Source organism: Schistocerca gregaria, chromosome 1 (assembly GCF_023897955.1).
Source record: "Schistocerca gregaria isolate iqSchGreg1 chromosome 1, iqSchGreg1.2, whole genome shotgun sequence".
Lineage (NCBI taxonomy): Eukaryota > Metazoa > Arthropoda > Insecta > Orthoptera > Acrididae > Schistocerca > Schistocerca gregaria.
This window is the reverse complement of record NC_064920.1, coordinates 712,532,244-712,604,332: the sequence shown is the minus strand read 5'-3', so window position 1 is coordinate 712,604,332 and position 72,089 is coordinate 712,532,244.

Genomic DNA, 72,089 nt, shown 5'->3' with positions numbered 1-72,089 from the left:
AGTATGAAAAGCAAAGTGCTGGGATAGGTACGAACTACGTGCGTTATAGTTACTGGTCTACTGTGATGTGCAGCACCATTATTTGATTTTGCCCAATAAGTGAAGAAATATCGAGCCTCTCTGTTTCAGTATCTACAGTATTTCTGAACAGAACATCCTTACACAACCACAGCTATCGACGAAAACCTAGACAGAAAGGAAGCCAGTATCGGTCGTAATGTCCTCTATCTTTCTTATTGCATTACAGATCTAGATTTCAACTGAGGGTGCATCTATCGTAACGGCTACAAATATAAATAATACAAGAAAATTTGTTTATAGCACTGATGACAGCTACGCGCCAGATGAAATCTAGACCCTCAAAAAAAAAAAATACGACCGATGCTGACCTTCTTTCTGTCCTGCATTACATTACAGGTGGTGGTGGTTAGTGTTTAACGTCCCGTCGACAACGAGGTCATTAGAGACGGAGCGCAAGCTCGGGTTAGGGAAGGATTGAGAAGGAAATCGGCCGTGCCCTTTCAAAGGAACCATCCCGGCATTTGCCTGAAACGATTTAGGGAAATCACGGAAAACCTAAATCAGGATGGCTGGAGACGGGATTGAACCGTCGTCCTCCCGAATGCGAGTATTACATTACAGTCGTGGGGCACAAGCATGGATGGAATCGAACATGATGTCGAAGAAATTAAGTCGCTACTGAAAGACGGATGTCTAGAACGATCGGCCTTCCTATATCGCATGACTTCTCCACGCTCAATGCAAATCACTTGTCTTGATCACAGACATTCTGTCTAATAAGAGGCGTCGTTGCGAAAGCGAGAAAGTGCCGGACACTCTCCGTATGAACTGAGGGGTTTGACAGGCGTTGGTCAATGAAAATGAAGCCTGGCAGAATTTGTTCCTTTTCCGCGTTGCTTCGTATTTGTCGTCTGCGGCAGAGTTGCTGCCCGGGGCAGTATGATGTAGCAAGTGGTCTTGCACCCAAGTTATCCCGTGTGAATATGAGCACATCTCACCGACAAATAATGGAACTTCGTAAATTAGCACCCTGCTACCAGCCTTGCAAATTATATTAAGTTAAAAGTCACGTTAAATAAAACCGTATCGTATCGCGAGCTTTTGACTGCGAACTTCACAAGTATAATATCGTATATTTGTTAACAATCTGCTTGATTCGGAGTATGGGTGTTATTATTTGTAGGTAAAAATTTATAATAACTGCCAAATTTTCTTTTGTGACCCTGTGGAAGTAAACTATTCTTACTCTTTGTTTATCCATCAGCAATCCGGCCGCTGTGGCCAAGCGGTTCTAGACGCTTCAGTCAGGAACCATACGACCGCTACGGTCGAAGGTTCGAATCCTGCCTCGGGGTTGTATGTGTGTAACGTCCTTAGGTTAGGTAGGTTTAAGTAGTTCTAAGTCTAGGGGACTGATGACCTCAGAAGTTATGTCCCATTTTTATCCATTACCATCTTGGCGATACTGTATACTGTATAGTTCGTCTATTTGGAAAATTATCTGATTTGCGTATTGCAGTTACGTCGTGGAAATTCATTAACTTACACTTATTCCGGTATTACCAATTTAAACTACGTTTTCGCATTCATATTGGAATTTTCAGGTGTTTGCGTGGGGTGACATGGTTCTTGCTGACATCTGAACTTAAATTCGGCATAAATAATTTTCAGCAAACATGGTAAGTCGTAGCTGATGCTATTGCACTGAGATCTTTCAGTGTTCAGTCTATGATATGGTCTATTATTGCACTTTGCACGCAGTTTGTGTTGTTAGCTATTAGGCACAAGGTAACGGTTTCCAAAGTCATTTGTCCCTGCACGAGTCCAACTTACAAGGTATGACTCTTATATTCGTAGGCACAGTCAAAAGTATTTAGGTGCTTCATGCACGTATTCAATGTTCAATTGTGTGACTTCCGAGTAGCCTCGCCACGTTTTTTGGACAATGCACAAGCTCGCTTGTTCCTACCTTTTATAAAATTGTCAAAGCGCGTTTTTCATGGCTCAGATCAACTGACTATGGGTAAATTTCAGGGCACAAAATGTGCTCATCACTTGCAAATTTTCAAGGTAGAATGGGGTTTGCAATTGTTGACCCTTTGCCAGCTTACACTACTCGGCAGCGAACATACACTGTCTTACCAAAAAGCGAAGGAGCCAGAATATATGGCAGAATGTCAATTAAACTTCGTTCACATACATACCATCGGCAGATTCTAAATTAATAGAGTTGATGTTTCCTATGAGAAGTCGAATGGGCAGCAGAGTTGATAAATGTTGAATGGCCAGCAGAGCACATAAACGTTGTTCATGAGAGGGTTGTTACCTGTCCTGCTACGGTAAGTAAGTGACCTGCACGGTGCCCGATGTTGAGCGATCATTGTGAAGGACTTTAAAATGCTGTGTGCCCGTATGAGACAACGTCAGCAGCACACGGCAAACTTTGAAAAGAGTTTCATTGTGGGACTCTATTCACCGGGATGGTCAAATAGTGCAATATCCAGATTCGTGGAGATTCTGATGTGACAGTTGCCTTATTGATCAGCATGGGAATGTGTGGGCAGGGATACTCGCCGTAAAGGTACCGATCACGTCTGACAAGAGGACTGTCGTATTGTGCACCAAGCACATCGTAACCTCACCACACTTGCGTCTGCTGTCCCAAAACAAATAGCACACTCCCTGCATTGTTCTGTGTCGTTCCGCATCGCTGGTTGAAGACCAGCAGAAACTGGACTATTATTACTTACAATATAGGCCCGCCGATGCGGTAGGCCGTCAGACTCGTTCAACGCTGGAGCTGTAGGACAGCCTCTGTCCTCGACCGGAGCCCTGCTGGTAGACTCCAGGGCTAATCATCAGTGGCCGTTGCGCTGACTTCAATACTGGATGTTGGACTTCACTGTCTGTGGCTTTTCGTGAGGCAGCAATTGTAAGACCAACACTAGAACAAGTTCACACACAGGACGTTAGCATACCATTACCAGAGAATTGAATGCGAACGACACGAAATCCGTCAATCCTACCGATTGAGTGCTCTATGCTAGTGGGGGTGGAGTATTTACAGAATGAAAATTATTGTGGAATAAAATCGTCGTAACCTCTGAATGATTTGCGTTAGGACGTTCGAACTGCATTGTTGGTCGTGGAGCACAATGGGAATTTGTATGTGTATGCGCACACGCCTTGTTGCTCTCGGCCATTTTCACGTGAAAATATCACGGTACAGGGTGCCTGAGCGTATAGCGATTGTGAAGGCCTACTATGCGAACAATAACAAAAAAATGGCTCTGAGCACTATGGGAATTAGAATCTGTGGTCATCAGTCCCCTAGAACTTAGAACTACTTAAACGTAACTAACCTAAGGACATCACACACATCCATGCCCGAGGCAGGATTCGAACCTGCGACCGTAGCAGTCGCGCGGTTCCGGACTGCGCGCCTAGAACCGCTAGACCACCGCGGCCGGCGGAACAATAACAGTCCAACTGCGGCTCAAAGGAAGTTTGCGACGTAGTTCAAGCTGAATACAACCGGTCCAGCTGTGTTAGCAATCAAGAATTTAACCCAAAAGTGTGAAAGAACAGTTACATGGTGACAGCGTTGGCAAAGTCGGTCGTCCAGAAAGGCTGAAAACGCCTAAAAACATTGAGAAGGCACGCGCTGTTTCAAACCAGACTCAGGAATCCGATCAGACGATCTGTGCAAACAGATGGGAACCAACAGCGAGACAATGTGACAAATTGTTGTTGAAGCCTTGTATCTCTTCCCATACAAAATTCAAACCCATCATCCATTAAGCCCCAGAACCATGGAACAGCTAACGTGTTTCGCAACACTATTGTCCACAGAATTGACGAACAGGACTTTGATGTGAATATAGTTTGGTTTAGCGACGAAGCCCACTTTCATTTAGATGGGTTGGTCCATAAGCAAAATTGACGAATTTGGGGGACTGAGAATCCGCATTTCGCGTCTGTTCACCCTCAAATGGTGAATGTGTGATGTGCAATGACCAGTCACGGAATAGAATGGTATGTGAAGGTTTTGAAAGATGATTTCATCACCATTATCAAAAGTGACCCTGATTTCGACAAGATGTGGTTCATGCAAGATGGAGCTCGACCACATCGAGACAGGAGAGTGTTTGATGTCCCTGAGGAGCACTTTGGGGACCTCAGTCTGGCTCTGGGCTACCGAGAAGCGACTGACATGGGCCTCGGTTGGCCGCAATATTTACGGATCTGAAAACATGTGACTCTTTTTATCGTGCTTTATTAAAGACAAGGTGTACAGCAATAACTCCAAAACCACTGCTGAGTTGAAAACGGCCATTCACGAGGTCATCGCAGCACGGATGTTTCGATACTTAAGTGGGTCTTTCAGAATACAGCTATTCGTCTGCGCCACATCATCGCGAATGATGGCAGGCACATCGAACGCGTTATAGCATAAATTCGGATATCTGCAGTGACGTTTACATGTTGAAAAAACTGTGTGCATGCCGTAGTTTGTAACTAATTTATGTTTTTTTTCATGTAGTTCAATTATTGTGACCCTGTATGTCGTCCAGAAGAGGTCCCGCTCCACGACGTCATTCGTAATGACCGAATCGGTTCTGCTCTCTCGAGTTGTCAGTGGTTCTCAGTTCCGCTATGTTTTCTTAACGAATTTGTTACAGTGTATTTGCAGCGTACTCAGACCCTGCTAGACGATTTTATATTCTACCCAGTCTCTTACATAACTTAACGAGATTAACGAAGGCATTTCGGTCTTGCTCTAACAATTTTCTGCTGAGCTCGCTTATAGTCGGGAACAAAAAGTGTCGAGATTGCTGTCTTCCTGACCGAGTAACAATGTTGAAAAGGTTCGTTTTCCGGCTGCCGGCTTTTGATACTTCCACGTCTCTTATTAACGCTGGTTATTCGAAATTAGAAAATTTAACTCTCCCGTTTTCTTACTAATTTGTCGCGTAACAGCTCTTTTATTGAATAGCATCAAAGTTTGTGGGTAGCTATTTAATTGTCAAAATGTTGACACTCAAAAAGCACGTGAAAACAGTCGAAATCGGGAACCTGTAGAAACGTGAATCATCTTTGGTAATTGTCTCCGATTTGTTGTTTATTCGCACGAAGTGCTCGGTCGCGCTACGTGTGCGTTTGTATGCGGCTGTGTTTTTAAAACAGGAATACGAACTGATGCGGGAATCGCTGTTGCTGCGACACAGTCTGTATGTACGGAATGCATACAGCGATTCACTTCAGTTTATTTTACCGGCTGGACGATCGATGTTGAAGCACACTTTAGAAAGACGCGGTTGCAAGAGAACTGACCACGAATTTTTGATTCTTTTATTTTTTTTCTCTTCCATTATTCTCAGATTAGAATAGATCTCATGATTTTCCTATAATTTATTTAAATGCAGCCGGATGCCGTCGTCGAAAACCGCCGATATTTCGACAGGAACCCTGTCATTCTCAGAGCAAAACTGCAGCAAATATTTAAAACTTCGAATATCAGAGCGATTCCGGAAAGATTAGACACACACACACACACACACACACACACACACACACACACACACACACACACATAAAACTTCGAATATCAGAGCGATTCCGGAAAGATTAGACACACACACACACACACACACACACACACACACAAACTAAACGCTATCGCCACTACACGAAAAACAAAATTACTAATTTTCGCTATCGATAATTTCTGACGTCGCTCGTCTTTGGCTGTGTGCTGGCACTAGTGTTTGAACGGTGTGTGTGTGTGTGTGTGTGTGTGTGTGTGTGTGTGTGTGTGTGTGAAAGTAAGAGAGAGAGGGAGAGAGTTTTAAATTCACTTTTAGAGCCCTTATTTGCTGCAGTGTTGCCTCGAAAATGACAGTGAAGTCACCTGTCGAAATATCGACAGTTGTCGGCGGCTCGCTCCGCTGCATTTACCTAAGTTATTTGAACACTGTAAACGCCGGGAGGAACTCAGGTCTCGCAGTTCTGATGATGAACGCTTGCTTCTTCGAAATTCGTCAGTTTTAGTGCTTTTGCATTGTGAAAGGTGGATGAGGGTACATTTTACGCTGATGTCTGCAAACACGACCGCATATATGTCATGGACAAAATGAAAACAAGATTAGGGTTTAAAGTTACGTCGATTACCAGATCACTACATGAACTCTGGACAACGAAGGGCAAATAAAACCACCCGTGTCCTCTTCATAAGAACCATCTCTATATTCGCCTTAATAGGTTTAGAAAATCCAAGAAAAATCTAAATTTGAATGCTCGGGAGAGGATTTGAAACACCCTTCTCCAGAACGCTCGGCTTGGAGATCGTTTGACATGAAGCACTCTCAGTTGTTCGAAGTAAGACAGTAGTCGTAGTCTTGTTGGAAGGACCCACCGCCGTTGCTCCACATTGTTCGACAGTGGAACACTGAGCCATGTTTCGGCTCTTACTTCGTTGCATTGTTTGCTACCAGATAGCATCGACGCTAATAATTGCTTCACTGACCTGCCGGATAACATCTAGGCAGTTCCTGCATTCAGTTACGATGTAGTACTTCTACATCTACATCTACATCTACATGACTACTCTGCAATTCACATTCAAGTGCTTGGATGAGGGTTCATCGAACCACAATCATACTATCTCTCTACTATTCCACTCCCGAACAGCGAGCGGGAAAAACGAACACCTAAACCTTTCTGTTCGAGCTCTGATTTCTCTTATTTTATTTTGATGATCATTCCTACCTATGTAGGTTGGGCTCAACAAAATATTTTCGCATTCGGAAGAGAAAGTTGGTGACTGAAATTTCGTAAAAAGGTCTCACCGCGACGAAAAACGTCTATGCTGTAATGACTTCCATCCCAACTCGTGTATCATATCTGCCACACTCTCTCCCCTATAACGTGATAATACAAAACGAACTGCCCTTTTTTGCACCCTTTCGATGTCCTCCGTCAATCCCACCTGGTAAGGATCCCACACCGCGCAGCAATATTCTAACAGAGGACGAACGAGTATAGTGTAAGCTGTCTCTTTAGTGGACTTGTTGCATCTTCTAAGTGTCCTGCCAATGAAACGCAACCTTTGGCTCGCCTTCCCGACAATATTATCTATGTGGTCCTTCCAACTGAAGTTCGTAATTTTAACACCCAGGTACTTAGTTGAATTGACAGCCTTGAGAATTGTACTATTTATCGAGTAATCGATTTCCAACGGATTTCTTTTGGAGGTCATGTGGATCACCTCACACTTTTCGTTATTTAGCGTCAACTGCCACCTGACACACCATACAGCAATCTTTTCTAAATCGCTTTGCAATTGATACTGGTCTTCGAATGACCTTACTAGACGGTAAATTACAGCATCTTCTGCAAACAATCTAAGAGAACTGCTCAGATTGTCACCCAGGTCATTTATATAGATCAGGAACAGCAGAGGTCCCAGGACGCTTCCCTGGGGAACACCTGATATCACTTCAGTTTTACTTCTTAACTAATAGAACCCAGTACGTTGTCCTCGATGGTGAGTGTTCATCGGAGGTGAGGGTATAATCTGGAGTGCCCCAGGAAAGTGTGGTAGGTCCACTGTTGATTTCTATCTACATAAATGATCTTTTTGATAGGGTGGATAGCAATGTGCTGCTGTTTGCTGATGATGCTCTGGTGTACGGGAAGGTGTGACTGTGGGAGGATACTAGATCACTTGGGCAGGATTTGTGATTGGTGTAAAGAATGGCAGCTGACTCTAAATATAGATAAATGTTAATTAATGCAGATGAATAGGAAAAAGAATCCCGTAATGTTTGAATACTCCATTAGTAGTGTAGCGCTTGACACAGTCAAGTCGATTAAATATTTGGGCGTAACATTGCAGATCGGTATGAAGTGGGACAAGCATGTAATGGCAGTTGTGGGGAAGGCGGATAGTCGTCTTCGATTCATTGGTAGAATTTTGGGTACATGTGGTTCATCTGTAAAGGAGACCGCTTATAAAACACTAATACGACCTATTCTTGATTACTGCTCGAGTGTTTGGGATCCCTATCAGGTCGGATTGAGGGAGGACATAGAAGCAATTCAGAGGCGGGCTGCTAGATTTGTTATTGGTAGGTTTGATCATCACGCGAGTGTTAGGGAAATGCTTCAGGAACTCGGGTGGGAGTCTCTGGAGGAAAGGAGGCGTTCTTTTCGTGAATCGCTACTGAGGGAATTTAGAGAACCAGCATTTGAGGCTGACTGCAGTACAATTTTGCTGCCTCCAACTTACATTTTGCGGAAAGACCACAAAGATAAGAGAGATTAGGGCTCGTACAGAGGCATATAGGCAGTCATTTTTTCCTCGTTCTGTTTGGGAGTGGAACAGGGAGAGAAGATGCCGTATGGTGGATTGCGGAGTATGTTTGTAGATGTAGATGTAGTGCTTGCCGGTGCGACTCGCCAATAGCTTGTGACAGTTCTTGTCAGCCTTGATCATTGTGCTGACCACGACGGACTATCGTATTATAATGGCGTAGTCCCTATACGTACCCGTACGTGGCACCGCGAATCTATGCGTGCTGACTACCAGCCTACCTTCAGAGATACATTGTCCATTCATCTGTCAACTGCAGTGATGAGCCATTGAAACTCGGCAAGTTCGTTGTGTATTCTGTCTTCTTCGGAGATAAATAACAGTTGAGTCAGTTTTGTTTCTGTTAAAACTGATAAATAATTCATACATTACCGACTGTCGTAGACTCCCTGTCTGAGTATTATATTCCACAGCAGTGGAGTAACATTGTGGTTAAGAGTAGTACTGGACTGCTTAGTACACTATTACAATTAGTGAGAGCACATCAAATAAGATCAAAAACCGAAGCAAACCTGTCGCAAAGAAGGAAGTTTTACTTTACAATGACATGGCCTGTGTCACGACATCTAGCAGCTACTACAACGCCTGCAAAAAGCTTCGGAAACCGCAATGTAGGAAACGGAACACGTTCCTGTCAGCGGGCAGAACGGAACGTACGGATCGACGTCGTGGAAGGGGGGGGGGGGGGGCGGGGGTGCAGGAGGAGGTAGTTCCGTCCCTGAACCCGCGGCCGGCTGTTGAACTCTGCGAGGATTCGCCAACGGCCGTACGCGACCACAACGGGCGTGCCAGACGGCACCGCTCTCTCGTCCAACATCTCACGCTACTGTTGTCGTTTATTTCGGCGCTGGTGGACCTACTTGGAGTTAAAACTTGTAGTGTGGTCGTTGGTCACTATGCAACGTGGGCACAGTGAAGAAAACATTTATTGCTTTCTTGATATGACCTTGTTGGACAGTTACTATTACTCTATTGAACCTACTCAATAGCTCTAAAAAATCTTGTAACTACAGTTCGAGGCCAAAAGCCTACAATTTCACATAACTCCAAACGTATGACAAACATGTAAGTCTGTAAGCTTTCGTGGCCGTTGTCACTGAAGTTAAAATCTTCTAGGTTATTAGGCCGCGTCATGTTTCTTCTAAAATGTTCTAGCAGTAGAGGACACGAAAAGATCCTGAGGAAGATCCCAGCAAAGGGGTCGAAACGTCGAACATTTCAGAAGAAACATGACGCGGCCTAATAACCTAAAAGATTTTAACTTCATATGACAAACATCTTCATTTTTCCTGCTACAAGAATGACGTTCGAACAAGAGTTCCGACTAAAGTCTAGTACACTGAAGCCAGAAATTGTTTCCATTTTACCTGAAGCATGGTGGATTACAGTAACTGAGCTCTCTTTTGATTCCAGTTAACATACAGGTGACACCACAATGTTTACAAAAAATTCTCCACAAGATTCAAATCGGGATCTTTAGTAGACCAGTCCTGGAGACGTATTTTGTTTTCTTGAAACCACGTTGCTATTGTCTTTGTTTCATGATGGCTGATGGTTCCTGCTTTCGTGATGCTCTACACATCGGCAGCCGCTATCAATTAATTTCTTGTGCATTTTAATGTTCCCCTGACGTAACAGTACTCCACGGCATTGGTCCCTTACCTCGCTTCCATTTACAACGAATCTCTCGCCAGTGCAAAGCCCCAAGCGAATGGAAAAAAAGCGCAGGCCACTTCTATGTATAAAGGGGGTGAAAGAACGGACTTCTCCCCCAACCCAAAAAACAAAGTCACAGACCAGTAGCCCTAACTTCGGTTTGCTGCAGACTCCATGAACATATTCTCAGTTCGAATGTAATAAATTTGCTTGAGACCTAGAAGCTTATGTGCACGAATCAGCATCGTATTAGAAAGCATCGGTTGTACAAAACTCAGCTTCCCCTTTTCTCACATGATCGACTGCGAACTATGGATGTAGAGCAACAGGTAGATTCCATATTTCTAGAGTTCCAGAAAGTATTTGACTCAGTAACCCATTACAGGCAATTAACGAAGGTACAAGCATATGGAATAGGTTCACAGGTATATGAGTAGCTCGAAAACTATACAATCCAGCTGCTGTCCACGACGGTGAGTATTCATCAGAGACCAGAATATCGTCTGTAGTGGGCAAGGAAAGAGCGATAGAACTTCTGTTGTTCTCGATGTACGCACTTGATTTGGCAGACAGGTTGGACAGCAATCAAAGATTGCTGATGGTGCTGCGTTGTACGGTAAGGTGTCGCTACTGAGTGATTGTAGGAGGATATAACATGACTTATGCAAAATTTCTAGTTGGTCAATGGCAACTAGCTCTGAACGTATAAAAATGTAACTTAATGCATATGAGAAGGAAAAATAAACCCGTACTGTTCGGTTACAGCATTAGTAGTGCCCTGCTTGACACAGTCACGTCGCTTAAATACACTCCTGGAAATGGAAAAAAGAACACATTGACACCGGTGTGTCAGACCCACCATACTTGCTCCGGACACTGCGAGAGGGCTGTACAAGCAATGATCACACGCACGGCACAGCGGACACACCAGGAACCGCGGTGTTGGCCGTCGAATGGCGCTAGCTGCGCAGCATTTGTGCACCGCCGCCGTCAGTGTCAGCCAGTTTGCCGTGGCATACGGAGCTCCATCGCAGTCTTTAACACTGGTAGCATGCCGCGACAGCTTGGACGTGAACCTTATGTGCAGTTGACGGACTTTGATCGAGGGCGTATAGTGGGCATGCGGGAGGCCAGGTGGACGTACCGCCGAATTGCTCAACACGTGGGGCGTGAGGTTTCCACAGTACATCGATGTTGTCGCCAGTGGTCGGCGGAAGGTGCACGTGCCCGTCGACCTGGGACCGGACCGCAGCGACGCACAGATGCACGCCAAGACCGTAGGATCCTACGCAGTGCCGTAGGGGACCGCACCGCCAATTCCCAATAAATTAGGGACACTGTTGCTCCTGGGGTATCGGCGAGGACCATTCGCAACCGTCTCCATGAAGCTGGGCTACGGTCCCCCACACCGTTAGGCCGTCTTCCGCTCACGCCCCAACATCGTGCAGCCCGCCTCCAGTGGTGTCGCGACAGGCGTGAATGGAGGGACGAATGGAGACGTGTCGTCTTCAGCGATGAGAGTCGCTTCTGCCTTGGTGCCAATGATGGTCGTATGCGTGTTTGGCGCCGTGCAGGTGAGCGCCACAATCAGGACTGCATACGACCGAGGCACACAGGGCCAACACCCGGCATCATGGTGTGGGGAGCGATCTCCTACACAGGCCGTACACCTCTGGTGATCGTCGAGGGGACACTGAATAGTGCAAGGTACATCCAAACCGTCATCGAACCCATCGTTCTACCATTCCTAGACGGCAAGGGAACTTGCTGTTCCAACAGGACAATGCACGTTCGCATGTATCCCGTGCCACCCAACGTGTTCTAGAAGGTGTAAGTCAACTACCCTGGCCAGCAAGATCTCCGGATCTGTCCTCCAACGAGCATGTTTGGGACTGGATGAAGCGTCGTCTCACGCGGTCTGCACGTCCAGCACGAACGCTGGTCCAACTGAGGCGCCAGGTGGAAATGACATGGCAAGCCGTTCCACAGGACTACATCCAACATCTCTACGATCGTCTCCATGGGAGAATAGCAGCCTGCATTGTTGCGAAAGGTGGATATACACTGTACTAGTGCCGACATTGTGCATGCTCTGTTGCCCGTGTCTATGTGCCTGTGGTTCTGTCAGTGTGATCATGTGATGTATCTGACCCCATGAATGTGTCAATAAAGTTTCCCCTTCCTGGGACAATGAATTCACGGTGTTCTTATTTCAATTTCCAGGAGTGTATCTGGGCGTAACGTTGCAAGTGATGCGAAATGGAGCGAGCATGTTAGAGAGTTCCGTCTCATAGCAGCAGATTTTAACAGCCGGCACCCAGAGAGACCTGTCAGGTGATTACTTTCCAAGGGAAAGCGTATGGTCGACTTCGGTTTATTGGGAAAATTTTAGGAAAGTGCTGGTCTTCTGTAAAAGAGGCCGCATATAGGACGAGGTGCAACCTATTCCTGAGTACTGCACTAGTGTTTGGGATCCGTACGAGGCCGGATTAAAGGGAGACATCGAAACAATTCAGAAGCGGGCTGCTAGATTTGTTACCTGTAGGGTCGAACAATACGTGTTACGGAGATGCTCTGGGAATTAAATTCGAATCCCTGGAGGGAAGGCGACGTTCTTTTCGAGAAACATTACATTTGAAGCTGACTGCTGAACGATTCTGCTGTCACCAACTGACATTGCGCCGAAGGACCACAAATATAAGATAAGAAAAAGTAGGGCTCATACAGAGGTGGTATACAGTACCCTCCGCCACGCGCCGTACCGTGGCTTGCGGATGTAGATGTAGACACATTAGAAGGAAACGTAGCTCTAGTGAAAGTTCTCTTGATGGAACGTCCGCCGTGGTGGATGTCTACAGTCACAGGCCGTGGAGCCTCAAGCACTTCTCCATGAACCCGTTCTAACGTAAAGCATGTCTCTGGCGTTGACAAATAGTGAGTGAAATGAAGTTTTCGGATACACAGCCTCTTGTCGCATAGAGCTGCTTCATTTTAGAGCACACTTTTCGTTATGTCTGTTTTGAGATATATAAATACAGAAACTAGAATCAGGTAAGAGACGAATTCTGGCATCAGCACATAGCCTGCTCTTCAAGATCACCAGTAAGTAAACGTTCAGACCTGACAGATGGATTAACTTTCAACAGTGTGTAATACTAGGTGTGCTGCATTATACAGGGTGAGTCAAAGGTCTCAGTACTGCCTGTTACGTTAAAAACCGTGAAGTAATGAGAAACTTGAATATTTCAGTGAGATGTCTTGAAATAGGCGATCTTGAATCTAAATCAATTTCTATAAAAGGAATTGGGGTCCTGCCATATATCAGATAACATCAGCATTTTCTGACAAGATTATTCCTGTAAACAGATTCGAAGTAGCATTTATGGTTCAAAAGTTACAACACTTTCTTTTGTTACAGGTAACTGAAAATGGCTTTGACTAAAGAGGAGAGAACTGAGGTCATTTTGACGTCTGGAGAACATGGTTTTAAGAGCCGGCACTCAGATACACCTGTCAAGTGATTAATTTCCGCCGGCCGAAGTGGCCGAGCGGTTCTAGGCGCTACAGTCTGGAACCGCGCGACCGCTACTGTCGCAGCTTCGAATCCTGCCTCAGGCATGGATGTGTGTGATGTCCTTAGGTTAGTTAGGTTTAAGTAGTTCTAAGTTGTAGGGGACTGATGACCTCAGCAGTTAAGTCCCATAGTGCTCAGAGTCATTTTTTGCTTAATTTCCAAATTCCGAGAAACTGGGACTGTGGCTTACAAGGCACGGAGCGACCGTCCTAAAACTGCTATTGAAAAGCGCTCAACGCAGCCCACGACGTTTGCCAGAAGAATGTGGAATCAGCCAGTCGTCGATTGTACGAATCCTTTATGCCTTTCAATCGTGTCCATTCAAGATACAGCTACTCCAGCACCCAGAAGAGGATAACCCAGACAGAACTACGCAGTTTTGCACATTAATCCTAGAGTAAGTTCAACAAGATCCCTCTTTCGGACAAGATATTCTGTTCAGTGATGAGGCAAACTTTTTTTGCCAGTTGTGAAGTCAACTGTCACAACCACAGACACTGGAGTGACCGGAATCCACACTGAACGGAACTTTTCGCGGTAGTTTGTGGTGTAAAGGTTATGGCGTAGTGTGGAATATGGAGTACCCATGTAACTGGACCCATTTTCATTGACCAAAGCCTACATGGTCAATGCTACCTGAAAATGTTGCAAAAAGTGGTGTTTCCCTTGGTTCTGAATGAAGCTGGTAGCTTTTCTTCTTACTTTCAACTGGATGGGGCTCCATCACATTACGCAACAGTTGTTCGTCAGTGTTTAGATGGTCAATTTCCTGATCAATGGACTGGCCGACGTAGTTCTGTGGTTCTGTTCTCATACTACTTTACTTTTATCTGTGGGGCCATTTAAGGCAACTCGTATATGCAGAGGAAATGAGAACCAGTCACCATATCGAACAACGCACTGAAGAAGCGTGTGCCAGCACTTCTGTGGAGATCCTTCTGTGAGTGCATGAAGACTGGATTCAGCGCCTTCAAATGTGCGTTGACCGAGCGGGACACTATGTTGAACACATTAAATGACTGTCCTTTATGGAGAAGAGTCCAGCTTGTAATTTCAACCAAAACGTGTTGTCACTTTTGAACCGTAACAGCTACTTCGAGCCTGTTTTCAGGAATGAACTTGTCGGAAAATGCTGGTGTTATCTGATGTATCACACGACCCCATTAAAAAAAAAATTACTTACATTCAAGATAACCGATTTGAAGATGGCTCCCATGTTCAGTACCTACCATGAAAGATAGACCATCTCACCCATGCCTTGTTGAAATATTCAGTTTTCCCCATTCTTGTAGGGCTTTTGATATAACAGGGAGTACTGCGACTTTTGACTCACCCTGTACTGTTTTTCAAATCTTTGATCCGAAGCTTTTTAAACAGGGAGAAATGTTATCCTGTGAATAAACGTATACTCGACCTCCGCCTAAATTTCTTTCCATAACATTGCATTGAGAAGGTTGAGATTTAGCGTGGAACATCAGCGAACTGTTTGCTACGGAGAGGAGATCAGGTTTAACCTTTGTTGCATACTTAGAGATGTTTCGCGTATTGAGATGAAGAATACCACGAACGACATGGCTTTTTAGTTGCAATTGCCAATCACACTGTAGACATACCAGATTATGTTTAGATGACGACCTGATTCTTGCGGATGTGTAGTAGTACATCGATTAACAAGCTGTGTGTGAGAGTATGTAGCCTTCTGAGATCCGAAATCAACAGCACTGAGTGAAAAACAATAAATACATCCAGTTGGATATAAAGAATTACGGTAAAAGGAAATAAATAGCTTTAATTCTTCGTAACATCCTTCACGTAACGGTTGCCGTTCGAATCGGCTTTAAACATAAAGAGGCAACCGTAGTTTGTGAATAGTGTTGCTTCTCACTATCATGCTGCCCCGGGTTTGATTCCCGGTGGGTTTCAGGATTTTCTCCGCTCGCGATTGGGTTTGAGTGAGTGTCGTCATCATTTCATTATCTCCAACGAGCAAGTCACGGAAGTGACGTCGGATAAAAAGAATTGACCCAGACGGCCGAACTCCACAGAAGGGGACACCCAGCCAAAACTGTCATACGCCCATTTCATATTTTTAGATAAAGTGTTGCAACTAATAGCGTCTCAAGTAATGACATCACTATCAGATTTCTCGTAGCTCAAGATCTAATGTTAATCTTTGTTAGCGGTCCTTCACTTACTTATCTTTGCGAAACATCGATCTTTTCAGCGCTCCTGCACTTGCCTGTAAATCCTCTCTCTGGAATCATATCCAGTTGTTGCCGATAGACTATTCTACCGCTTCTTAGAGTTTTCATTCATTTGGGTACTCTTTCTGGGAGTAGCATTTTTCACAAAAGTTAGTGTATAAATCTTTATTTTCCCTTCCGTGTCGTATCACAGTAGAAAAAGTAGGCCTAATGCTAATCATTTTTATTGGCCGCCAAGAATGAAGCCATAGGTTTTTGAAATGCACCGCGATAATAATATAAACGAATGGTAGCGTCTTTTGAGGTGACACAATACCAAATCTATGTAACACAGATTTCGGTAAGACTGAAAGAAGAAAGAATAACGAAGTGAAATTCCTCCTTCTTTATAGCAAAATGTGCAATGTTATAGCAACAGTGGCACCGTAGGAACAGCTCACATCGCTGTGGTTATGTATGGCTTCATTCTTCCTTGAAAAAGGTGCTCATGACATTGTTCTTTAGCACCCTATCCACAAACCATCGGCACAACCACCACCACGACCACCGAAGTTGACCTGTTATGATTCCACGTTCTCAAAAAAAATCTTTGTTGACAACACACTAAACGTCCCTGAAAGATTTGTAAGTAATTTTAGGTCAACAAACTAAACATATCAGAGATCAATTTTTTTAGGGAACTGCGGGAAGGCTCACTTGTTTCAAAAATTTCTGCCTAATCTAGTGAGAAGCCACATAAAATGATAGTAAAACGGGCACAGTAGCTATCCACCAGCTTAAACCATCATCAAGGAAGGAATGTCGTACTCATCTCTGAAAACTCTGCAGACTATTACATCACATTCATTCCCTAAATTGACAAAACAAGTAAGCCTTTTACACGTGTAACTCTGCAGGTAACTTACATGACATTTCATATGAGTAATAACACAGGATACTTCCTTCGAAATGCACCTAGATTTAACAGCGTCCCTTTTCAATTTCAGATTATTGAGATTCACTTCTAAAACAACGTCCTGGTGTCACTCACTGGACACACTGTAAGGCAGCAAAGTTTGAACTCTGTGACGTCACGTTGAACTTGTAACGGACGGTGGCGGTACGCAGAATGATTAAGCTGAGCTTGTTAAGATGCGTCCACACAGTACCTTTTGTGCGTTCAACTTCGTGTATGCCCATAAATTTCCAACAGCGCAACTACGCACGTACATTTGAGCATGCGTAGTTTCCTAGAGATGGTGGCCGCGCATAAAGCTCACTGCTAGCAGCCTTCGTTGGGAGTCTTTGCATCTTTAACAGACGACAGGCAGGCGGGGCCCATCAGAGTTTAATTATGCACTGTGTTAAAGATGTGCTGTGAAGCGATTTATGTGCAGTATCTGTTGACTCTAAAGGAAGCAGTCTCAAGTTTATGCATGATTACAAACAAACAAAAATGTCTTATGGAGTGCCGCTGCTGGAGATTATTTGAATAAAAATTTGAGATGCGTTGGCCTGGGCGTCAAGTATTAGATCAAAAGCCTCCGACCATATTTCTGTAAAGAACAAGATACCATACGTTTCGAAGTAGGAAAACAGAAAAGAATAAGCCAGAAACTTATAAAAAGTGTATGTGAAAACTGTGGACGAATATTCATGCTATGGCGACTTAAGAGCACAACAACTGGGGAGCCTGACATCTGAACAAGTATTGTAGCTCCTCAGCATACTGCTAGGAATGGAAATGAAGGACTTCGACGGCACAAAAAAATATAGATTTGAAAAACACAAACTCCGTTCTAGTGAATTCAAGCGACTATGAAATGGCCACATTTGTCGAGTCCGATAATGTTAATCTGCATATTATCTATCACGATTAAAGTTGTGTAAACAAATAAAATACAAATGATTCATTGAAAGCTATACTAACCTTCAAATAACTATTAAGAACCTCCCTTAGTATTCTCAGTTTCAGAAATAGCCACTGAAATACTTTGTTTTGAAATGTGGAATAAATATTTGAAACTGGTATAAATGTCCCCGGTTAATTGCTAATGAAATTTTAACGCAGCTTTATCGCTGTAGTTTCCCGAGCAGAAAATCTAAAATCCCGCTGTGACCTCCTTCCGAAAATTGCAGACAGTGCGTTGTCACGACTGTATTTTTCGGACATCTGTTGTTTAGATACTTCTTTACCTACAGTCGCTTTATCGTTTTCGTCGCCTTTTCATCAGAATAAAAGTACACTACTGGACATTAAAATTGCTACACCATGAAAATGACGTGCTACAGACGAGAAGCTTAACCGACAGGAAGAAGATGCTGTGATATGCAAATGATTAGCTTTTCAGAGCATTCACACAAGTTTGGTGTCAGTGGCAACACCTACAAGGTGCTCACATGAGGAAAAAAATGGTTCAAATGGCTCTAAGCACTATGGGACATCTGAGGTCATCAGTCCCCTACACTTAGAACTACTGTAAGTAGGCTGTTTAGGTTTTTTATATTGGTAACGCCACGTAGCGCTCTGTATGAAAATCACTGGCTGTGCTGTGTGCAGTCAGTGGCTGGTTGGCATTGTTGTAATACTCGCCATTGTAGCGTTGGGCAGATGGATGGATGGATGTTAGCAGCGCGTAGCGTTGCGCAGTTGGAGGTGAGCCGCCAGCAGTGGTGGATGTGGGGAGAGAAATGGCGGAGTTTTGAAATTTGTAAGACTGGATGTCATGAACTGCTATTTATATTATGACTTTTGATGATATTAAGGTAAATACATTGTTTGTTCTTCATTTGCTAACTATCCCTATCAGTAGTTAGTGCCTTCCGTAGTTTGAATCTTTTATTTAGCTTGCAGTAGTGGCGCTCGTTGTATTGCAGTAGTTCGAGTAACCAAGATTTTTGTGAGGTAAGTGATTTGTGAAACGTATAGGTTTCTTTTGTAAGGGATTTTTGAAAGTCAGATTGCGTTGCGCAAAACAAATATTGTGTGTCAGTTTAAGCACAGTCTTGTACAATTTTTCAAAGGGGACGTTTCACTACTGAAACCTAACTAACCTAATGACATCACACACATCCATGCCCAAGGCACGATTCGAATCTGCGACCGTAGCAGCAGTGCGGTTCCGGACTGAAACGTCGAGAACCGCTCGGCCACAGCGGCCGGCCGACACCAGGAAATTTTCCAACCGGTTTCTCATACACAAACAGCAGTCGATCGGCGTTGCCTCGTGAAACGGTGTTGCGAAGCCTTGTGTAAGGAGGAGAAATGCGTACCATCACGTTTCAGACTTTTATAAAGGTCGGATTGTAGCCTATCGCGATTGCGGTTTATCCTATCTCGACATTGCTGCTCGCGTTGGTCGAGATCCAATGACTGTTAGCAGAATATGGAATCGGTGGGTTCAGGCGGGTAATACAGAACGCCGTGCTGGATCCCAACGGCCTCATATCACTAGCAGTCGAGATGACAGGCATCTCATCCGCATGGCTGTAACGGATCGTACAGCCACGTCTCGATCCCTGACTCAACAGATGGGTACGTTTGCAAGACAACAACCATCTGCACGAACTGTTCGACGACGTTTGTAGCAGCATGGAGTATCAGCTCGGAGACCATGGCTGTGGTTACCCTTGACGCTGCATCACAGACAGGAGCGCCTGCGATTGTGTACTCAACGACGGACCTGGGCGCACGAATTACAAAATGTCATTTTTTTGGATGAATCCAGGTTCTGTTTACAGCATCATGATGAGCGCACATTGGAAGCGTGTATTCGTAATTGCCATACTGGCGTATCACCCAGTGTGATGGTACGGCGTGCCGATGGTTACACGTCTGGGTCACCTCTTGTTCGCATTGACGACACTTTGAACAGTGGACGTTACATTCCAGATGTGTTACGACCCGTGGCTCTATCCTTCATTCGATCACTGCGAAATCCTACATTTCAGCAGGATAATGCACGACCGCATGTTGAAGGTCCTGTACGGGCCTTTCTAGATATAGAAAATGTTCGACTGCTGTCCTGACCAGCACATTCTCTAGATCTCAAACCAACTGAAAACGTTTGGTCAATGGGGGCCGTGCAACTGGCTCGTCACAATACGGCAGTCACTGCTCTTGATGAACTGTGGTATCGTGTTGAAGCTGCATGGGCAGCTGTACCTGTACACGCCATCCAAGCTCTGTTTGACTCAATGCCCAGGCGTATCAAGGCCGTTATTACTGCCAGAGGTGGTTGTTTTGGGTACTGATTTCTCAGGATCTATGCACCCAAATTGCGTGAATGTAATCACATGTGAGTTCTAGGATAATATATTTGTCGAATGAATACCCGTTTATCATCTGCATTTCTTCTTGGTGTAGCAATTTTAATGGCCAGTAGTGTAACACAAGCTCGTAAGCAATGAAGGGGATGCAAAGCGAAATGAGGCAACGTTTTGACACGAGATCACCCATGGCTACATGCGTTCTTTCCACAAATTTTAGTGCATCCCCGTTATTCCCCTGCGTCTGCGATTACGCACGACGGAAGAGGCATCGTGTGGACATACCTTTACAACACAGTAGACATGGCTGCTTCGGGCGCGTCACTTTGCCGCAAGATCTTGACTGTAGCGGCCTGTCAAAGCGTGACAGCTGCGGGAACAGGCTAAAAAAAGGTGGTGTCAGCTGCTCCGCAGACCGGCGTTTAAATGTATACACAGCCATTATTATCTAAACAAGGAACTGTCACTCACCGCTACAAAGTATATTTGTTTTTTTTAGTCTTGTTGCATTCATAGAGTTAATTTTGTTGTCTACCCGAAAGACAACTTTCTTCCCTAAAGCGACAGTTTAATAATATCCTAAAATGTAGGTAGCCTTAACCGAGAAAATTACATTGAGCAACGCTTAAATTCCTTATTCGTGATAGCAGATTTTGGATGGTTTCGTCCCAGTGGGAGTCCCGTTTGTTTCCATTTCTTTGACTTGCATTTACGTTTTGTCGTCTTACTGAAAAACATTTCGCCGGTTTGTGCGAATTATTTTCTGATCTGCGCAATTCGGTATTTTTATACCTCCATGCAAGTAGACAGCAAATGAAATTTCACACTGACTGGCAGTTTCTTGGGCACAAATGATTACCTACAGAATGGATAGGCTATTTTTATTTCAATCAATGTAATTTTTAGGAGTTCAAATTAAGTTTCATTTCACTGCACACATTTCTGTTGGCCATTGTATATGCACAATATGTGAAAAAAAAGGACTGCTAGTGCTTGCATATGTGTTGATAATTCAGCAGGGGACTGGTTAACAGCATCGCTGGTTCTAAGGGCATTCCAAAAAGTTTTGTGAGTACACAAGTGGTGGTGTATGGACATGCTATACTGTCCGCAAGACTCTTGGATGGTGATTGTGCACCTGCACAGTCGCAGCAGATGGCTACTGGCCATCTCTACCATTGATGACCCACCAATATCATTATTTCTACCAGGACTACAGTGGGTCTGCTCTGTGACGACCTACCTACCGATATTCTCCAAAATTTCGACTGACTCTGCTGTGGGTTTGCTCTGTTGTGGCCCATTACCTGTCTGCATGTCAAGAGTCAGCACTGTCTTTCCGCTGAAAGGACAACACTACTTCTTCAAGACTGCAAGGAAGTCCACCACTTCCGTGTGCATTTTCTTTTACTTCTCAGACTTTGAGAAAAACGCTGCAATTTTACTGTGATGAACGATCAGGACTGTCTTCATGGACTGTGAGAAAATCTTTGGTTTTGACCCACAGTGTATCAATAAGTGTGTGCATTGGATATCTTTGTTACTGTAATTATGAAAAAAATTTTCAAATATGTATTGGCCTGCCACGGATATGAATCGTCGTTCTCTCGGAACAATTTGTAAATTTTTTTTGTGGGGAGCATGGGGACTATGAAAGTAGGATGTTTAGGTTCTTATATTAGTAACGCCACCGCCACGTAGCGGTCTCTATGAAAATCACTGGCTGTGCTGTGTGCATTCTATGGCTGGTTTGCATTGTTGTTTGCTATTGTAGTGTTGGGCAGTTGGCTGTTAACAGCGCATAGCGTTGCGCAGTTGGAGATGAGCCGCCAGCAGTGGTGGATGTGGGGAGAGAGATGGCGGAGTTTTGAGAGCGGATGATCTGGACGTGTGTCCATCAGAGACAGTAAATTTGTAAGACTGGATGTCATGAACTGATATATATATTATGACTTTTGAAAACTATTAAGGTAAATACATTGTTTGTTCTCTATCAAAATCTTTCATTTGCTAACTATGCCTATCAGTGGTTAGTCACTTCAGTAGATAGACTCTTTTATTTAGCTGGCAGTATTGGCGCTCGCTGTATTGCAGTAGTTGGAGTAACAAAGATTTTTGTGAGGTAAGTGATTCATGAAAGGTATAGGCTATTGTTAGTCAGGGCCATTCTTTTGCAGGGATTATTAAAAGTCAGATTGCGTTGCGCTAGAAATATTGTGTGTCAGTTTAGTGTTCATCAGAATAAGTTCAAATGGCTCTGAGCACTATGGGACTTCACTACTGTGGTCATCAGTCGCCTAGAACGTAGAACTACTTAAACCTAACTAACCTAAGGACATCACACACATCCATGCCCGAAGCAGGGTTCGAACCTGCGACCGTAGCAGTCATGCGGTTCCGGACTGCGCGCCTAGAACCGCTAGACCACCGCGACCGGCATCAGAATAAGTAAAGAGAGTAATGTCTGAGGACGTTCAGTTTTGCTCAGCTGTTTGAAATGCATATAATGTAAGAGGTTTATCAGCACATTCAATCAAAATTTTTTCTAAGGGTACGTTACATGTGGAACTAGTCGGGGACGACCAATAAACGTTTCCGGCTAAATACGAGGAGCAGGGCGTCGTATAGCTTGTCCCGTACATCACACATCGCCATGAGTGCGTGATTTCGGGAAGATAGCAAGATTGAGGTTTAACGTCCCGTCGGCAGAGTGGTCATTAGCGATGGCCACAAGCTCTAAGTGTTTCAAGAATGAGGAAGGAAATCCGCCATGACTTTTCAAAAGAACGATTGTGGGATTCACCTAGAACTATTTAGGCAGATCACGGAAAACCTAGATCTGGATGACCGGCCACGGATATGAACCGTCGTTCTCTCGGAATGTGACTTCAGTGTGCTAACCACGTTCCAATTCAAATGGCATGAACACACTGTCGTTTCCAAAGATTGTGCTCCCATAAGCCGAATAACAAGGCACCGTGTTTGGCTTTCATAGCAGAAAACCCGCTTCCAAAGCCACAGTCAGTTCATTCTCTTAAAATCTATAGTTGGTTGCTGTTAATTGATGACAGCAGTACGCTACGGAAGTGTTTAGGTCACCACTTTTGTATTGATTGTCTCTGCACTTAAGTAAGTTGTTTGCATAAGCGATCCCTCAATGTTATCTATGGATAAAAAATTCTCGGTTTACTCGGAGCGTCAAATTCGGATAAAATGCCAAGCTTTTGATGATTACGTCCTTCATCGTTGTCAGGGGGCTACATCTAACTGCCGTGAAACTGGCGAGGCTGCCACTTTGTGCCAGAGGCGATATCAGGAAGACGGCGCATACAGAAGTATCGCCCTCTGCGTCCGTAGATCATGTTTCCGCTCTCTATCCAGCGTCGCTTGCAACGCCATTTTTTCATCGGGCGGTGAACTAGCAGACCTCTATGCTCTTTTTTTATCAAATGCACGCTTCTACGCCTAGCTCAGTGAACAGACCGTTACTTTCACATAATCTAATTTCAGATACTGTCTTGATTACAGAGATCTAGTAATTAGATACATGAGCAAGAATTCTCGTTTGTTCGAATTAATCTTGTGTTTATTGAAGTGGCTGTGGTAGGTCACTTATGACTTTTAGACACTGCTGTATTTAAAGTGTAGCTGATGCTCAGCACAACAATCTGCAACTGTCCGTATAGACTGCCCCACGTAACTTTTGCCACACTCACGAGAAATATTGGTATGTCCCTCGTTCCCCCCAGGCCGAGTTTATCTTTAAAGAATCGCAACATTTCTTTAATTTCCTGTATGACCGGAAGACAGGTCTCGTTCTTGACAGTTTAGAACTCTATCTTACTACACTGCGTAACAAATTAAAGAATCAGTTTTTGAAACACTCTAATTGCTTCCCAATGTGAGTCATAGTTTGAAATTTGACTCAAAGGTGTCTACAAGTTGGTTGACTGCGACGTCACCCTGCAGCTCAGCGACACATCACATTGCCAAGTTTCGACACATACGGAGAAAAGGCGACAGCTCAAAATTTCATGTGAGCTGTAAGGTGGGTTAAAGATATCACATCGATACCAAATTTCGCCACAATAATTCCCAACGCCAGTTCAGAGGTGTCACACGATAAGAAGGTCGTCACACACTCTCTTAACCACATTACACCCCTTCTCATGACGTCTCTGCGAAGGAGGTGAGAACCGCGATACTCAAGGTTGAACTCACTTGGCCGATGAAAACATTTTACACGCATCGCCGCTAAGAATTGACAGGAAGAGGCCTTAGGGGGTGGCTTAAAGGGCTTCAGTAAAACCATCCCTTTCCTTGAGGCGTTGATTCTGGGAATTTCGCGGTCGGAAACAACAGTTCGCAGTGCAATGGGCAACATGGCGATGTTTTTGATAGTGTTTGACACTGTTTACACCTGCGGACATTTCAACCCTTCTTTAAGAACATTTTGAGGCTGCCTCCCCATTGAAGTGATCGCACCACTTTGGAGTGCAGCGCAATCACAATTTTTGCTCTCAGGTACAGGTTGGAATCACTAGGACCATTAAAATTCATTCCACGGAATTTGAACGTGATCCAAAGCATCAAAGGGTAATTATGCTTTTTCAACCCGCCTGTTTTCCGCCCTCTATGGCGTGATCACGCTGGATAACAACGTTAACAAGTGCTTAGATAAATTGGTAAAGGATCCCCTTAAGACCCGGAGTTCGGCAATACCCTCTATGCCATCCCCGCAACTTCGTTGATCACATTACAAATGTACCTGTCAGCCTGGTGGTTACTCTAGCACCTGAAGGTAGGCAAACCACACCAAAGGGGTGTCGAAATGGTTGCGTAACTCTCAGGCGCTAGAGTAGCTGCAGATGCGTCGAAACGAAGAGTGAAATGTGGGTAGAAGGGTTGTGACGACCTTATCATCGTGTAACACGTCCATGCTGGCGCTGAGCAGAATCGTGGTGACATTTTGTGCAATGAGACATCACGAAGTCTTTTTTTTCGCATGTGTCGGCACCTTGCTCTTTGTAGAACCACGAAACCCGAGGGTAACGTCGCAAGTTGCTGCACCTTTGCACCATTACAAGGGAAGTTTGTCGTCACCTTTGAAACGAATTTCAAACTTACACGCCGCACTGGGAGACAATTATGGGTCTTCGAAAAAATTTATCCTCTAATTTAATTTCGCAGTGTAGTTGTCGCACAGCAGAGCGGCAGAGTGGAAGCCGCGCTGTGTAATTGTCGTTCGGGCTTGGTTGACCTGCTTTGCTTCTTGGTTTTCTCGACAACTTTGACCAAATATAAAGTTAAGTACGGTTTTTTTCGGTACAACTCTTTAGATAACAGGAATTTCCGATTTATGTTACAATTTTGTCCAGGTTGAATAGCTTCACTTCCAGGACGTCAGGTTCCTCTCTGCATTTTTCTACCCTGTCATAGAATCCATTCTTTGAAGTCGTGTGAAAGGCAAATCCCTCAGTTAAAATTTCACCTGGACGTTCTCTATGTGTAAGTATAGCAGTAGAATTGGTGAGCAGTTTGCATGTTCATCCCACTCGTTGCAGTTGTAGATGTCAATCTCATAACCATACAGAATCTAATTTGTATGGGTAGAATGCGTCTTTTCTAAAAACATGTATTACGTTTTAATATATCCTTCAACTCTTTCCTGGAAACAGCTTGTTACCGTTCTTGGATCTGTTTTGCAGTCACGTGGAGTTTGTTTGCTAAAATAACGACATTGCCAACGGACGCTACATAGACGAACGTGATACCAGTCTTTTAAAGTTAAATTGAGGAGACTGTGTGACTGCCAAGCTGTTGAGGTTAGTTTCTCGATACGGTAGTCTAACGAGATGGTAATCATAGAGTTTTAATTATCATCTCGAAGAAAAAAAACTAAAGTTGACTACAGTGTTGATACACACTGAAATCCCCTCACCGCAGCGCCCTAGCACGCCACCAGCACAAGCAACACAAAATGGCGAAGACCACCTCCACTCCATCAAAGAACACTGCCATTTTGTATTATCTTGCATTCGATACAAATGTCCAAAAGATACCACTCTTCTTTTTCTCATTACTTCTGATGTTTTCTATGTTTCGATAAATTTCAGTATTACTATTTAATTTCCAATCCTAAATTATTTTTGTTGACCTATTATTTTCCAAATGATTCTTCTTTCAAGTATTTCTAATCATATATATTATTTCTCAATTCAATACCACTTTTCTCAACAGATACTAATTGTACAGGGGTGAATGAGGTAGCGTTAGAAAGGTACTTTAACCGCTTCTGACATTGCATACTGCTTCTGCTCTAAAAGTTACTGTTTGTGGAAAATTGTAACAAAAATCAGAGTTTTAACTATCATAGCAAAAGAGCATGGTCGTCCAGCATCATACCCACATTTTACGAATCTAACTTATTAATCACAAATAAGAGACTTCCTTTCCATATTATCTTATTATAAATACCATTTTCTTTGTTTTAAATTGCTTATTATCTGGATAGTTTGTACAAAACATTGTCATAATAATCGTGACCACTGCAGCAGTCCATTATCTCTGCTCGTCATAGAAGCTTACTTTCGAAACCTAATATACTTTGTCATTGTAGCTTTGAATTATGATTTACCTATTTTTAATACGGCGTAATGTGTTTTCATAAAGCACAGAGTGCAATTAAAGCTAAAAATACAGTCAGACGTTACCTTGGCTATAGTGACATACCAGGTAAGAAGCGAATATTACATTCTAACCTATACATTTCGCATTTACGTACTTTCTTATTTTTATATTCGTTTTGTCATTAAACTTCACTTCAACCACAGGTAAATATTACGGTCGAAAGCTAGAAATTACCAGCAATGATGCTTGGTTATGTATATATAAAGATGTATCATAATTCATGATTATTATATCACATCGTTCAGTTCATTTTTAACTATGTTTTCTTGTCATTCCCACAACTACCCTTACACCAACGATTAAACTTATTGCACCTACCACCATTATTTAAAATTGCGAAAATGTGGAAGTCTTGCACCGGTCCCGTGGTTTATTTAAATTATCATTAAACGAATGACATTCGTTTGCATACAGACAGTCTCGTGTCACTAGTGTACTGCAATGCCTTACTTTTGCATTTTTAGAGAGACATGTTTTGTTGTAGTACCCTTTTTAGTTTTGCAGTGTACCCTTCCTATTCTATGTCTTCTTTCCTCTACAGCAGATTTTTCCAAACAATTTTCTGTTGGATTATCTCCACAAAATATATAAATTTTGTAACCTTTTCAATTTGGCCAATATCTTTATTCAGAAATTCTTAAAACCATACTCCTGTCTACTTTTTCTAAAACATTAATTTCTTTTACAGCAGACGTTACATGTTCAAAAAGTGTAGCAAAGTCAGATAGTTTATTCCAAAAATTTTTGTTATGTCTTTCTTGTCAAATCCCATATTCATTCAGTTGTTCCTTCCAAACTATCACTGTTTTTTCTAGAAGACAAAAAGAACTGGAGGTAGGCCATGGCCTTTCCGTGAAACTGTGTTTATTTCGAAGGGCTGGGATATTTCTCCCATAAATTTCAGTTTAGATACTGTGTTTGTAAGTGTTCACGAATTAGATTTGCTAATTTAGACATTACACCAAATTATCGGATTATTACATCTATAGTTTGTCTGTCAATGGAATCAAACATTATTATAATCGGTGGAAACAAGCTCCTGTTAAAAAACAGGCTCATTTATTCAGCCGATCTCGTTGTCATCACGTCTTTGTGTCTCTTTGTCACTGTCCCCAGTTTCACAGCTACAGTCTCTTTCGTTCTGTCCTACTAAAAGTGTCTCCTCTTATGTCTCTACAGTTCTCTCTCTTACTGATACTATCTCATTCCCTCCTCCCCTCTGCTGCTGTCTCTTCTCACAACCACTCACTCTCTCTCTCTCTCTTTCTTGTTGTATTGTCTGACTATCACTGGCTATCACCCATTTCCACTTACTCCTCTTTATTTCATCTCCAACTTGCACTGCCTCTGTCACTCTTTTTCTATCACTATTCTGTCACTATCAACTATGTTCCACTGCCACTGTGGCCCTCTCTGTCCGTCACACACGCTGCCACTGTCTCCTTCGCTCTTTCTGTATCAGAACCACTATCTTATATCTTCCAGTATTTATTACTTTTCCTTCTCTTTCCCACTGTCATGCTCGTTCTGTCTCAGCATTAGAAAAGGTGCAAACGTGGTAGCGTACCAAAGGTTTTGGAAAAAAAAAACTTTAAAGACGGTGTACTGTGATAGCTGGTCCGCCAGTTTTCAGTCATACTCTTTTAAATAGGAGCATATTCAGCTTTTTTGTGCGCCGATAGGCGTATTTTCCGCCGGTTCACCTAAATGACCACCCAGTATTGTTCTACTCTGTTCAGAAAAATGTTGGAAAATATCTCGTGTGCAACTGGTAGCAAGGAAATTCCTGTGTAATTATTATCTGCTAGTTTATTGTTTTTCATACGTAGAGGTTGTACAATTATTCAGATGATGATGATCATCATTATCAGTGTTCTGCCCTAGGATAGGTCTTCACGTGTAGCTCTTCATTCAGTCCTGTCATTCGTTACCCTCTTCCTTTTCTCATAACTGTTTCCTCTCCTTATACTGTCCATCAACTGGTATCTTCTGCGTGCTCTTCGTTTTCGGTCATTCACCTTTCGTTCCATAGCATCCGTGAGTAAAAAAATCTCTTCTCATTCAGTGTGCAAGCGAATTGGGTTTCCTTTCCCTAATTACATGGAATTTCTCTCTTTTTGCTCACTTTTATTAGTCTGCCCATTTTATTCCTTCCATCTTCCTCAAATGCTGAGTGTCCATGTCTCAGCTCCACGTAATGCGACGCTCCTCATAAAGCACTTTGCTAGTCTTTTCCTCATGTCCATGCACCGACTTATAAACCACCTCCTCTCATTAAATGCCGTTTGGCAATTACTATACGTATTTTCATATCCTTACTACATCTCATGTCGTCTGTGATTATGCTTATAGTTGAAAGTACTGACTTATTATATATCGTCCTGTCCTAATTCTAAAGTTGTTCTTACTTTCTTTGCAATGTCACAACACATTTTGTCTATTTCTTACAAATTTTTATTCTGATTTCCTCACAGAGGCTACTTAATTCTTTTAATATTCCAGTCATAAGTGTTTCGCTCTCTGCCAATAACCCCGCATCATTCGCAAATCAAACACATTTTACCCTAGTACCACAAACCCAAACACTTTTTTTTTCATTTCAAACAGTTCTGAATAATATGTTCCAAAGACGTGTTAAACGGTACTGCGGAGAGCCAGTAGGCTTGCCTGACTCGCCTTCCAATTGTGCTTCCCTCTGTCATCTCATTACCAGTCTGTACTCGTATTTTCTGTTCAAGATAGGTTCTTAATCAGCCTTCTGTCGCTCTATTCTACACCATTCTTCCTTCCTTAGAATATCTATTAACTTGTACCATTGTACTTTTTCCAAGTCTGCGAAAATAGTATAAACTTCTTTTCCTCTTCCAATGTATCTGTCATCTATAGTTATCAGCTGTCCAATAGGATCTCTTGTATCTTTCCCCGCTAAATTCATACTGTTACTCTACAATACTTCTTTCCGGGTTTCTTTAAAGTATTTTATTTATCACCCATACTAGAACCAACAAATCATTTTTTATGTAGTTTTAATTTTCGAGACGACGATTAAATTTTGAACGAGAGTGGGGTGAGACCATTCTCCGTGCCTCACTCTAGCCTTTTCTCAGTCATGTTAGAGAGCCCACCCAGCAGCTGTACTTGCGTGTGATTTCGTTAGATCAGAGGTAGTAATCAAGCATCGTATAGTGCCCACAACTACAGGCCTCCCCCCACTCGTTGGCGCTGCGGTCCTCTTATTACCGTCGCCATTACGGAGGCGGAGGCGACTCACTGAAGCGCCGAGACGCGACCCGCCCGCCGTGAGCCCCCCGTGCAGCGGCCGGCCGGCCGGGCTGCCTGCCTGCCTGCGGTCTTCCCACACCCCGCACACGAGCTGCCGCCACGAAACGGATTACGTAAAGAGCAGAGCGCACTGCCCCCGGCCAGCGCGACTCTTTACGTAACCGCTAATTGCTTGCTCGCCTTTCTGAAGATGCGTATCTACGGTAATTTCCACAACCCGTACATTTGTTCCTGTCGTCCTACGTACCTCACAGACCGCTTGCTTCTGCTTCACGTTTCTACAAGCACAATCGTGATTATTATCACTGGAAATGTGCACCGCCGTACTTGCCAAGGCAACGGAGAAGTCCGTCACTGACTGAACGTAAGCGCATCGCAAACAGGCTTTGCGACAAATGTCGACATTGCCTGAGAATATTCATTTGTCCGATGCTCAGACATGTCATGTCTGCTTCGAGCACTTTGTCGTCTGGTGTGGAGCAGAAAGGTCGAGACTGAAGGTGCTAACCAAAGAATGCGACGGTTCTGCAGAAATCACAATCGGAAGCAACTGCCTGTCGAGAGATAGTTGTACAAGAATCGGGATACTGCACTGTAGTAAACACACAAAAATGTAACACGAAATGCGCTTAGTGATAGCTATATTTATGTTCCTTGTTATTAGAGTGAAGCCTGAGCTCGTGCAAGATGGTAACCATCTGTCAGCAATAACTGTCTCACCAATTGTACAGAAACCGGTGGTAGCTTCGTATCAGCAGTTGCCGTCAACCATACATTTCTAGCCTCGTCTCGTTGCATTATTGAAGTATACTCTAAGATAAAAAGAAAAAAGTAACGCGCTACGAAAGAATCATACGAATGGGACGGAAATCGGTAGATGTGACTTACATCTAAAGGCAAACAGATGATTACAAAAAAATGGTTCAAATGGCTCTGAGCACAATGGGACTTTACGTCTGAGATCATCAGTCCCCTAAACCTAACTAACCTAAGGACATCACACACATCCATGGCCGAGGCAGGATTCGAACCTGTGACAGTACTGGTCACACGGTTCCGGACTGTAGCGCCTAGATGATTACAATTTCAGAAAAAACTCGATGATTATTCAAGAGAAAGAACTTCGAAAATTGAGCAAGTCAACGACAACATATGGCCCTTGTGCAAGCAGTTATGCGGCTTGGCATTTGTTCATAGATTTCTGGATGCCCTCCTGAGTGACGCGGTGACAAATTCTGTCCAACTGGTACGTTAGATCGTCAAAGTCTCGAGATGATGGAAGGGCCCTCCCCACAGTGCTCAAAATGTTCCCAGCTCGGGAGCGATCCAGTGTGCTAGCAGGCCAACCTATGATTTCGCAAGCACGTGGACAATCATTAAGAACTCTCCGAGTGTGTGGGTGGGAAGTATTTTGCTGAAATGTAAGCCCAGGATGGCTTCCCATGGAGGGCAACAAAATGGGGCGCAGAAAATGTAACGATCACTGCTCAGGGTTTCTCCCGACGCGTCTTCGCTGACCATCGCGGCTCAGTTAGAAGTGCGACTCGCCACTTAAGACAATTATACTCCAGTCAATGAGATTCCAGTCCAAAGACATGTCTGGAGAAATCCCGACATCCCAGACAGCGGTGCGATATCAACCTCACTGTCGCCCGCCCTACGGCCTCGTTCCCAAGAGTGATAGCCTTGTGTGTCATTTTATTTCATAGCAGGTCCGCTTTGGTTGTCATCCGCGGTACCGTTACAGTATGGCGCTACGTGACGATACTGTACGCTCCGTTTTGTTGTCCTTCACAGCAAGCTATCCCGCACTTACATTTCAGCAAGATAACGCCCTCCCGCAAGTGGCGAGAGTTTCTACTGCTTGTCTTTTTGCTTGCCAAAACGTACCTTGGCCAGCAACGTCGCCAAATCTCTCTCTTAGTTGAGAACGTTCGTAGCGTTACGATCGGGGCGCTCCAGCCATCTCAGTATTTTGACGATCTAACGCTCCAGTTCGACATATCCCACAAGAGGACATCCAACAACTCTATGAATCAATGACAAGCCAAGTAACTGCTTGCATAAGAACTTGAGGTGGACCAATGGGTCATTGAGTTTCTCAATGTGTGAAAACCTTTCTCCTGAGTAAATTACCCAGTTTTTCTGAAATTGTGAAATTGTCATTTGTTTGCCTGTACATGTACGTCACACCTACCGTGGTGCATCATAGAGTGTACTGAGTTCTGCGTTGCATGGTTACCTTCCGCAACAGCAGTTACAATCGATTAGTATTGGTTTTTTCGTCTTAAACTGATTGCCTATAATTAAAGAGTATTTTTCATGAGACGCATTTCGCTTTTATTGAAAAAACATCTTCTTCATCATTTTGGTAATATGGTACTACATACACAGTATCTCTGTATATTTTGGTACTTACAGATTGAAAACAGTATTTCCTTGCAGAATTTAAGTGCGAATTACTGACACTGTTTTCGCTTCTTTTACACACATTCTGTGAGCTACTGCTTGTTCCTCCACTGTTAGCGAATGACAAAGTATAAAAAAATTGGTTGCATCTTCACTTTTCGCAGCTATAGCAGTTTTTCCCTTCTTAGCTGTCATTTTTTCTTGGGTTGCACCCCCATTTTTGCCGCTTCAGTTCACTTTCGTAAAATATTATTATACACTCCTGAAAATGGAAAAAAGAACACATTGACACCGGTGCGTCAGACCCACCATACTTGCTCCGGACACTGAGAGAGGGCTGTACAAGCAATGATCACACGCAAGGCACAGCGGACACACCAGGAACCGCGGTGTTGGCCGTCGAATGGCGCTAGCTGCGCACCATTTGTGCACCGCCGCCGTCAGTGTCAGCCAGTTTGCCGTGGCATACGGAGCTCCATCGCAGTCTTTAACACTGGTAGCATGCCGCGACAGCGTGGCCGTGAACCGTATGTGCAGTTGACGGACATTGAGCGAGGGCGTATAGTGGGCATGCGGGAGGCCGGGTGGACGTACCGCCGAATTGCTCAACACGTGGGGCGTGAGGTCTCCACAGTACATCGGTGTTGTCGCCAGTGGTCGGCGGAAGGTGCACGTGCCCGTCGACCTGGGACCGGACCGCAGCAACGCACGGATGCACGCCAATATCGTAGGATCCTACGCAGTGCCGTAGGGGACCGCACCGCCACTTCCCAGCAAATTAGGGACACTGTTGCTCCTGGGGTATCGGCGGCGACCATTCACAACCGCACACCGTTAGGCCGTCTTTCGCTCACGCCCCAACATCGTGCAGCCCGCCTCCAGTTGTGTCGCGACAGGCGTGAATGGAGGGACGAATGGAGACGTGTCGTCTTCAGCGATGAGAGTCGCTTCTGCCTTGGTGCCAATGATTGTGTTTGGCGCCGTGCAGGTGAGCGCCACAATCAGGAGTGCATACGACCGAGGCACACAGGGCCAACACCCGGCATCATGGTGTGGGGAGCGATCTCCTACACTGGCCGTACGCCTCTGGTGATCGTCTAGGGGACACTGAATAGTGCACGGTACATCCAAACCGTCTTCGAACCCATCGTTCTACCATTCCTAGACCGGCAAGTGAACTTGCTGTTCCAACAGGACAATGCACGTCCGCATGTATCCCGTGCCACCCAACGTGCTCTAGAAGGTGTAGGTCAACTATCCTGGCCAGCAAGATCTCCGGATCTGTCCCCCATTGAGCATGTTTGGGACTGGATGAAGCATCGTCTCACGCGGTCTGCACGTCCAGCACGAACGTTGGTCCAACTGAGGCGCCAGGTGGAAATGGCATGGCAAGCCGTTCCACAGGACTACATCCAGCATCTCTACGATCGTCTCCATGGGAGAATAGCAGCCTGCATTGCTGCGAAAGGTGGATATACACTGTACTAGTGCCGACATTGTGCATGCTCTGTTGCCTGTGTCTATGTGCCTGTGGTTCTGTCAGTGTGATCATGTGATGTATCTGACCCCAGGAATGTGTCAATAAAGTTTCCCCTTCCTGGGACAATGAATTCACGGTGTTCTTATTTCAATTTCCAGGAGTGTATCTCTCTCTCTCTCTCTCTCTCTCTCTCTCTTTCTCTCTCTCTCTCTCTCTCTCTCCCCTCCCCCCCCTACCCCCCCCCCCCCCCCCACACACACACACGCGCGCGCTCGCTACTACTTGAAGCTACGGTACTGTTTGTCTGTTTGTCTTGTGACGTCTTGCAAAAGTGAGGTGAGTTGTGTAATCTACCCTTCCCGTTGAAGAGGTTTTTTTTTTTAAAGAATTGATTTGTGATCATGAGAAGACAGTTAAGAACTTCATTGCCATACTGACCTTGCGGAAAAATAACTCGACAAGATAATATCGGACTTCGTAATGAAAATTTAAAACGATGGTAGGCTTTTGGATTGATCTTGCGATATGCAATTACAGCTGCTACAAAGGCGGGTGGTCAGTGGCATCGCCGCATAAAGATGGCCGATTTGATTAACGCTCACCAACGATTTTTGCTGTAAAACCATTTAGAGAAGCAAGTTACGACAAAAGGTGTTTAAAGTGATGAGCAGTTGCCGTCTACATCTCATTAATGTTTTTAATTATCATAAAATATACAAGAAAGAATTAAACCACTTTCTGCATCCAAGAGAGGAAAGATGGTAGTGGATGCTGCCGCTCCAGCATTTACTCTCTAAACAAATTACAAATGATAAGTTGACGCAACACACTTTTAAGCTACACATATGGTCAGTCACATCATTCTTTGATTCTGAAAGCTGTCAGTATTCTTCGGAAACATTCTGTTATAAGTGGAAAAACACCAATATGGGGTAAGAAAAATTGGGTTCAAAAAATTACCAAATTTGAAAGTGCAACAAGTTATTTCGAATTTAACCTCCACTATCAACGAAGCACAAAGCAACTGTTCGCAGAGTATGTAATCAATAGGCAAAAAAACCGCGAATATTGTGCACGCCGAATTTATAAGCAAGTGCCATTTTCAGTCTATAAGTACCAAAATGTAGAGACATACGATATATCCGTATTTCCAGAATGAACATAGATGTTGCTTTACAAATAAAAGTGAAGCACATGTGGTGAAAAAATACCCTCTAGCTATTCCCATTAAGCTTAACAGTGGAAAAAACAACGATAATTTTTACATTTTGCTTTTCTATCCAATGCAAGGAATAAAATCTTTTATTATCTCGAATTCCATATCATCTTCTAAAAAGATTGTCTTACCTTCTACAGAAGAAGAACAAGACTTCGATTAACCACGATATGACGTTGTTCCACCAGCCTGTGCTCAATATGCGAAGGATCTATGGAGAGTTGAGCAGTTTTCGGGGAATTTCGGTTCTGATCTGCATCGTGCTTTTGTTGGTAGAGTCGGCGACTGCTCACGTTCAAAGTAGAGGACGCAGTACCGTACTGCCATCCATAGAGGTTAACTATGCATGACATTTTTATCTGTCTGTACGTATATGAAAGATTAGGACACCATGGCGCTACCCGACCAGCTTGGGGAACTAGATTACATTTGATCTGAAATGAATGAGTCGCCCCTGCTACTGTGCTTGTTGCAAAGATGCTGACCAACGCAGGAAACACTGCTCCATGGGAGTACCAACCTCTTGTTTGTTAATGTGCGTTTTGTACGGCAATAGTGGGAAGTTTTTGCTGCTTACCCTTTTTTTTATAAAATAAGTGCTCTGTGATTGCAATAACACTACAGAAGGAGACATCAGTCACATCCTCTTTACATGTGCAAAACGAGAAGGCACAGACTATCTATATTACAACAATTACGTCATCGGAAGGTAGAGTATCATACTTTCTTTGGATACTGATGCGTATACCAAGAAACTTTTCAAATTTTTGCAAGTTGCCGGGATATCTCTCTAATAACAACCAAACACTGGGAACTATGCTGGCTACCATGATAACGTAAATTTTATATGTATAGTTATTTCAGTTTAGGCTCTGAATAGTTGTATTTGTAGTGCTCCTATATTTTTCGTTTTATCTGTTAAATTGTGGTGCCATGCAAAATTGATAGATAGCATGTTCAATACCTTTGTTAGATGTATTTTTGAATCTTTATTTATATTTGTGCCAATACAACAATGTTAACCGTTAACGTTGTTATATAACTGTTATGTCGTCGATTTACGGTTTGCGCTACATGTCTCTCATTTAACTAAACGGCCGTTAGCTAACAGAGGCCAAATAAATAAATACTCGTTTGTCACATTGGCAAAAACGTGAAGCATACCATCCATGGACATTCTTTGTTTAAGTTAGAAGGTGAGAAGTTGAGGAATTTGAAGATTTTGTGATTAAGTGTGGTAGCATGATCCATATTTTGAGCAGCTCGCTACTTAGTATTTTGCCAAGTAGCTTCTGTTGCTTAATTTCTTATAATGTGTGGCCTCCTTTTGTCACAATAACTCTGAATTCGCGAGCTTCTCAGATGAGAAGAACGTGTGTTTTCTCTACACAGTCTTCCGTATAATTTAGTATCTTCCCACAGTTTTATCATCTTTTAGTAATTCCATTTGAGTTTTTATAAAAATTTGCTCTGTGTCAATTTTATATCAATTGTCCAGTGCAAATAAATATCTGCTTCTCTCCTACAAAGAACCTTTTACTAAATGGGAACTTGAACTGGCCCGCTCCTGTTCCCACAATTCAGCCCCTGGCCCTGATTCCATCTCTGACCAATTGCCTCAACATCTCAATCCTCCACGATGACAATATCTCCTCTGAGTGTGTAACCATATATATTTGGCTCCAAGATGTTTTCCGCTCTCAGTGGAGGGACAGTATTGTGATTTCTGTACCTCGATCGTTACCAACCAATCAGTCTGATCATTGTCCCCTGGAAGTTATTTGAATGGATGGTGCCTCATCAGATGTGTTGGCTTCTTGCAATATATCACACGACTATTTATATACTTATCAGAAAGGCTTTCAAGAGGGAAGAACACTAACCAGTTATCTTGTTCAGTTGGGACCACAGTTCGATAGGTCTTTTGTCAGCACTGCCAACTTGTCACAGTTTTCTTCGATCGTTGTAAGGCGCATGACACAGGTTTGCGCCATCACCTACTATTTACACTGCACGAGAGTGGTCTTTGTGGCATACTCCTAATTTTGATTTTTATTCGACAATTCCTGTCACATCATTTGTTGTGAGTACAGGTGGGCACCATTCCCAGCACTCTGCGGTCACAGGAGAATGATGTTCCATAGGGTTCCATATTAAGTGTCCTTTTTCTCATTGCTATTAATGGACTCATGGCCTCCATTGGACTATTGGTCACTCCTACTTTGTATGTGGATGATTTCAGTATCCAGGCTGGTTCCCATTTGTTGGCCTATGCAGAGTGACAGCTCCAGGGTGCCATCAGGTGATCTTTTTGCGTCAAATCTCTCACACAGTTTTCAGTTCTCTGCCCTCAGATCGCAAGTCTAGCGTTTCTGAAGCCATAATGTGGTCCATCCCAATCTGGATCTCTGATTTGACACCCAGGCCTGACCATGGCCCACCATTTCCATTTCTTGGGTCTTCTTTTGGACAACAAGCTTACTGGGTTGCCCCATATCGGCCATTTGAAGATTGGCTGTTCCCATAAACTCATCCTTTGCCTCCACGCACACACCTCTTCGGGCACAGATTGTTCAACTTTTCTATGCCTTTGTCAGGCTTCAGTTCTGTCCCATAATGGCTGTCAAGTTTATGACTCAGCTTTCCCTTGACACAGTCTCTCTTGGAGCTGGTCTACCATCCATGCGCCCCCCCCCCTCCCCTCTTCGGTTCAGTGGCCCCAGCTCAAGGTTTCCTAAGCCATCATTATCTGCTCTTTTGCTACTCACCCCTCCCATTCTAGTCTTTCTGCAGCTCCGCTTACGTTGCCCACCAGCTGCCCATCCTCAGCGGCTTTACTGCTTGGGGTTCGGCCTCACTTCTCTTAGCTGCGACTTGCATCTTCCCTGTTTGTCCTGTACCCCATGTTCTCTTCCAAATCCCCCCCCCCCCCCCCATCCTCGTTAGATCCTCAGCTCAAAATTCGGATAGATCTCTCTCAGGGTCCAAAAGCCTCCATCGCTCCAATGGTGTTCTGTTGTTTGTTCTGCCCACTGTTATTGAAGTTTGGAGATGCTTTTTCCTTTTTGCAGTGATGCCTCTAAATCCGCCGATCATGTGGCATACATCTTCATGTCTTCTGTCGGCAAGGAACATCGTCTCTTTCCTGCCATGAGTTGGGCGTTTACAGCAGAACTGATGGTTATTTACCAGGCCCTTGGCTTCATGGGACAGTTCTCCCTCATTCGAGTTTTGTTACATACAGACTCAATGACTACTCTTCGTGTTATCGCCCAGTGTTTTATTCTGCCTCCCTTGGTCTCTACCATCCATGACCTTCTAGCCACTCTCGGCCCTGTTGTTTGTTCAGTTGATTCCCTCTGGGATTCCAGATGCATGAGTATCGTATCCCAGGTAATGTGTTTGCTGATTGTCTAGCTGGGAGAGTAGCCACCTAACATTCCCCCCCCCCCTCCCTCCCCCCTTGTCTATGACCTCTACAGGGGTAAATTTGTGACATCACATAATGTTCTGACTGTTGCCTATCCACTATCTCTATGTATTCAATTTATTACCTCACTGTAGGGTTAAAAAGTCATACAGGCCAAAATGTGTTTGAATAAATCACTGTGCCTGGTAGGATGTGTCGAGACGAACTTACGGTAAACATGCTAATCATATTCTCTGCAACCTTTACAGTAACCTAGTGGAAGCAAATTAATATGCTCAGGAAAGCAACAACCAAGCTAAAAATGTCCAAAACGGTGGATGAAAAGAATACTGGGAACAAATTAAATCTGGTATATATAAAGTAACAGAAAAGGTAGTTGGGAAAAACCATACCAAAAGAAGAGGTAACAGGTTAAGCAGATGTTATGCAGATTATCGAAAACTAAAGAACATACAAAAACGCAACTGACGAACAAGGGAAAGCTGAATACATAATACTAAGGAATTTAAGCGATGGAGAAGCTAGGACAGCAAAAAGAGAGTTTACCTGGGTAAAGGCCAGAGTAGTGGAAAGAAATATGCAAAGTTGAAGAACTTACATAGCCGACAAAGCAGCAAATAAATTCAACGAACCAAAAACAACAACCTCGGGTACAGTAGAAAACAAAGAGAGAGAGAACTACTGTTTGGTGAAGACATGGTGAAGAAATGTAAAGAATACTTGGAAGAGTTTTAAGACAGAAAATTTATTGGGGGTGTAATAGGACAAGAAGAGGAACCGCACGATGACAAAGGAGACGACATTCTGCAGCAATAATTTGAGAAAGCTTCTAAAAATCTACGGGAGAACAAAGAAACACATTCCTGCAGAAATAATTAAGCTTGATTGTGACATAATGTAAAAGACGCCGCTGAAATAAATGACGTCCATCCGTAACATGGGACAGATATCAACTGACTTCAAGGAATGTGTGATGGTTGCTATACCGAAGAAGACATAGACCACGAAATGTGATCTGTACTGACCCTTCGGCCTAATATCATGCCCATAAAGATCATTCTGAGAAGAACTGAGGAGAAGGTGAAGGATGTGCTGAGCGAGATCAGCCTTGATTCAGGAGAGGATTAGGGATAAGAGAGGCAGTTCTGCCACTGAGGCTTCTTATCGAAAAGCAAATAAAGAGCAATAAGCCAACTTACAATGCGTTTCTAGACCTTAAAAAGGCGTTTGACAATGTTATCTGCCAAGAGAGTTCAGAGCGCTGGAGAAGGCAGGTCTAAACTACAAACCAAGACATGTGGGTGATACCTTCTGTAAGGAAGAACTGGCTCTGGTTAGGAATTTTCATCAAGAACAAGACTCAAAAATTAGAAATACTCAATACTCAATGCTTACATGCAGGAAGCTATAGACCAAGTTTGCGAAACTACTGAGGTGGGGATCAAAGTTAATGGCCAGACGATAGACGTGCTGCGTTAAGCAGATGACATTGCCGTGTTCATGTAAACGAAAGAAGATCTAGAGAACGTTCTCAGCACAAGGGAAAGAATTTTCTGTATCCAATGTTGTAAGAAAATAAACAAGCGAAAGACTAAAGTGATGGTATGCAGTACTGAAGAGGAGTGGAAGAGTTTACCTACTTGGGAATCGGGATCACGAGCGATGGTAGCGGCCGGAAAGAAATTGTGAGCAAAATAGAACAGGCAAACATTGGGTTTAATTTGAGAAATAACCTGCTCATCGACAAGACCATCAGTCTGGAAATAAGGAAACAAATCATGAAAGCAGTTGTATCGAAAAACAACTAAACTTAAGTCCATCCGAAAAGGCCATGAAGGCTCAACGGTAACGGCCCGCCGCCGTGTCATCCTCAGACCACAGGCGGCACTGGATGCGGATGTGGAGGGGCATGTGGTCAGCACACCGCTCTCCCAGCCGTATGTCACTTTACGAGATTGCAGGTGTTTGGAGTGTTCCCGTATACGTGTGTGAAACTCGGACAATACCAAAACAAGAGAGTAAATGGTTAGAAGCCCTCGAGAAGGATGACGAAGATTAGCAGGAGAGACAAAAATGGTTCAAATGGCTCTGAGCACTATGGGACTTAACATCTGTGGTCATCAGTCCCCTATAACTTAGAACTACTTAAACCTAACTAACCTAAGGACATCACACACATCCATGCCCGAGGCAGGATTCGAACCTGCGACCGTAGCGGTCGCGCGGTTCCGGACTGAGCGCCTCAATCGCTAGACCACCGCGGCCGGCTCAGGAGAGACAGAGTTACGTTGTAGAGGTAATGAAGAGAGTACAGGAAACTATATCTCTGTGGGAGCACTTAAAAACAAGAGGAGGCAAATTCATAGGATACATATTAAGACACAGCAAAATCATTGGAACAGTAACAGAAAGAGCTACTGAGGGAAGAAGTTGGCGGGACGACCAATGGTGTCATACTGCAGCGGATCACAAATGATTTGGAATGACATACATATGCTGATGTCAAGAGGATGGCAGGCAGAAGAGGAGCGTGGCGTACTGCTCCAAACCAACCTCAGGTCTGAACAACAAAGAAAAACAGAATGTAAAATGAGTTTGATGCTATCGGACGCACTTGGATGCAGAAACATGAATATCGTATTATAACGAACATCGTAATATAATGCTTCGTCGCCGTAAGCTCAACGGACCATAATCTTTACTGAACAGAAAAGGGAACGAAATCGATGGCGATTTCTTTGAGGTGGTCATTCTGGACAACTGGGTTATCGACATCGGAAAGGGCTGATAGGGAAGAGAAATATCGAACATTCAGACTGAAAGGGACTTTCATGAACCAGTGGAGAAAAAATACTTACGACGTGGATATGATGTTTTCCTATTAGAAACTGAGGTATATATTTACTTGTAGTACGACCCTGTAAACAATACTATAGCGGTTCGCAGAGACGAAAACGTATACCAAGTTCAAGGAAATGGTGCGTTATATTTAACTTCTAATAGCATGCGGTCCTGGTGCGCTTACTGAATGTTTAGAATCTTTTTGGTGTAAGTGGATTTATGAACCAAGGAAACTATTTATTCTGTCACTTACATAACTGCATATGCTTAAAAGTCGATACTGGCTGCAAAGGGACCCTTTTTTTCAATTTCTTAATACGAAACACGTATAGGGTTTCATACCCTTTTTAGCGCCACACTGTGTGTACCAATATGTCATTAACAGGCTTTATGACATCGTTCACGTGACGTATCGATACTTACAGTGTACTGTTGAAGATTTTTGCTGGTGACTTTTAGCTACCTAAAGTTTCTGAGATCAGTACGAGCTGCAGAGCACCAAAACTATAAAACAGTTCCTTGCGTTATGAAGTGCTTTCTCCTACAACCGAAACGGAGCAATTAATTTCAATAAGGTGTTCTTGGCACTGCACCCCGTACCACCTGCCCTTTTTTAAGGTGTAGCATATCCCCAGCAAAAATATTGTTCCCTGTCCTGTTTTGCCTCTTAGCATATACATTTCTGAGCGACAGTGTGTTGACCATCTGCTCCGTACCCCCGGCCGTAGCTAAGGCGAGCGGTCTCCTGTGTTTTTCCAAATGCAGTGGACGGCTGGCTGGCGTCCAGATGTCGGCGTGGCGCTCCTAACATTCATCTACCTTGAATATGTGTGACGGCCTCCGAATAAATTACCGGAAAGCACTCACGCCGAGCCGACGGCGAGGAATCTACTGCATTCTATTGATAGGAACTTGCCAGATGTAAACCATTATCTGCCCTTAACAGGCATTAATAAGGAAGTCCTTATATGGGGTCGGTTGAGGCAGACATTCTTTTACGTTTCTACAGTCCTAAGTCATAAGATTGTGCTTCACAAAATTCCTTTAGTCTTTACATCACTGTTTCCATACATATGTCGGTCTTCTATGTAAATACTTATGTTGGTAAATGTAGAAGCTGTGAAATCCGTAGTCGTACAGAGAACTTACTGGATGCTCTTATTATTGCCACCTTCCCTTCCCCGGCCGCCACCTCCCCCCGCCGGCTGAAATTAATGCTCAATTGATGACAGCACCGTATGGATTTTGCGTGCAATAACAGTCACCTTTAAATAACACCGGACTGTAGCGAGACTGATGGTTCAAATTTGGTCCACTGGTGTATCGGAAATTGATCTAAGACAAGTTTTGAACGTTTGAAAGAAGTTTGTTTCGTTTGGTTTATACGTGCAAAAAGCACGTTTTTTCTGGACGTGTTTGAAGCGCGCCACTTTCATACTTTAAACTTGTACGAACCGGTTCAGACTTAACACGAAGGTAGGTAAATAAAGTAAGAAGAAAATTTCTTTATCCACTTATCTTTAACCATTGTCGAATTATTATGGTTTACAGACGAACTAAAAGTAGCACATAAAACTCGCTCTTACATGAACTGAATGCGGAGAAATGTTTAGAATGAACCACATAATTCGTAAGAATGTTGACAAATACATGAACTTAGTGGTCGTCCTGTTGGTTTGAGAAATATTTATCCGTTGTCACGATTTAAGCAACGTGGCAAGAACCAACACCGGATCAATGGTCGCCCAAGTCAACAAGATTGCAAGCCTATGGGGATCTAATGTCAAAGTCATGGCAGAGTAGGTGTTGGAACCCAGAATGAAATACGTTCCTAACATAACACAAAAAAGTGAATATGTCATGGGCTGATTTATCGATGCAAAAAGAGGGGAACTAGGTTTTCTACTTATCTGGCAACTTCGAAGACATGTAAATAAAAACATTTTGACATTGTCACGTGTTTTCAAGATTAACCCTATATCCCCAGCGCAGTGAGCTCCGTTAGCTGCAAGGTGTTGACGCACCTGCGTTTTTCGATTTATAGGTTGGTGCCCCTGACCTGTGCCAAATATCCAGAAGATTCGTCTGCCATAGTAAACAATATAAACGTTCATATCATATGGCTGAAGAGCTAAAAAAACGTTTTCTGGTGGTGGGGAGAAAATTTCTGGGAATGGATTAAAAACGTAGGTATGTCAAGACGTTTTGATTTACATGTCTCTGATGCTGCTAGATGCGTCAAGAAACTAGTTTCTTTTGCATCCCTAACACTGGCCAGGACATATTCACCCATTTCTGTGCCAAGACGGGAGCAATTTTCATTCTTACCGTTATACTGGACGTGAGTGTAATGATATGTAAAGACTGCTGCTTGCCTTCCGCTTATAGCACCCAGTTTTGCAATGAGGCTGTCTTTTGTGTAATCATAGATTTGAGCCGGCTGAAGTGGCCGAGCGGTTTATAGGCGCTACAGTCTGGAACTGCGGGACCGCTGCGGTCGCAGGTTCGAATCCTGCCTCGGGCATGGATGTGTGTGATGTCCTTAGGTCAGTTAGGTTTAAGTAGTTCTAAGTTCTAGGGGACCGATGGTCTCAGCAGTTAAGCTCCATAGTGCTCAGAGCCATTTGAACCATAGATTTGATATGCAGAAGGTATGTCAATCGTGATATGTCACAAACAAGTCAGCTGTGCATTACACGCCTTTATCAACGCCTGAAATCTATAGCATGCACAGGAAGACTACTTAATATTTTCAAAACGCAGGTCAGTAGTTGAATGCTCATCCACCAGAGTGCATTTGAGTCGCGCACTCAGTTCACATGAATAGCAAGATAATGAAAACGTGGCACACTCAGACGAACCAATACAAAGAATGACAAGGTTCGTGGCGAAATGAAACCGGTAGAAATGAATTAACGTGCAGTATATTCTCACTAAACACAAGAAGATAATATATAAGAAATTATCAGCCTCGATTGCGCTAATGAAACCAACCTTTACCTATGTTCCAGTCCAAGCAATTGTGCCTTCTTCAGAAGATAAACCTAATTCTTTAATATGTCTACGAGGGCATGGACTAGAAATAAAACTAAAACAGCCTGAATAGGTGTAGTCACATTTAAAAAATGCGGTACATAGGCATTAAACTTTTGTAACTCGCCTCTCGAAGTACACTGCCCATCACATGTCAAAAGCATGAATAACCAACTTCTGCAGCGCAGACGTGCAGGAAATATTGAATGAGATACCGACATGGATATGGCGCCATGCTCACTCCAATGTCTGTCCAGCTGCGCTGTTTTCCGGTTGAGTGTCCGTAGCGCCAACAGTCAAATCGAGGTGAACCCAGAGTTCTCGATTGGGTTTATCTGCGGGAAGTCTGGTGGCTAGAGGAGTACAAGAAATTCAACCTGGTGCTACTGGAACCATGTGCGTACACAGCGAGGTGTGTCACACTTTGCATTCCCCTATTGATAGATGCCATTGTGCCGAGTAAGAAAGAGACTGCATGTAGCGATAGACGTGGTCCCCGAGAATAGATTCACCCACTGTGCCTTTGAGAATGACGGGATCATACAGGGAATGCCACGAAAACTTTCCTTGAATATAACGCTCCCTCCTCCGGCGTGGAGCCCCGACGATTACTCTAGAGTGTTCGGTTTCAGATGTTTAACGCCGTACATGCCAACGACCATCTGCCGCATGGAGCAAAAAACCTGATTCTTTCGAAAACGCCACTTGTCCTCCATTGATGTGCATATTCCAGCCTTCATCGCCTATGGACAGCAATCAGCAAGATCCATGAAAAAGACACATGCTACCGAGGTACATACGCACCAACATTCGATGAACAGTCGATGAGGAGACGCTGTTGTTTTATTGTATAAAGAGGTGGAGCCCCTCCAAGCACACACCGGCATGATGGCCAACTCAAAAGGTCTACAACCATCTCTGCTTAAGGGCTAGTTTTCACTAGAGTGAGGTGTCACGGGATGTGGGTATTGCAATGTTTGCGTACTTCTGGTTAAGGTTAACCATTGATACGCGATAGCCTGGAGGAAGATTGGCTCTGAGTCGAACGAAGGGTAGCGCTTTGAAGGGCAGAGGAAAAAAAGTGCCAAGGCAAGAGCCAAGGGGAAAAAACCTCTGCGATAGTTAGGTCGGGTGGTAAGAGCAGTAGCGGATGTCTTGCTGCCTGCGATAGGTCATACAATGGTAGGCTTTATTAGTAGTGGGTATCATGCGTGTCGATACCTTTGACTTTGTGCGGGGCTGTTACTCGACGGCTGCCGCTGGGTGCCGGTGATGACCTGTAACAGTTAGGTTCATCATCGTTTTGTGTCCGATAGGTCACATATCGGATGCACACTGTAGGGTGATGTTGGCGACTTGTTTGTGCGTCAGTGGGTGAGCTCGTCGATTTCCCTGCTGTGGCCTGTTGGTCGGCTCTAATAGCAGCTGGTAATTTCCATTTAACGTTGCTGATATGCAGGGCCTTGCCGACGTTTATTGCATGTTGGCGTATGTTAGCTTACCACAGGTGGTTATGGCCTAGCTGGTAGTGTCTTTGGCCGCTTATGCTTCCACCTATGGTTGTGCGAGAGAGAGACGCTGTTGGTTGCGCATTTGTTCATCTGGACGGTCAGTTGCTCAACAGTTGCACCACTATTAGCCCGTACGAATCTTCACAGCCGTCGTTCACCACTATCATCTATGGCTCGTGGAACACCACAGTAGCCTCGGTGCCGATTTTGGATAGCACGATTTTCCCAAGTACTGTATACTTTAACCACGGCGGCTCGCGATCACTTCACAAACTTAGCCGTTCCGGAAATGCTTCCACCCTCCTCCCGAAGCCAAAGATCACGTCCTTTTCCACGTCAGATAAATCGCTCTTTTTCAGCGTTACGACAACAACTGCGCTGTTTTCTGCGTCGTCCTGACACGCCATAAACAGAGTGTCTGTCCTAACAGTCGGCAGCAGCATTTTATCTGGTGTTTTAGCAAATATCTAAAATTTCGTTTTAGCATTGCGCAGCTGTAGCCAGCTCAAACACCTACTGCTCATCACGCATTTCATGCAACGCCCAGTGTTGACGGAATGCGTCGGTTTGTTTCCCGGTGAAAACAAAGTGATACTTAAAGCGGAATTGTACGTCAACATTTGACAGAGCTGTCTCAGGTTAGTCCAGTCCAATATTCGTTTTATCGATATGTATTAACATGAACAATAAAACAAGAAGCATAACCAGTACTCCAGCACTGACAGCACTGCCCTGACCCGCGCTGCCTGCTACGGCCAAGCAACCAGCGTTACTGAGTCGCTATTGGATTGACGTTTATTCTTCGTGTTTTACTGTCTCTGTCCCTTCTAATACATATCGAGGAAACAAATATCTGACTAGACTATCTGGGAACCCTCTATCGAATGAGGATGTCCAATTCCGAATTAATAATAATTTTGTTTGTAATGGGAAACAAACCGACGCTTTCTGATGTCACTCGGAATCGCATGAAAGACGAGATGAGCAGCAATTGTTTGGACTGATTCTAGCTATGCAATGCGCAATGCAAATACGAAATTGTAAAATTCTGCCGAAACACCAGAGAAAATGTGCCTGACGATTCATTAAGAGACACCCCACATACTCTACATTGCTAGCGCAGGCTAAGCGCAAATTGAGACGCGTATAGCGCGTGTGGCGCGACGCAGCGCACCGCGCGTTTTTGTAGCATCACAAGTTCAAATGGGACCGCGCAAATTGCGACGCGACGCGACTGGGACGCGACACGCGCCTGCGCCAGGTCACGCGGCGTTGTAGTTGAGGCACAGTTTCTCTCGCCGGGCGTCGCGCTTGCCTCGCTAGCACCGTGGGAAATTTGAGGCGGGGAGCGGCCATATGCTCACATCGGAACGGCGCATATGAGCAGTGGTAGTATTGCCCATTCGATAAATTTTGCCTTAATGTGTACTAAATTTCATTGCTTTTTGGTAGTGTTTCGTTTTCCGCCATTTAAACGTTCCAGCTTTCTTGGTTATTTTATTTATTTATTTATTTATTTATTTAACCTGATCAGATTAGGGCCATCAGGCCCTCTCTTACATCGGACCAGTGTTCCACACATGCAGCATTTCACACATCAGAGTTACATCATGACCATAGTGTAAATGAGAATATTAGCTTACTCTAGTGACAATATGAGTAAAGAGTAGTGACTAAGACCCAATAAAGTAAATGCGGCAGTATTTTTACAACAGGTGCTATACATACAGATTATGATAAAAGCAATAATAATAACAGAAAAAATGTAATGATAAACATGACTAAGACCTAATAAATTAAATGCTGGCAGTATTTTTACAGCAGGTGCTATACATACAGATTATGACAAAAGCAATAATAATAACAGTAAAAAAAATCAAATAATAATGACAAACATGAGAAGGTTTGGCAATAGTAATGAAGGTTTGTGCAGATGTGTGTAAAGTAGATGTTTACTAGTTTAGCGTGTTTTGGGGAATGGAGATTTAAGGAGGGGGAAAGAGGGAAGTAATGAGGTGAAGTGCTTTCATGTACAGAGGAAGGCATTACTGTTGCTTAAGTAGATACGTCATTAACTGTTTCTTGAAGCTGGACATGCTTTTAAGTTCTCTAACATAACGAGGGAGGTTATTCCAGAGTCGGGTTCCCGCTACTGTAAAGGACTTGGAGAAGGTGACTGAGCGATGTAGTGGAACGGAGAGTATTTTATTATAATGGGAACGTGTGTTTCTGTCATGTTGTTCCGACATGAGCGTTAGGGACGAGGAGAGCTATGAGGGACAGTTTACATTTATAAGGCAGTAGATGAGACAGAGTGTATAGAAATCTCTGCGTTTGTCTGCACGCAGACAGGATAATTTTGCCTATGCTGGTGAAATGTGATCAAAAAGTCGAACGTCACAAATATATCGGACGCAGGCATTCATGACCAGTTCTAGACGTCGGGAATTTTCCTGAGAGAGGCCTTGTAGGATAATATCGCTGTAGTCAATGATTGAGAGTATAAGCGTTTGCACTAATTTCTTTTTCTTATCGAAAGGGAAGAGTTTTTTATATTTTTGTAGGACATGAAGGGATGCTGACGCTTTTTTGCACACAGCAGTTACGTGCTCTGTCCAATTTAGATTTTCATCTATTATTACTCCCAAGCTCTTTGCTGAGGGAGAGAAGTTAATATTTGTTCCATTTAGGATAAGAGGTGGTACGGATTCCCGATGTTTTGGGCTAACGAGCTTAGAGTGACCAACAAGTACCACTTGGGTTTTAGATGGGTTTAGTTTTAGACCTATGTCCTGTGCCCATTTTGACAGTGCATCGAGGTCAGTATTGAAATTTTCAATAGCTTTCTTGAGATTGCTTGGTTTCGTACTTAGATACAACTGAAGGTCATCAGCATACATATGGTATTTGCAGTAGGTCAGAACCGATGACACATCGTTGACATACAGAGAGAAGAGTATAGGACCTAATACTGAGCCTTGGGGAACGCCTGACACTACCTGCCGCCATTGTGATTTTATATTCCCAGATAGGACGCGTTGCTGACGAGACGTCATGTTAGTACATTGTAATTTTCTGTTATATATAGCTGTATAGTTTTGTTTTTCTTCTGTCAAGAAAAATGCACTCTTCAGTAATTGATGAGCCATTGGCCGCTGGAATTGTATCATATGCCACTGCTATGTTTTCAGATCGCAAGAAGGGTCAGAGGGTAGTGAATAAGGGGCAAGGAATATTATAAAATAATGTGATTAAGAATCAAGGCAGGAAAGTAAAACAAGGTTATGTTCTCGCTGCGTAGTATGCTGGCGTATCTGCACAATCTGTTACAAAAATTTAGAAAGGGATAATGTCCACAGGTGTGATCCTTTTGTGCTCCTGGTAAAATGTGTCCAAGATCTGAAGTATAGAAATCTCAGTGTGATTACTCTGATATGGATGTAATAATGTAATACGACACATTGTACTACATGCACGTGAACATTACATTTCCACTCCAAGCTAGAAACAGTCGAAAAGCAGTCACAAATAACAATGTTTTAATTGGTTCCACGTGATGAGAAAAAGCATTTCAATTGCTGCATGCACATTATCAGCATTAATAAACTAACTATACAACAGAATACATAAAGGAAGAAAATGGTATTATTACGAAAATAGGAATCTCCTAAAAGAGTGTTATGATTAGACATATTTAATTTGTTGAAATGTACTGCTGACCATGGCAGAGTTACTTTCATGACAATGTTTTTCGAACTCCATCTCACAAGGCACACATGGCTAGCTTGTGCATTCCTGTCGCACGCATTATCCTCCGCTGCTGGCAACATACTGACCATTGTGTTGTGCGACAGATCAATTGTTTATTTTTCTCAATAGTAACTATTTTATTCGCGATCACACATTGTCAGTTTGGCAAGCCGTAGGTGAGTAACCAATGTCTGTTATGTGCCTATCATTCCACCTGAAGGAACGCTCGTCATTATTTTGATACTGCTCAGATCAAGAGAAGGAATAAAATCCTTTGGTAAGTTTCCATTCCAGTCGCTCAGTGCTAAAAATACGACTGGTTACGGAGATCCCACCAAAATTCCAACAGAATTGGGAATGTATATTTGTGTGAGTTGTTAACCTTTCCTTATTCGAAGAAGCATCACCGTTTGTGAGTAATGGCCACATTTGTCTTGGTGACTGGTTTAATTTTACTTCCTTTATCACAGTGTAATTTGCCAAACTCATCTCTCAGCAGCTATTGCGACAGAATTCCGAAACGTAGTGCGTCATTAAACAAGAAATTGGCAATCACAGAGCTCAATAGCTTACTAAAAACCTCATAGTGTCGGTTTGCAGTAACATAAAACAGAAACTTCATGTTTATTTTCATATTAGGAAGCTCCTGTTTCGCTAGCTGTCGATAACTCTTAAACAATTAGAGTCACTGGAGTTAAATAAATAAAAAGAGAAGTAGAAGTACTGGTATATCGCCATAGATAAGAAAGGTCAGTGTGTTTAAGAATTGGCAAAACACTCTCCTCCTTGTGTGCTATCAGTCGCCGAACTTTCGTTTCGATGTCTGAGATATGAGAGATGTGGCGAGTTTTTCACTCTCGCAGGCGTGAGTCGAAAGTGATCGCGCTACATGGGATTCATTTGCTAGACATCGGAGGCAGATAGAGACCTCCTCCCAAGTCTAAACAAAAATTCAGCGTGTTAGCTAAATTTCATATGCAGCAACATATGGTGTAAAACGACCCCCAATATTCGTTGCAAACTTTTTGAGTCTTGCGTAGTGTCTTACTAAAATGTGTACATCACAATAAGAATGGCCATTAGCGAGGTGATGGTCACTTCGCCACGAAGCTCACATATAACGCTACAAGTATGGCAAAAATCATGTATTTTCAGTGAATAGTTTCTGTAAAATCTTTTGAGCTTCGGTTCTGTCAGAGCTCAGCGCCGCCAGTCGGTGCGTGCCAAGTACGGTCTACGCGTCTGCAATATGCGCTGCGCCCGCGTGACTCGTGCGGCACGTGCGTGTCGCGCTGTAGTGTCGTGTCACGTCACAAGTGCTATACGCGTCTCAATTTGCGCCTAGCCTCAGAGTGGCGCTAGAAGTGCCACTATGTGGATGCAAATCAGGTTCGTCTTATATAAACGATGTAACGATCGTGAGCGTTATTTACCTTTGAGATTGGACGTGATGCGTCGTTAGTCTAGGCTGCCTTTAAGGCGACAAAGACACCATTGTCACCACCTCACTGAGTCTGAACGAGGTCGTGTAATAGGGCTGTGAGAGACTGGATGTTCCTTCTGCAGAAAGACTTGGCAGAAACGTAGCTTCTGTACATTATTCTTACCAGCGGTGATTACGAGAATGTAGGGTCGTGAGAACGGACTCCGGATGGCCACGTTGCATTACCGTGGCGATACACCATCGTGTTCGGCAAATGGCTCCGGCGCATCGTACTGAATCTGCAGAAGCAACTTGGGCAGCAGCTGGCAACACAGTGACGCAAAAAACTGTTACAAAGCGATTACTTGAAGGACAGAACCAAGCCAGATGTCCTGTGGCGCGCATTCTCCACTGACTCCAAACTACCGACATTTGCGAGTTCAGCTCATTGGGGGGCCTGGTGGAGGCCTGTTGTACTTTTTCTGATGCTGGTTCTGTCTCGTTGCCATTGATGGCCGTGTGTTTATTAGAAGAAGGCCGGTTGAGGACTTGCAGCCAAGAGACCTACACCTGGTTTCGTATAACACTAGGAGCACTCTCGTGGTTGACCCATTCACTCTCTCTGCAAATCTGAACGCCAGTCTGGTGATTCGACCTGTGGTGTTGCCGCAAACGAACAGCATTCCAGGGGGTGATTCCCACCTGTATAACTCTCTCTCACAAACCACTGTTGTGGCTCAGCATGCTCTACAGTGTGTCGACTTGTTGCGATGGCCTGCTCGATCACCAGATCTGTCACCAATCGACCACGTAAGGACATCATCGGACGACAACTCCAGCATCATCCACAACCAGCATTAATCGTCCCTGTATTGACTGACCAAGAGCCACAGGCATGCATTTGAAATAATTCTGCCAATGCGACTGTTGCAGAAAAGCCGTATAAACAAACTATCCAACATATAAACACAAACAAGGACGAACTTCCGCTAATACAAAAGCCAGCACTGTGCAAAGCAGAGATTTTTTCATCTCACCTTTGTATCTGTTTAATTTATTAATGTAGTAGCTTCTGAGCCAAGTACATTCAACTGTTACGAGCATAAGAAAAAAAAACCCAACACGAATATAATTGTAGTATGTGAGGTCCGGCAGTTACGCAAAATACCGCTTTTTCTCACTACCCAAATATGTTTCAGCACCACTGTGCCATCATCAGTGGATTTCTGTTTTATCCAATCTGTAATGTGAACATTTTTACTAAATGATTACAAAATTATGTGGATATTTAGTTCAAACAATAGTTCGTTTCTTTTTGTTAATACCTTTACACTTGGTGTGAATGATATTTCAGGACCAATTGTGTATTATTCATTATGGGTAGCTTGTCATCTGTAATAAATAATACACAAGTGGTCCTGAAAAATCATGCACATCAAGTGTAAAGGTGTTGACAAAAAGAAACGAACTATTGTTTGAACTAAATATCCACATAAGTTTGTAATCATTTAGTAAATATGTTCACATTGCAGATTGAATAAAACGGAAATCCAGTGATTATGGCACAGTGGTGCTGAAACGTGTTTGGGTACTTGGAGAAAACGGTGTTTTGCGTAACTGGCGGGTCTCACATCCTAGAGTTTTAACTGCAGACACGGTAAACACAAGGAACTGCAATTCCAAATGATGAATACAAATAAAATAAACAGAAACAAGAAGAAAGTGATGTATGTATGGCTAAATTTGAAATACTTAATTAACTAAAGTTTGGGAAGTAAGAAAGAAAGGAAAGGAATGAAGCATAACCGATAATACCTCAGTACAGTATGGTCCCTGTCCTTAATGTGACTGGAGTAGTGTTGAATAGACATCGAATGTAACTTCCAGTCAGTGGTGGGAGTATCCTACAAAACTGTAGCGTTTCTCAGAGCTACGGTCGAAAACGCTCAAGCTCCCAGTCACGTTGTGGTACCGCCTTATACATCAACTTCGTTATCGGTACTTGCAGTTGACACAATGATTTGGAACACGTCACGGTAGGGCTAATTAGTATTGACCACAGCAGTCCTACGTCTTCCGGCGCCGTTCCGTCGTTAAGTCCTACTTGGCTGCTTTCGCATCATTTGTAGCGGTAAAACACCATCGACAATGATGTTCCCTTGTTGCCCCTATTTCTGCACTACAGCTCTTAGTTGAAGATTTCTCTAAAGGGCAGTACAGTTCGAAAGTAATTTCCCTTTTGTGGTGATATAAAATTTTTTGCATTACTAAGCCGCAAAAAGTTTTATGAATAGCACATAAAAATTAATATTTCGTCCTCTATCATCCTTGACTACTGCAACGCAGTGTTGATATCTCGTACCCGCAACTAAATAAATTATCTATTCAAGTCAAGATCGAAAGGCATCTATGCAATCATAGGAACACATCAGACTATTGTTCAATAGAGAACGGAAATCGAGAACATCCTATGTCGTTATGTGCGAATGGCATATGAATAAGGTGGGATCGAAGCCTACCAAACTCGAGTGAATTGTTATCGTCAGACAATGGATTTTAATAAAACCCGACATAAAGTGGTATCCTCTGTGGATAGACGATACATTTAATGGAAAAAAGGTTTGTTTTTTTCATCTGAGAGCTAGGTGATATTATCTGGTTTCGACAGTGATATGAAGACACCGTTTCTGGATTTTTTTTTTCAGGTAAGAATCACAGATATGGTGTTATCCTTGATGACATGAGCCGTGCGCAAAGGTACTTAAATGATCATCCAGTGGTTGCTCCACGTATACTCATCAGATCTTTAGCTTTATCCGTGGAATTCAAACAGCACACAGTGACTCAGATCTGCGAGTTCTATGGCTGACTGAAGTTGCTAATCATAGATTCAGCGTATAACAGTCATTAAAAATCTAGTATCTTCTTCATCGTGCGGAATTACTCATTTCAAATTGACCTTCCTTGAAACACAAGACGAGCATCCTGCTGCGTTTACTCGAATGGCGTTGTCCTCGTTGAGGATACAAAATTTCTAATCTCCTCCGCTGACTCTAATTAAAAAAGGACAGGGAATATGTTGAAAGTTATCATGGATGTATATTTGTCATTCCACTTTATTTAGGTAGCAAACAGCGGATTCTTTTCATATCTATGCAAGTCAATGTGTATTTAGAAGTGCAGCGCTCTAAATAGGCAAACGATAAGTAATGTTCTAGAAATTCACTGCCATACTAATGGATAAAGAGGGGACAAACAACGAACATACGCGACACTGTAGTGTGGCAGTGTTGGCTGGGAGACCCCGAAGGACAGGCTCAGCCACGTGCTTGGTTAGGTTTTCTTCTTTTCTTTGCATAAAATGGAACCTGAACTTCGCGAAGTGTGATTAAGTATATAGGCGGCTGTAATGGGCATGCGTAGTGTGATGTCACTGTTGTGCTGTGCGGTGATGCGAGGAAGGAGAAGGTGGAATCCGCTGCCTGCACATAACCCACTCCTCTCAAGGGAGCAGCCGAGCCGGCCGGAGTGGCCGAGTGGTTCTAGGCGCTACAGTCTGCAGCTGGAGGACCGCTACGGTCGCAGGTTCGAATCCTGCCTCGGGCATGGATGTGTGTGATGTCGTTAGGTTAGTTAGGTTTAAGTAGTTCTAAGTTCTAGGGGACTGACGATCCCAGAAGTTAAGTCCCATAGTGCTCAGAGCCATTTTTTTTTTTTTTAGCAGCCGAGCTTAACGTCCCCATCCGAGAAGAGAATCGCCATCAACCGTGTCGCATTTCCCCACTCCATAGAGACTGCGATGAGGTCTAGAATTGAATCCAGGACATTGACACAAAGTCTGTTGTTGTAATATACCTAAATTTCTAACAGATTTTTTTGTAACTAGTTCGTGAATTATCTAAATTCAGATGCTCATCTCATAACCTACTTTCCTAGTTTCAGTTGCACTCTACAAACATGTAGCGACTACTTCTCTAACGTTCCGCTATTAACGAACACAATATTCCAGGGATATGTCTAGTACACTTCTAAAGCAATGCTTAGGGATATCGAAGGAAGCTTTCAAGCTGGAGGAGAGTCCCAGTCAGAGCATAATCTTTTGATTTTTAATGTTCAACTTCAGTGTCACGTAGAACGAAAAGAGGCCAGTTCCCCAAAACAGAAGTGATCAGAATCGTACACAGCCTACGCGCAGGTTTATAAGCCATGGACCATCGGAGGGCAATTTCTAACGCAATGGTCCATTCTCTTTGCATAAATGTTTGTTCGTTTTCGACAGATATACAGGACATGCAAAATTATAAAGAAACTGACATAATACGTACAATTCCCTCCCCTGCCCTACGCCGCCACTGTATCCAAGGTGGCAGGAAAGATCACAAAGGCTTTCCTAATGAGAACTATTTCTACGCGCGAGCTGAGGGACCAAGAGGGCAAATTCGCAAATCGTAATGCAGTAATGTGCTACAAGCTGTCAATGCGCCGTATTACCGGCTGCGATGGCCGAGCGGTTCTAGACGCTTCAGTCCGGAACCACGCGGCTGCTACTGTCGCAGGTTAGAATCCTGCTTCGGGCATTGATGTGTGTGAGTCCTTAGGTTAGTTAGGTTTAAGAAGTTCTAAATCTAGGGGACTGATGACCTCTGGTGTTAGGTCCCATAGTGCTTAGAGCTATTTGAACCATTTTGACCATTTTGCGCCGTATTTGCTTTGTTTTCTCCATTTCCGATTCTATTATTCTTGCATAAAGAAGACTTAACGCTAGTAATAAGAATGCTATTTTTCCTTAGACAATGACATCATAAAGTAGACTTTTCTAATCGTGTTCATGATATCAGATTGTAGATAACACTCATAGATTTTTTGTTATTTATTTGTTATAATCATCATCATCAATGTCAAACATTAGATACGTTGAGTTCTTACAGAGCAATTTTAGTGATTCCATTTGTTGAACGTAGTTCCTCCACGTTATTCTGAATTTTTTAATAACATCTGTAAGCAATGTTCAACAAAAGCATGAGAAAGGGATACAAAGACAAGAATGATGGAAGAAAGGAATATTAATTTTTAAGGTCCCGTCAAAACCGAGGTCAGTACAGAGCAGAAGCTCGGATATGGAAAGAATGGGGAAGAAAAGTGGCCCTGCCTCTTTCAAAGCAACCATCCTGATATTTACCTTATAGCTCCTCCATAGATTCTAACCTCCTTGCCAGCAACAGTCATTAATAGTATATACGTTTCCTAGTGAGGCTAGTTGTGTGAATTTGATAAATGATATCGGGTAGCGGTCTCATTATGGGTTCGATTTTATGTTGCTCACTGTGTTAGAAGGAGAAATGAGATTTACAGCATTTGTAGAGTCAGGATTTACTACATATACAGATTTAAAGAATGCTTTTGAGAATGTTGTCTCGACTACTCTTTGAAATTATGAAGGTAGTACGAATAAAATACAGAGCGTGAAACGTTGTTTACAACTTGCACAGAAACCAGACAGCATTAAAGAGACGAAGGTCACTAAAGAGAAGTCGTAATTGAGATGGGAGTGAGACAAAGTTGTAGCCTATGCCAGATGTCATTTAACATGTACATTGAACAAGCAGTAAAAGAAACCAAGGAGAAATTTGGAAATGGAATTAAATTTTGTGGAGAAGAAATAAAAACTTTAAGATTTGCCGATGACATTGTCATTCAGTCAGAGATTGCAAAGGATTTGGAGGAATAGTTAAATGGAATGGATAGTGTCTTGAAAAGCCATTACAGGAAGAGTAACAAAAGTAGAATAAGGATTATAGAGAGCAATCGAATTAAATCAGGCGATGCTGAGGGAATTGGATTCGTAAATGAGACGTTAAAAGCAGTGAATAAATTTTGCTACAATATTTGGGAAGTAAAATATCTGATGAAGACCGGAGGAGGGAGGATATAAAATGCAGACTGCCAATAGCAAGAATAACATTTCTGAACAAGAGGAATTATATAATATCTGATATTAATTTAACCGTTAGGGAGTCTTTCCTGAATTTATTTCTTCCAAGTAGAGCTCTGTACTGAAAAGAAACGTGGACAATAAGCGGTTTAGACAAGACAGGTATACACGATAAGAATGCTGAAAATCAGATGGGTAGATGGATTAACAGATGAGGACGTGTTAAATAGATTTGAATAAAAAAGAAATTTGTGACACAGCTTGGCTAAAGAAAGGGGAATCAATGGACAGGATATATCCTGAGGCATCAAGGAGTTGTCAGTTTGGTAATGGAAGGAAAGACTTGCACCAGGTGACTAACACGGAGAGCTGCTTCCGTCTTCAGACAGCACATCACAACAACTGTAAGTGTCTCCACATTTAATTTCTATCTAGTGTCAAAATTCGTGTTATGATGACGGTACGAGTATTCCGCTAATTAGTGAAGAAATCTCATTTCTGAATATTCAGTTGCCTTATTGGGCCAGCTTTCGCAACAGTAAGACAGTAATTTTAGTAATTATGAGAGCAATTTCTGTCGCAGAAACAGATTAAATGACAAAGTTTTATACATATTAAATCTCAATAAAAATAATTTCGTATTATAATTGACGCAGAGCACTGGTAAGAAACTGACGTGGAAGTATACTCGCATTATGATCACAAAGGCTTGTCACTATAATATAACGGTATATTTAATATTAATTTACTTCTAAAAGTCCCCCTATATGTAACTGCGAAATCCCTCCTTCATATTTCGCCACGAGCACTTATATAACGCACGCTCCTCTCCCTCTAAACCCCCCCCCCCCCCCCCGCCCGTGAACCATGGGCCTTGCAGTTGGTGGGGAGGTTTGCGTGTCTCAACGATACAGATAGCCGTACTGTAGGTGCAACCACAGCGGAGGGGCATCTGTTGAGAGGCCAAACAAACGTGTGGTTCCTGAAGAGAGGCAGCAGCCATTTCAGTAGTTGCAGGAGCAATGTCTGGATGATTGACTGATCTGGCCTAGTAACATTAATCAAAACGGCCTTGCTGTACTACTACTGCGAACGGCTGAAAGCAAGGGGAAACTACAGTCGTAATTTTTCCCCTGAGCATGCAAATTTACTCTGTGGATGAATGATGATGTCGTCGTCTTGTGTAAAATATTAAGGAGGTAAAATAGTCCCCCATTCGGATCTCCGGATCGGGACTGCTCAGGAGGACGTTGTTATCAGGAGAAACAAAACTGACGTTCTGCGAATCGGAGCGCGGAATGTCAGATCATTGAGCAGGCAGGTTAGAAGATTTAAAAAGGGAAATTGATAGGTTAAAGTTTGATATAATGGGAATTACTGAAGTTCGGTGGCAGGAGGAACACGACTTCTGGTAGTTTGAATACAGGATTATAAATACAAAATCGAATAGGGGTACTGCAGAAGTAGCTTTAATAATGAATAACATAATAGGAGCGTGGGTAAGCCACTACAAACAGCATAGTAAACGCAAAGATAGAACGAAGCACACGACTACCACAGCAATATAACTAGCTCCGCAGATGGCGAAGAGGCTGATGAAATGTGTGATGAAATAAAAGGAACTATTCAGATAGTGAATGAGGACGCAAATTCAATAGTCATGGATGACTGGAATTCGATAGTAGGAAAAGAAAGAGAAGGAAAAGTAGCAGGTAAATATGGAATGGAGGAAATAAATGAAAGAGGAAGCCGCCTGGTAGAATTTTCCAGAGAGCATAACTTAATCATAGGTAACACTTGGTTTAAGAATCACGAAAGAAGGTTGTATATGTGGAAGAGGTCTGGAGTTATTGGAAGGTTTCAGACAGATTATATAACAATAAGACAGAGATTTAGGAACCAGGTTTTAAATTGTAAGACATTTCCAGAGGCAGGTGTGGACTCTGACCACAATCTATTGGTTATGAACTGTAGATTAAAACTGAAGAAACTGGAAAAAGACGGGAATTTAAGAAGATGTGACCTGGATAAGCTATAACGACCAGACATTGTAGAAAGTTTCAGAGAGAGCGTTAGGGAACGATTGACAAGAAAGGCGGGGGGAGGGGGGGGGGGGAAATACAGCAGAAGAAGAATGGGTAGAGCTTTGCTAGATAAAATAGTGAAGGTAGCAGAGGATCAACTAGGTGAAAAGAAAAGGGATAGTAGAAATCCTTGGGTAACAGAAGAGGTACTGAATTTAATTGATGAAAGGAGAAAATATAAAGATGCAGTAAACGATGCAGGCAAAAATAAGCACAAAAGTCTCAAAAATCGACAGGAAGTGCAAAATAGCTAAACAGGGATGACTAGAGGATAAATCTAATGTTGTAGAGGCCTATATCACTAGGGGTAAAATAGATATTGCCTACAGGAAAATTATGGAGACCTTTGGAAAAAAGAGAACCACTTGTATGAATATCAAGAGCTCAGATGGAAACCCAGTTCTAAGCAAAGAAGGGGCAGCAGAAAGGTGGAAGGAGTGTATAGAGGATCTATACAAGGGCGATGTACTTGAGGACAATATTATGGAAATGGCAGAGGATGTAGATGAAGATGAAATGGGAGATACGATACTACGTGAAGAGTTTGACAGAGCACTGGAAGACCTGAGTCGAAAGGCCCCGGGGGTAGACAACATTCCATTAGAACTACTGACAGCCTTGGCAGAGTCAGTCCTAACAAAATTCTACCATCTGGTGAGCAAGATGCATGAGACAGTCGAAATACAAACAGACTTCAAAAAGTACATAATGATTCCAATCCCAAAGAAAGCAGGTTTTGACAGATGTGAAAATTACCGAACTATCAGTTTAATAAGTTACGGCAGCAAAATACTAATGCGAATTCTTTACAAACAAATGGAAAAACTGGTAGATGCCGACCTCGGGGAAGATCAGTTTGGATTCCGTAGAAATGTTGGTACTCGTGAGGCAATACTGACCCTACAACTTATTTTAGAAGATAGATTAAGGAAAGGCAAACCTACGTTTCTGGCATTAGTAGGGGGCAAATACAGGGATCGAATGGTTATTTATAATTTGCACAGAAACCAGATGGAAGTTATGAATCGAGGGGCATGAAAAGGTACCAGCGGTTGGTAAGGGAGTTGGAGCTTATCCCCGATGTTATTCAATCTATATAGTGAACAAGCAGTAAAGGAAACAAAAGAAAAAAATGTGGTAGGAATTAAAATCGATGAAGCAGAAATAAAAATTTGAGGTTCGCCGATAACATTGTAATTCTGTCAGAGACAGCAAAGGACCTCGAAGAGCAGTTGAACGGAATGGACAGTCTCTTGAAAGGAGGATATAAGACGTACATCAACAGAAGTAAAACGAGGATAATGAAATGTAGTCGAATTAAATGAGTTGATGCTGGGGGAATTAAATTAAGGAATGAGTCAAAGTAGTAGATGAGTTTTGCTATTTGGGGAGCAAAATAACTGATGATGGTCGAAGTAGAGAGGATACAAAATGTAGACTGAAAATGGCAAGGAAAGCGTTTCTGAAGAAGAGAAGTTTGCTAACATCGAGTATAGATTTGTGTCAGGAAGTCTTTTCTGAAAGTATTTGTATGAAGTGTAGCCATATGGAAATGAAACATGGAAGATAAATAGTTTAGACAAGAAGAGAACAGAACCTTTCGAAATGTGATGCTACAGAATAATGCTGAAGATTACATGGGTAGATCACGTAACTAATGAGGAGGTACTGAATAGAATTGGGGAGAAGAGGGATTTGTGGCACAACTTGACTAGAAGAAGGGATCGGTTGGTAGGATATTTTCTGAGGCATCAACGGATCACCAATTTAGTATTGGAGGGCAACGAGGGTTGTAAAAGTCGTAGATGGGGACCAAGAGATGAATATACTAAGCAGATACAGAAAGATGTAAGTTGCAGTAGGTACTTGGAGCTGAAGAAGCTTGCGCAGCATAGAGTAGCATGGAGAGCTGCATCGAACCAATCTCTGGACTGGACCACAACAACAACAACAACTACTACTACTACTTATATGAGTGCTAGATACGAAACTAGTCCTAATCCAGCAACCGCTAAACTAAGATAGTAATTTCGTCACAGTGACATATGACTCGTATTGTAAAGAAAAAGAAAAAAATCAATATCAAGTCGTTAATATTGTGGCAGTTATAAGCCGGTAACTTAATTTTAGTTTGTACTGTAACTCTGATAATACAGATAATATTATATTCTATGCGTGTAGCGCTGTCGCACACATAGTAGAAGTCACAGACTTCCTGTGTCAGGAAATAAATGACCTGCACTGCACTAGCTTGATACGTTACTAAACAACTTATTTGCAAAACAGCACTCTACATAAGGGATAAATAGAATGTGGTACCGATGTTTTTAAACAGTGTGGCCTTGTATTCGTGAGAGTGGATCTTTCAGTCTCCGTACGGAGATCTCGATCTCGGTTATCCGTTATTTACTTCTGACAAGTACCACAGCCGGCAGACTATTTGTCCCATCCTAGTCAAACTAGGTCGTCAAGTATGTAAATGCGTTTGTGAATGAACTAAGCTTTTTCCTAAACTACAACACCAAGGCATGACCAATAGCCTTGTCAAACTCATCCATAGAAGAATAAAACTGTTATTACATTGTCTATTTCGCAAACTGCAGCTCTTCGCTAACCATTCAGACATGCTTAATTTTCTAAGAGAGAACTCAAATATGTGAATTCAGCACCAGGTAACCTAGTTCTCTTTAAAAAAAGAAAATACAATCATCTCTGAATATCATGTTGAACCGTAGTTATCACTTTTTTCGTATTTTCAACTTCATGAAGGTAATCTCTGTAATATTTTAGAGTAATACTAAAAATTTTAAAATTTTGTAAATGGCTAGAGCAGCAACCGTAGAACTAAATCTTCTTGTAGAAATAGTTAACAGCCAGCAGTTGCAAACTGGAAGTTTTATTAAAAACCCCTTTACGCGCTTTCAGCTTTTATAAAAAACGTCTTCTTCATAAGGAAACATTGACAAGTGGATTACATGTTTTAATATACCTCTGCGTGGCAGAGGTATATTAAAAAATATATTTTAACATACCTCTGCCACAACACGTAATATTTCCTTCTGAATATTGTGGCAGAGGTACGTTAATTTAACGTACCTCTGCCACAAAATGCTGTCAGTGTTTCCTTCTGATGATCAGGTTTTTATAAACGGTGGAACCACTGTAAAGGGGTTTTAATGAACATTCTAGTTTGCAACTGATGGGCTGTTTACTATTTATACAAGAATATTTAATGTTTTGTTCGCTACACTGTCGTGTGTAACGTTGTGAAGGACTAATTATAGAGCAATATCGTTATCACTTGGTTCTTAGTCTGTTATTGCTCTTTGAAATGTTGATAGTCGTATTAGGAAAACTTAACCGCGTGATTTCGACCTGATGCAACGCCTGCTGGACTTATTGGGCTTTTGCGTTTAATTGTTTACAACTACCACACTACCTTTCCTTTCAATTGTTTTTTTTATCTTCGTAAACCGACAAAGCCTGGTCTTATAGCGACATGCCTTCCTCCTGCTGTGACACTTTCCTGTTACAGGAATAGTCACACAAGTTGCAGTAAACAAGGTAAGGTTTTATTCTACTAAAGGAAAAGCACATTTACTGTTGAAAATGGAACTACGCTTTTACGCGTATTTACTCACGAAATAACGGAAAACTTGTTAATTTAGTACAGCAGCAAATTTAAGCACCGTCACAAATCGTTTTAAATAAGGAAACATTTAAACTCTTCTTTTAAAATCACACAGCACGCCAATGAAGCCCCTCATAAACTACGCACCTTTCCGATCCAAACAACTGATTTAAAACAAATACATATTACCTCAGTATTCTCTGAGAGCCAAACAGAAAGTGACAGAAAAAATGTACGTTGTTGCAGCTAACTCTTTTTCAGTTCGCACACTTTTATTTTATTAAATAATTAGATGTTCTTTTATCTGTTTCAGACAGTGGATACATTCAGATATTGCGGAATAATTTCATTGGTTGGACTTGTTGATCTCATTTGGTCGTTACGAACATCTACCGCACATCTCATCCCAGTTCATACATCACCACCGATGCCTGATTGTCCTATACTTACCATATTCACTTGTGCTTCCCATATACTATCACAAGAAATTAGAAAATACAATAATCAACAAATCCTTCAATACAATCGAATTTACGTTAAAATTAAATTAACTCTTTCAGTTATTCATTTTATGTCCCACTCTTGTCGCATCATAACTGGTATGTACCTAAACAGCGGTTAAACTTCACCAACTCTGAGACGTTTTAGATACCAGTACAGTTTGGGCCCTGACGAGATGATAGCTCTAATTATTTAGTGGCCCTCGGAGATAAAGCCTTAAATTTCGAAATCGGTAGTGCAATAAATATGGAATTACTGCACCAGATGGTTTTTTTTTTCATCTACAAATTTGGTGCTCAGTTACGGTTGTTCGTCTCATCAAATGCCTCTATTCAAGAACATACAAATTCATTTTTAAAGTATTATTTACTTCAATATGGTAATACAGGTAAAGTCTAATAAAGACATACTCTTCTGAAGTTAGACAGTACACACACACACACACACACACACACACACACACACACACACACACACACACACACACACTTTCACGCAAACACAAATCTCACACATATGATAACTGGCTCTGGAACCAATAGTTGCTACGTCCTTAGATTTTTTGACGTGTTACCAAAATAACACTAATTAACGACATAAATATCACGCATCATAGCGCACATTTATTAACTCTATTCATGTAGGAACACTGTTTAGCCAAGTAAATAGTTAAACGTGTTTTGAGTCCGGCGCCTTGGCTGAGCGGCCAGCGCATGTGACTGTCAAGCGGCGGGCTTAGGTTCGAATACCGGCCGGGTCGAAGATTTTCTCCACTGGGAGACTGGGTGTTGTGTTGTCCTCATCATCATATTCGCCACGCAAGCGGCCAGTGTGGTGTCAACTGAAAAGACTTGCAAATCGGTGGTCAAATTTCTCCAGCCATGAATGCCATACAGTCATTTCCTTTCGTTTATGTTTTGTATACCGTCCTATTTGAGAAAAGTTAATTAACTGAGATGGTTATGCAGTGACGTGTCAAGATCGTGGAGGCGAGTGCTGTATGAATTAGACATGTGGTCAGTCAGAGTGGTTTTCAGATGGCAGTACTCACTCGTGCTGGCACTGCTGAGTTGGAGAAGTGTCTCAAACTCTTTTACACTTTATGCAAACAGCAAGAATGTATTCAAACTTGAGAACACAGCTATGCAGATAGATTTCAGTATTCATTAATCCATCTGTTCATTTAACCATTAGTCATGCCGATCAGGCAAGACGTGCACCAGAGACATTTGTACAAGAAACCGGAAAGGTGTGAGTCGTTCCTGCGCTCTGAGGATTCAGAACAAACGTAATTATGTATACAGTTTGTAAATGTCCAATTTATTGAATGCATTGACTTAGAAGCTTAAATTTTTACAGCGGAAGGTACAGAAGACCTCTGAATTTTAAATAAATTGGAACAGGATACCTCCAGCCGATCCTGAGAAAAAGAGGTCTCAACAGTCTGGCAGATGGACGGACAATAAAGTGATGTTATAGGAGTTCCGTTTCTTGAACTAACATCGTCGCATTCCCGAAAAGTACGTTCAGCTACTCCGCCATAAAACTGAAATAAAATTTCAGAACACTACCCATTTAGGCCGTGTATATAATGAAAATGACCCAGTCACCAGGGTGCTGTTTCTCTTCATTTTCGTTACTGGAAGAATGAAGTAACGACCCTCCCAGGGTTTTGCCTACTATCTGCCACGATGTTTTGATAAATTTATTTTGGGAGACGAGCATAAATTCACGATAGGATTTACCTGCATTGTTTTTGGCCCATCAGTCGTAGTCTAGAGACGGATCGCACCCAACTGCAGAACAGTTTCTGTTTCTAAAATACATCAAGTTCATAAGTTGTTTCCACACTTGTTAACTGAAACATTAATAAATGAATATACCTGTAGTTCATTATGTCAAATAAACTAGGCAACACAACGAAAATGTTTGAAACTCAACATTGTATTAACGAAAACATAACTCTGTTGTAGTGGCATTAGCGAAAAGCCAAATTTACATAAAGGAGACTCAATTTGCCTCTCGCAATTCACGGACAGTTAATCAAACCATTCATTTCACAATCTCTGCCGATACCCATCCAATGAAAGCGAAAGTTCCTCTATACTCTCACTCGCAAAAAATCCTGTCTCGTTGAGAATTAGACCCGTGAAATAATCAAAGCTGCAACACCTACACTATACGTCCACACGCTGACCAGAAAGTTAATCACAGAAACTTCACAAACTTCCATGCTGCTGCCAGCGCTCCTGACTCTTTCGACTTTACGAACATGGTTGTGTCCAATCTCGACACGCTAGAGCAGCTTACAGTGAACTGTCGCCACTACTTCTTTTAGCTTGCCTACTATCCTCAGACTTCAAGAAGAATATAATAATTCCAATCCCAAATAAATCAGGTGTTGACAGAAGTGAAAATTATCGAACTATCAGTTTAATAAGTCACAGCTGCAAAATACTAACGCGAATTCTTTACAGACGAATGGAAAAACTGGTAGAACCCGACCTCGGGGAAGATCAGTTTGGATTCGGTAGAAATGTTGGAACACGTGAGGCAATACTGACCCTACGACTTATCTTAGAAAATAAATTAAGGAAAGGCAAACCTACATTTCTAGCATTTGTAGATTTAGAGAAAGCTGTTGAAAATGTTGACTGGAATACTCTCTTTCAAATACTCAAGATGGCAGGGTTAAAATATAGGGAGCGAATGGCTATTTACAATTTGTACAGAAACCAGATGGCAGTTATAAGAGTCGACGGGCGTGAAAGGGAAGCAGCGGTTGGGAAGGGAGTAAGACAGGGTTGCAGCCTATCCCCGATGCTATTCAATCTGCATATTGAGTAAGCAGTAAAGGAAACAAATGAAAAATTGAGATTAGGTATTAAAATCCATGGAGAAGAATTTAAAACTTTGAGGTTCGCCGATGACATAGTAATTCTGTCAGAGACGCAAAGGACTTGGAAGAGCAGTTGAACGGAATGGGCAGTGTCTTGAAAGGAGGATATAAGATGAACATCAACAAAAGCAAAACGAGGATAATTGAATGTAGTCGAATTAAATCGGGTCATGCTGAGGGAATTACATTAGGAAATGAGACACTTAAAGTAGTAAAGGAGTTTTGCTATTTGGGGAGCAAAATAACTGATGATGGTCGAAGTAGAGAGGATATGAAATGTTGACTGACAATGGCGAGGAAAGCGTTTCTGAAGAAGAGAAATTTGTTAACATCGTGTATAGATTTAAGTGTCAGGAAGTCGTTTCTGAAAGTATTTGTATGGAGTGTAGCCGTGTACGGAAGTGAAACATGGACGATAAATAGTTGGGCAAGAAGAGAATAGAAGCTTTCGAAATTAGATGCTACAGAAGAATGCTGAAGATTAGATGGGTTAGATCACGTAACTAATGAGGAGGTATTGAATAGAATTGGGGAGAAGAGGAGTTTGTGGCACAACTTGACGAGAAGAAAGGACCGGTTGGTGGGAGATGTTCTGAGGCATCAAGGGATCACAAAGTTAGCATTGAAGGCCAGCGTGGAGGGTAAAAATCGTAGAGGGAGACCAAGACATGCATACCCTAAACAGATTCAGAAGGATGTAGGTTGCAGTAGGTACTGGGAGATGAAGAATCTTGCACAGGATAGAGTGGCATGGAGAGCTGCATCAAACCAGTCTCAGGACTGAAGACTACATCAGCAAAAAAATATTTCGCTGCTGCTATTGTGTTTCACCTGCCTTTCACTCCTTCCTATTGACTTGCATCACATTATACTTCAATACAACTTTAGGACTAACCACCCAATAGTAATAAAAAGAGTTTTATGAAAGAGCGTGCCCAAACGCTGATCAAAATGACATCTAAATCTACATATGTATGAATAATACGCAGAAGAATGGGAAAGGAAACTGAGTATCTTTTACTTGAAAATAAATTTGACTTGAGGAAAAGTAAAGGCACCAGAGAAGCAGTTCTGACATTGCCCTTGATAATCAAGGCACGGTCATAGAATTTTCCGAACTAAAAAAAAGGGTTTGACAATAGAAAATGGGGCGAGACTTTCGAAATTCTGAGGAAACTAGGAGTAACATAGAGAAAAAGATGGATGATATTGCAAGACTACACTGGTCTTGTGGTTTGATTTGAAAGGCTACAGGCGACTGTCAATTTACGACCTGACAGCAACCACTTTAAGTTGTTAAGCTTCCATTTGTCTACCTGGCCTTGCATCTGCTAAATTGATTCTGCCCTCTGACAGTGCTTGTTGTTGCTAGCCTGCATTGGAGAATCTTAAATAAAACTTGAATGCTGAAATAATTTAACGAATTGGTGGCCCTGTCATTATTTTAGTCAATTAACATATCAACATACGATTAATCTTATATAAAAATATGGCAAAAGTTTATTGATCATAAAGTAGGACAAACAACAGAAGTTAAGCGAGATGACAGATAAATCGTGAACTGTTAGCAACACAAATAGGTGCAACAAATAATTGACACTCCACTGGGTAGCTATTGGTTGGTAAAGACGATGGTTTATCTGTGTAATCTGTTTACTCTGCCTCAAAACATAGATAACGTAATCTGTAACTACCTATCTATGAATGGATTTATTCTACACAGAAGTGAAACTACGTTGGTGCAACTGAGAACAGGAGGCGAGACTGTGACTCTGATTGGCCTAACAAGCTGGAGCAGCAATACCTTACAGCTTTCTCCATGCGTAGCACTGTATCACGTGACAGTCATGGTACAAGCGTCTGCAGAGTAGCGATGTGCGCCGCCAGTAACTGGTCATCATATGCACGATGTATGCAAAGTCACGGGCTGCCGATCTATTACACTGATCGCAATTACTCTCTTACGGATTCCTGAAAGCTCACGAGATTCCAGTGTGTGACACTCTCGCTTGCCAATCATACCGTGGATCAATTTGACTCACCATACAGCAGTGCACTCATGGAGATCAAATCTCAAGGCAGCAGATCTGACACAAATAAGGTTGTTACCAGCACAGTGAGTTGTCCACGATGTCTGAGGTCTAAACTGCCAGTACAGCAAAGACTCCCCAGTACAGCAAAGACTCCCCAGTACAGCAAAGACTACTCAGTACAGCTAAGACTCCCCAGTACAGCAAAGACTCCCCAGTACAGCAAAGACTCCCCAGTCAAGATCAATGCCAATGCAAAGTCACGCTCAGCACGAGTGTCCCAAGAACAACCCATTCATAACAAGACGAGAATCTCCTCTCCAGACCGTTTCCCCATTCCTCTCTTTCATCAAATCTCAGTAAACTCGAAGAAAACACCCACACAACTGCCCCCACAAGCGTTTTGTGCCACTCACAAGACTCTACAAGCGCCACCTCTTTCTTTTGACTTGTCTACTCCACCCTCAGGCTAATCCTAACCGAAGTTAATAATATTCTTTTCCCTGCTAGAAAAGCAGCCAATCCGAGACTCATAAATTACTGCGCAGTGAGGAGATGTTACGCTCCTGAATCGTTTTTCCTGCAGCTGCTTTAGGCAGGGAACAAAAGATTTATCACAGAGATCATTATCTCGTAGGGCCAAACGTTACAGCATGTCCGACGAGGGCCTCAGCTAAACTAAAATAAATGGTTTTGTGCCCCAAAATAGACCATTTCAGAGCCACCATAAATGTTCAATTCTGTCCTAAAATTCATCAGAAGGCTTGAGTCTTCCTAAAGAAAAACTCCACAGGCACAGGGACGACAGCACCTGACGGCTCCATCCCTAGTGTCTGGTCCATGGCGAACATGGAAACTCATCGATTTTTATGTCCTCCATCCCTTTACACAGTGGGCGTTTACGACACTGTCCAAACGCTTTCGCTGGACATCCTACTTCTCTCTTGCATCCCTGTCCCTGCTGTGGCCAGAGACGCGTAACAGGTGCACCCAGGTAGGCAGTTTTTGGCCTCTTTGGCCGAAAGCACTGTCTGAACACTAGTGCGAGAAATTCTTGGGACCAGCATTCTATCCCCATTAAATGGTTTGAAATGTTCCTCTCCTTGCACTTGTCTTCCAACCCCAAATGCGCACTGCAAGATTTACTGTTAAGTAACCAAACTGCTTGCTTGTTCTCAACTCCAAAAATTACAAACCAAAGGAGAGCTGTCATAAAGATCCCACATGCTTTAACGACGTATATGGTCACATGAATGCCTCCTCATGTTCATAACTTCCTTTCATCTCACAAAAATGATAGGTTGTAATAATCACATTAAAGAGAATCCCCCCCGCCGCACACACACACTTCTCCCCACATACGGTCGATTTCTGCATCCAACAGGGAGCAGAGGAAATCATCAAATAGTATTCAGATCTAGCAGCGATAACGTAAGTGTTAGGGGTGACTTTATCAACGAAGACTGCATCATGTAAAAGAAAAAAAATAGTATGGTAACTTGATCTCATCCAGCACAGAGGTCACTCTCTCACACCAAGTTGCACGCCAGCAAGAAGAACATATGAACACTGCTGAGTGTAGGACAATTCATGTGAACCCTTCAGCCTCCAGCTAAACGATTACTAAGTGGTTGAAAAGGTCTTGCAGCAGTACTTTTACTCATTCATACAACTTCTAAGGTCAGAAATGAATAATGTCCCTAATCACATTACAATTCTGTGGATTTCATACCGTTCTCTGCCTCAATGATTTATCCGTGCTCATTCATCCACCAGGTTTCAGTCATTCATAGTATATAAACGGACAATAACCATAATTTAAGAAACAAACTCGTCCTTAAAATTTAACAAGGAAGTAACATGAGTCATCTGTTGTGCTTTTTCATAAGGCAGTGTAATATTGTTTGCACCACCTACAAGACATTTGCATATCACGCTTTTGAAACAGAATTTACATGAATGCTTAACAAACAATCTTTATTAGAAAATCTGTAACAAAAATTAAATCCGTTTCACAAGAAAGTATACAGAATTGCATGAGAATAACAGTAGAGAAACATCCTGCCACTCTCTCCACAAGGATTACACAGGTAGAACATGTCAATGTACAGCACAGCTGCGCCAGATTGTGGGTTGTTCTTCACTCAGCTCTTGATGTAGGAGCAGCAGTGGGTGGCTCTGGTTCCCCATGTTGTCCATGGAAGCATTAGGAAGGCACCTGGGATGGTGGCATCATCTCGACCTAGCAGCAATAGGCAGTCTGGTGCACTGTTGGGTGTGATAGATGTGTCATCTGGTGGGAGCAAAATGAGACAGTGGTGTTGATGGACGTCGGCCAGCGTTTCCAAATCAGGAAGTGACGTCTCAACCCCTGTCTCTTGTACCCAGTAGCTGAACGATTGCAGTCTTCCCCTGGATTATCTGGCGAGACAGAGCTGTTTTTGGTGAACAAACCTTCTCCTGAAAATGATTTGTTGCCTCTCAATGTGTCAGTTGGTACTGTGTGATGTCTCCGTAGTCACCAGTGCCTGTCTGCACCACAGCGCTCCACTGTAGGAGCAGCTCATCCTGATTGTGGTAATCTGACTCTGCACAACATCTTTAGAGGGTTGTGTCCTCACGGGGAACTTCTCCAGGACTTGTTCAGGCGTCGACTTGTCTGCAGGTCCGCCAAGAGTGTGGCATGACAACAGGGATGAGCTTCCTGCCCAGAGGATCCCATTCACAACCGTTCAGTGGATGGTTGCTATCGACTGTCAGTTACTTGGCGCCATGCTGTCTGCCAGGCTGTTAAAGAAGTGGCGTGCCATTAACGGAGGGCTGCCCTTGTAGGGCGGGCCGCCTCCCGGGTAGGCTGGATTACTGCAGCTGCAGTGGCGCAGTTTTCCCTCCGCTTTAATTCTAGTTAGGCTTCGAAGGCAGCTGGCTACCCCCAGCTGTCCCGACTTTCATTCGGCGCTGCCGACTGGCCCTTCGCTAGGCAGGTTTCTGGGCCGCCCAAGCCGCAGGCGTTCTCCTTCAAGCTGCATTCTTGTTCTCCTTGGAGCAAGATAATGGGCAACGATCACGTGATCCAAAGAGTTGATGGCCATTTATCGCATAGCTAAAATGCTGCTTGGACCCAGAGCTTATTTCAGTCACCGTGCATGGGTTATCACGCCACAAAAGAGATATCAGTTTATACGAGGAGCCATCACTTACGACAAATTTCTGTTCAATCCTGAATGTGATTTTTAAACAGGCAGTGAACGCATTGAACGCTGATTTAACAACCACGCAACTCATCTGAGAACATTTCTGAAAGAGTCATGTCATAATCTAATAAATGGCAATTCAGTAAACAGACAATCTTGACTACACTTTAATATCACCTAGAATTTGCTTGTTCGTTGAAGTTCTATGCACAAATTGATTCTAATGTAAACGAACTACTATAAACACCAATTCTACGATTGGTTCCACATGACAGATATGGTGAATACCAAGAGATTTCCTTGATTTCAAAGTTTTTAGTTCCACTGTGTACATGTGAGTAATCCTAATGCAGGAGGACAGGTACACTATAGATAGGGTAGAATTTGTGGCAGTTGTTTCTGCTTATTAGACAGATGGAAACTTTTAACCAACACCTTTTGACCGATGAGGAATTTTCTTACGCTTGCATTTCTATCCCAGATTTCTTTTCATGTCGCTCCCAACTCACACAGTCTCCTGAGTGCCAGATTAACAATATGCTTGCGTTGCACTCGGGTTTTCTGTGACTTCACGCATTAGATCTCTGGGTTTCCTATTATTGAGAACAGTCACTGGTGCTATTTTAGTGATTTCCTGTTGTTTCGTGCAGTACATACGGGTTCCCAGGCTTTTCAT